The sequence below is a fragment of the Medicago truncatula genome, chromosome 8, assembly GCF_003473485.1.
Source record: "Medicago truncatula cultivar Jemalong A17 chromosome 8, MtrunA17r5.0-ANR, whole genome shotgun sequence".
Classification (NCBI taxonomy): domain Eukaryota; kingdom Viridiplantae; phylum Streptophyta; class Magnoliopsida; order Fabales; family Fabaceae; genus Medicago; species Medicago truncatula.
In genome coordinates, this window is record NC_053049.1 from 42,967,790 (window position 1) to 43,038,827 (window position 71,038).

At 32.5% G+C, this 71,038-nt stretch overlaps 12 protein-coding genes across 12 annotated transcripts in view; 4 read left to right on the top strand and 8 right to left on the bottom strand.

Moving 5' to 3' along the window:
* The first annotated feature begins 6,993 nt into the window (after positions 1–6,993).
* Positions 6,994–12,048, top strand: LOC11440962 (telomere repeat-binding factor 1). The gene is made up of 6 exons (XM_024773880.2): positions 6,994–7,310; positions 7,414–7,634; positions 8,473–8,557; positions 10,097–10,180; positions 11,084–11,439; positions 11,771–12,048. Exons 1-6 carry the CDS (start codon positions 7,161–7,163, stop codon positions 11,772–11,774), a joined length of 900 nt encoding a protein of 299 aa, XP_024629648.1. The 5' UTR covers positions 6,994–7,160; the 3' UTR covers positions 11,775–12,048.
* Positions 12,049–15,730: 3,682 nt separating this feature from the next.
* LOC11435575 (histone H3.2) lies at positions 15,731–16,353 on the bottom strand. The gene has a single exon (XM_003630147.4). It carries the CDS (start codon positions 16,269–16,271, stop codon positions 15,861–15,863), a length of 411 nt encoding a protein of 136 aa, XP_003630195.2. The 5' UTR covers positions 16,272–16,353; the 3' UTR covers positions 15,731–15,860.
* Positions 16,354–20,753: 4,400 nt separating this feature from the next.
* On the bottom strand, positions 20,754–21,630 carry LOC11442584 (RING-H2 finger protein ATL78). The gene has a single exon (XM_003630149.4). It carries the CDS (start codon positions 21,568–21,570, stop codon positions 20,884–20,886), a length of 687 nt encoding a protein of 228 aa, XP_003630197.1. The 5' UTR covers positions 21,571–21,630; the 3' UTR covers positions 20,754–20,883.
* Positions 21,631–23,874: 2,244 nt separating this feature from the next.
* LOC112417440 (uncharacterized) lies at positions 23,875–24,507 on the top strand. The gene has a single exon (XM_024773130.1). It carries the CDS (start codon positions 23,875–23,877, stop codon positions 24,505–24,507), a length of 633 nt encoding a protein of 210 aa, XP_024628898.1.
* Positions 24,508–29,982: 5,475 nt separating this feature from the next.
* LOC11426908 (cucumisin) lies at positions 29,983–33,380 on the bottom strand. The gene is made up of 7 exons (XM_024773131.1): positions 33,338–33,380; positions 33,010–33,243; positions 32,711–32,904; positions 31,560–31,793; positions 31,284–31,406; positions 31,025–31,128; positions 29,983–29,989 (listed from the first exon to the last, which is right to left on the bottom strand). The coding sequence occupies exons 1-7, from the start codon at positions 33,378–33,380 to the stop codon at positions 29,983–29,985; spliced, it is 939 nt and encodes a 312-aa protein (XP_024628899.1).
* Positions 33,381–34,523: 1,143 nt separating this feature from the next.
* On the bottom strand, positions 34,524–35,393 carry LOC25501949 (RING-H2 finger protein ATL78). The gene has a single exon (XM_013591408.3). The coding sequence runs from the start codon at positions 35,351–35,353 to the stop codon at positions 34,676–34,678; it is 678 nt and encodes a 225-aa protein (XP_013446862.3). The 5' UTR covers positions 35,354–35,393; the 3' UTR covers positions 34,524–34,675.
* A 4,945-nt stretch (positions 35,394–40,338) lies between these two features.
* On the bottom strand, positions 40,339–41,232 carry LOC11436210 (RING-H2 finger protein ATL78). The gene has a single exon (XM_003630158.4). The coding sequence runs from the start codon at positions 41,142–41,144 to the stop codon at positions 40,488–40,490; it is 657 nt and encodes a 218-aa protein (XP_003630206.2). The 5' UTR covers positions 41,145–41,232; the 3' UTR covers positions 40,339–40,487.
* Positions 41,233–44,517: 3,285 nt separating this feature from the next.
* On the top strand, positions 44,518–45,377 carry LOC11436211 (RING-H2 finger protein ATL78). The gene has a single exon (XM_003630159.4). The coding sequence runs from the start codon at positions 44,561–44,563 to the stop codon at positions 45,212–45,214; it is 654 nt and encodes a 217-aa protein (XP_003630207.1). The 5' UTR covers positions 44,518–44,560; the 3' UTR covers positions 45,215–45,377.
* Positions 45,378–52,458: 7,081 nt separating this feature from the next.
* Positions 52,459–53,249, bottom strand: LOC120577723 (E3 ubiquitin-protein ligase ATL76). The gene has a single exon (XM_039829560.1). It carries the CDS (start codon positions 53,195–53,197, stop codon positions 52,562–52,564), a length of 636 nt encoding a protein of 211 aa, XP_039685494.1. The 5' UTR covers positions 53,198–53,249; the 3' UTR covers positions 52,459–52,561.
* Positions 53,250–55,207: 1,958 nt separating this feature from the next.
* LOC11438408 (E3 ubiquitin-protein ligase ATL76) lies at positions 55,208–56,120 on the bottom strand. The gene has a single exon (XM_003630161.4). The coding sequence runs from the start codon at positions 56,078–56,080 to the stop codon at positions 55,385–55,387; it is 696 nt and encodes a 231-aa protein (XP_003630209.2). The 5' UTR covers positions 56,081–56,120; the 3' UTR covers positions 55,208–55,384.
* A 2,286-nt stretch (positions 56,121–58,406) lies between these two features.
* Positions 58,407–59,576, bottom strand: LOC11428946 (RING-H2 finger protein ATL78). Its single transcript, XM_003630163.4, has one exon. The coding sequence runs from the start codon at positions 59,512–59,514 to the stop codon at positions 58,855–58,857; it is 660 nt and encodes a 219-aa protein (XP_003630211.1). The 5' UTR covers positions 59,515–59,576; the 3' UTR covers positions 58,407–58,854.
* Positions 59,577–68,208: 8,632 nt separating this feature from the next.
* The window catches only part of LOC11439483 (uncharacterized protein YnbB), a 4,052-nt gene continuing 1,222 nt past the window's right edge, over positions 68,209–71,038 (top strand). The window contains exons 1-8 of the mRNA XM_003630185.4: positions 68,209–68,405; positions 68,465–68,578; positions 68,993–69,103; positions 69,587–69,649; positions 69,778–69,891; positions 69,979–70,128; positions 70,647–70,724; positions 70,802–71,023. Coding sequence (XP_003630233.1) covers positions 68,280–68,405; positions 68,465–68,578; positions 68,993–69,103; positions 69,587–69,649; positions 69,778–69,891; positions 69,979–70,128; positions 70,647–70,724; positions 70,802–71,023 — 978 coding nt within the window. The 5' untranslated portion in view covers positions 68,209–68,279. The remainder of the gene's footprint in view (positions 68,406–68,464; positions 68,579–68,992; positions 69,104–69,586; positions 69,650–69,777; positions 69,892–69,978; positions 70,129–70,646; positions 70,725–70,801; positions 71,024–71,038) is intronic.

Consider the following 71,038-nt stretch of genomic DNA (forward strand, 5'->3'; position numbering starts at 1 on the left):
GTATTGATTCTATGAGATTTTAAAAGATTTTTTTAAAAGACTTTTTACAATCAAGATTTATAACACAAATTTTAATGGATTTATAAAACAGATTTGAATGGATTTCAATAGACTTTATGGATTTTTAGGATTTCAAATGATTCAATGACTTTTTACCAACGAAATGATTATTGCTTTTCCGTAAAAAAAAAGTGATTATTGTGTAAAAAATTAATAGCAAAGTGATTTGTTTTTACATTGTGTTAAAGAAGGATAATTCGATCTACATTTTGTTTGCCCAGCGACTCATTGACATCACGCAACCCCTATTTATATCATCCACCAGGAGGAGTAACAACTCATGATTATCCGTGGACCAAACGACATAACTATCTTTGTTTTTACCTTTTTACCCTTTTCATGAGATTGACTACTAATAATTAAATCAAAATTTTTTTTATAACAGTAAAATCAAAATTTATTCCTTAAAAAAAATGTATTGATACAAATAGAATAAACATTAGTAACGTGATCATGAATTAAAAAAAAATAATGTGTTCAAGGACGACAACTACTTCGTCAAGAAATAAAAATGGAGTGAACCACAAAAGATTAAAATCTGGAAAAAAGAAAAACAAAACATGACATAATGACACTCGAAGAAAAAAAAAAAAGTGAAAGAGGATGTCAACCCTGGGTGAAGTGGGAGTAAAAAAAATCTCAAAAAATCTCAAGTCTTTATATGAGATTGTTAGTTTTAAAATTTTCAACTAAAATGTCTCACAATATCCATTATAGTAAGGAATCCATTGAAATCTATACATTTTTGAATACCAACAGATAATTTTTAAGTTCGAGAAAAATCTTGATTGAATACCACCAGACTTATTTCTAATCTGTTAAAATCTTGATTGAATACCTCAAGATTTTTTTATAACTTAAAAGTCTTCTAAAATCTATCAAAATCCCAATTGAATACACCTACTAAATTTAAACATTCAAGAAGCTGCTTTTCAATACAGATAACAATAAGACACATGTAACAAATTGATAAAAGCTTACTTGGTTGGTCTCTTTGAGGACACAAATCCGTGCGCAATTCATGCTAAGAGAGTTACTATCATGCCTAAGGACATTCAACTTGCAAGAAGAATCAGAGGCGAGAGGGCTTAGTTTCAATTTCAATTCCCAATTTTTCAATTTCGTAACCCTAGAATTAGATGACTGGTCGTAGTTTTAGCAAGTGTCAATCTTAAACCATTTAGTTATATTTTATTTATACTTAATCTGATTTCCTTTGTTGTGTAATTGTGTTTTCTTGTCGCTACCAATATATTGGCTAAATCAAAAGTTTAATTAATATTTATATCATGAATCATCAAGACTTGAGTATGAATGTTTTCTTGCCCAATTTTAAAATCAATGTTAGATTGAAAAATCAGAATGTGGTGTACAAGTGATTAATTATATATGCAAAATGTTTAAGTTTTATGCTGAATGTACTAATTGTGGTTGTGCTTAACAAGATTGGGGCAATTGGGCAAATGCCCTGCTTTGGTACACAAGTATTGTGGCATGTTGCACATTACTTGTAAGTAGTAAATGGAAAAAGATGGAACCCTCTTTATTGGAACAACTTGAAGTGCTAATGAGACACCAGGGCAAGCTCTTCTTCCAGTTCCAAATGGTATAAATTGGAAATTTTGTCCCCTCACATCTAACTTATTCACTTCACTCATAAAACCTCTCGGCCTAAACTCAAGTGGATTCTCCCACAGTTTTGAGTCCCTATCCATTGTTCACAAATTAACAAATAAAATAAACTTTCCTGAAATCTCAAAACCACTAACATTACAATTCTTGGATGATTCTCTCACCAATAATGGTAGTGTAGGGTGTAGTTTAATTTGGTGTTTCTCTGAGTATAGCCTGCAAATATGTAAGATTGGGAAGATCAGACCCTTGTATTAATCTACTTTTTCTTGTTAGTGAATCAATCTCGTCTTGCTTTTTTCATCACAAGTAAGTTGTTTACTTGTTTATTAACTCAGCTAGCGCCCATTCAATTGTTGTAGAATTGATGTGTCTGTTCCTGCTAAAAAGATGTCCTGCATAAATCGAAGTCTAAAATTAAAAATCGTATAGGTAATTTTGCAAAATGGTCTCTAACATTTACATCAACGAAGTAGTGCATGGCACCTATGTGTCCATTGACAGGCGTGCCAATGAGGCGCATAATGATAATATCAGCCACTAGCAAGTTGAAATCTATTAATCGACAGAAACTGACAAAGGAACTGACTTGATTAACGTTCTATAATGCGAAGGAGCTAACTGAATTGAAACAAAGTGACCAAAGTCAGAGATTATTTTATGTATTTACTCTGTAGATACTATAATTCTTATATCTAAACACTAACCAGCACTTTTGAAGTGCATGAACTTTTGAAAAGAATCCATAGTAGTAAGTAGTGGATGTTTTTTCTGCTCCTCAATAACTCAGGTATACATGCATGTAGATCAAAATAAAGTAGGAAGGGAATGGAAGTTAGAAAAAATGCTTACAAAGATGAAATACTTGACATTCTCTCTGGTTAATTTTATCTAGTGCTCTCATCCTATAGTATTTCCAACCAAAATATCAAGCAGATCCCTAACACAAGCACCTTCACCACTTTCCTTCCTTATTCCTCCTTTCCTCTTGATGCTCCCTTATCACCCTCTCCATCATTGTGTCAATTCTGTTCTGAGTCCCTTAAAGCCTTTTGGTAATTCCCTGCATATACAAATTCTTACGACACTTATACTCTAACAAATCAAACTTCCCTGCAATTCTGAATAATCTTTGAACTAACTTCCCAATATCTTCAACATCACCATCATTTTCACAACAAGTTTTACTCATTGTCATCCTTGTTATGATTCTATTGGTGTGAATCAAGAGCTCGCCACCAATATCGACAGCCTCCCCAACTTCAGTCTTCTTCTGAAAAATCAGAAACCTCGCAGTCTCTTGCTGCCTCAAGGAACAGAATTGATCAAGAGTTCTTCCACCAAGAAGCTCTGACATGCATATTTTTTTTCATGAACTTCCAATAGTCACTGTATGGTGCAAACAGAAAACCCAGTGATCCATATGATAAGTAGTGAATTGCATAATTAATTAATTTATTAGAGAAGAAAGTTTCATGAGTTTTCAGAAACTGGCTATTTCTGGACTGGAAATTACTACACAAGGCACAAAGCCTAGGAAGTTTCATCATGGGTTCATATTGAATTGAAACCTTGTGAAAACTTTGGTGAGGTGAAAGTGTCCAAAGATAGGTAAGGCAAGAGGGCTAGGTGGAGGACTAAGACAATTCTTGTTCTTCTTTCTAGTAAATATGATTCGAATTGCACTGGTGGATAATAGCAAAACAAATAAAAGTTGGATATAGTTTTGCATAAATTCAGCCATACTTGAAATATTTGGAAGAAAAATATGATGGTTTAGGTGGCTTGAAAGTTGAAACATAAACTTAGGGGGGTAACACATGAAAATCATATTTGTGTGTACATAAATACTTACGACACTACTTATATATATGATTTGATAGCTGATGTGGCTGTTGTTTGTACCTGTTCACGTATGTAAACACAAGTTAAATTTCAACAGGTGAGCTGCTCGGTGAAATGTCCTAGGTGGAATTCCAAGAGCACTTTGAATAAGACTTAGATGAAAAATACACAGTTCAAGATAATGAATTTTGATCCCCCTCTTGCTCTAGTTGTCTCCTTATAGGTCCCACTTTCTTGACCTGATGGACCTTTCTTTGGATGTCCATGCCCATTAACCCTGAGGTCCTCATCTGCACCAGGCGCGTAGAGCTGATCAAGTTTCCTTGCATTGCTCGTCCGTAAAAGGCGCATGGAGTCAAGGGTACACAACTCACGTCACTTGTTCGTGCAGGACGTGTGGCACGTTATGAGATGCCCTCAAGAGGAGGACCACAATGTTTGCTTGGACAACGACTTGAGAGAGAGCTAGTGATGTTGATGGTAGAGCTCACGTGATCTGGACGATCAAACTGAGCTAAGCAGATGGAGCTCACATGATCTGAACGATCAAGCTGAGCTAAGCAGATGGAGCTCACGTGACCTGAACGATCAAGTTGAGCTGTACATGTTGAATAGTCAATGTATAGGAGAGTCCACGTGATATGGTCCTCCATACCAGTCAAGTACCTACCTATATGACAATATCAAATTACAATAAGTTGTTTTTGCTTCCCTCGTTATCAGCAGGTCAAGCTCAAACTATAGAATGTTAGATTTAATATTTGCTTATCAAACTTGATATTTTTTCTTTTCTCTTCCATATTTTTGTGTTAATGAAGGTGAAATTAGAATGGGTTTACTTAACTTGGCAAAACATTGTAACCCAAAAAAAAATCTTGGCAAAACATTGTAACCCAAAAAAAAAACTTGGCAAAACATACCACCGAGTGGGAGAGTCAATCCCCACAAAACATTTATTGAGACATAGTTTTAAATCATTGAAAAGATAATTAGGTTCCATGACGGCTCTAAGAGGTCGAAGCCACAGGCAAACCTCAGCCAAAAACTCTATTATGGTTACGTGATTTTAAATTGTAGCTGTGGTCGTTGATGTCTTTGTGATTGTGATTGTTGGGGCGTATATTCATTCATTCGAATTCATTAAAAATAAAAAAACATAAATCTATGGACGAACACATAACATTCATGTTGATAATATAAAACGGCAAAATACAAAAACTTAACTATATAACTACATTCATCATCTTTAAAAAGAAAAGACTATATTCATCATATTAATAGGATAAAATATTTTCTTATTTACACGGATCATATCAAAATACATATATTTATTATAATTCTTTACACTTACTTTTTTATTTATGATGTTATTTTCCTAAGACTTTGCATACAAATTAATTTTATCTAAGAACTTTAACTTAGTAATCTTTTTACATGTCAATGAAATTTAACTTAATTAGTATATTTCGTAGTAGTGGTATATAATGATTTAAAAAACATTTAGTGTACCCAAAGAAAACATTCTAGAAATTGTAGAAGGACTTAGGCACATAGCCCAATATAGCCAAAAATAATTAGACAGGCCAATGAAATTTCCTTTTCTACATAATCGCCCTTTTTCTTTTTTACAAAACACAATCACCCAATTTTAATTTTTTTAAAAGACAATCACCCAATTTAAAATGCGCCATTTTAACGAAAGTATTAAAATATTAGTGTATTTTATTTGAAAATACACTGGATGTCCCACTTTCAATAGTATATTTTGACAGATATGATCGTAGATTGAGAGATCATCTTTCTCCCAAATTTATTAGGATGATTTATCAACCCGCTCTCTTGTAAAATATGTCAAAATACATTACTTCATAAAGGATTCTATGAATTGACTTTTTATTTTCAAGAAGATTTACGAGGTGTTTAGATCATTAACACACCGAGTCTCAAATCAGATTTATCGTGGCTATCTTCTTTGATCCCCAGTTTCAATCCAAACCCAATTAAAAATGCTATTGCACTGTATTAGATAAGGATGTATAATCTTCCTCAAGAATATTGAAGGAAATATTATTTTAACGATTTCAAATCCATTGTCCATCTTGTGTTCCTATTGATGTTAATCTTGCACAAACTCTTTATTATCACATATTTGTTCAACGAAAAAGGATATGCATTATTTGTCACAATTGTGTTCCTAAATCATTGTCCATCTTGTGTTCCTAAATCATTCTCCCTATTAACTCTTCATCATTTAAATTCTAAAAAGATAAAGATTATTTTACTAAAAAGTAGCGTAGAATTCATTCAAGAACGTGGGAAGTGAAACCTCTGTTTAGAAGATCCAAAAATAAAATCCCAATAGGTAGCTATTAGATCGTAACTAAAATTATCAAAATGACTTATTTTGTGAAAATTATCACATTTTGAGAGCATGCATGTGTTTGGCGAAGGTATCCTTCTTCTCCCATGTTTGGGCTACCCCTAACACGCATACTACTCTTATTTTTCTTCTTTATTCTCTTGCTATGTTAATGTAGCTAAGCTTAGGGATTTCGAATCCCTTCTCATCAACATTGACACAATATCCAGACCCATTCACAAACATGTTTACACCGACAGTGCTTGTAGCTAATTGATTGAAGAATGATTTCTCTCCAATTGGTTCAACAACTCTTAATGGTGACCAGCCAGCCAGGTATGAATTTTTCATCACTACTTTCTGGGCTTCTTAACGCGTATAAAAAAAACTTGAATTTCCAAACTTGGCGAGCAAGCAATAACATTAATTAAATAGAGGGCCAAAAAGGAAACAAAATAATTCTAATTTTATTTATAGAATTAGGGTTTGTGTTGAGCTACAATCGTTTACAGTTTAACCCTAAAGCAACAAACCTAAGCAGCGAATCCACATTCTCAACGCAGCCGCAGTCGGAAGTTAGGGGTGAGAAACTCTGATTTTTCTTTTATTTTTTATTTTTCCGATTTCCCTTCCACTCTCCGGTAGCGCCTGCAAGCGTGCGATTCAGACGCAATTTAGGGCGCCATAGGAGAGAAAGGGAAGGGCTTTACGAAGCACTGACACGTCCACACCGATAGTAATTTAAAAAAAATGACAATATAATCGCATGTGTTTGCATTGTGTTAGTGTCGGATACTGATGTGTCGAACCCTCATCCGATCATAAGTGTCTGTGTTTTAGAGTTGGGGCTTTTTGGGGAGGGTAAGGGAATGAATAGGAATTTCTTAACTTGTTTAGGTAAAAAATTTAAAGGAAAAGAGATGAGGGACAACATTCTTATTGGTACTAATATATATATATATATATATATATATATATATATATATATATATATATATTAATTTTTTATGAGAAAGATTAGAATTATTTGGATAGATTAATAAAGCCCTTTCAATACCTTGATCCAATTCCTTTTTTGGCTACCCCATGTAGGAAAGTTTTAGTTTGGCCGAGAAAAATAGTTCGCCAGGGGAAGATGGAACTATTATGCTTCTGCTTTAATTTCGGCCCTAAAACTTGTGATTATATGTTTGGAGGTGAATTTGATATTTGTATAATTTATGATGTTGGTTGCAGAAGAGATTGAATTTTTGGGTTGCTCTAGATGGGTGCTACTCGGCAGAAATGGTCATCGGAAGAGGAAGTGGCACTCAAAGCTGGAGTTGTCAAACATGGGGTGGGGAAATGGAGCAAAATACTCAAGGATCCTGAGTTTAACCATGTGTTGTATATCCGCTCAAATATTGATCTCAAGGTTTGCTTATGATGTTGGTTGTTGTGCTTATTTGTTTATTTATTCCATCAAATGTTGGACCATCAAATGTGAATCTCAAGGTTTGGTTATGTTGGTTGGATAGGATAAATGGAGAAATATGAGCCTGAAGGCAAATGGATCATCCTCCGGGGACAACTCTCAGCTAGCAATCAAAAGGGTGCGTCATCAGGCACCAGAACAGCGTGACAACTCCATGGCTGTAAATCTTGTTACTACTATTGATGATGAAATTCTTGATGTTCAGCCTCTTCAAGTTAAAACAGATATGCTGGAAATTAAGGGTCCGGAAAGGTCTATCAAAAGGTTGGCCCCATATTTTTTGTTTTGTTTAGTATGGTAATTTATTTAATGGAAAATGCTAACAAGTTCCCAAAGGCATTTGTTAAGAAGTTCAAAATGAAAAATTTATCTTGGGAATTGTGTATTCAACATATTGAAACATTAAAAAGAATTTTTTTCTACATAAATTTATCAACTCTTTTTTGAATCCTTAACTTAGCATGACCCTTATTTAATTGCATCTTATAGAGATTGAATTTTAACAAACTACTATGTTCTGCGATGCACGATTTAATACAAAATATTGACCGTGATATCCCTATTAGTTTATTTGGTCGAAATGCGGGAAAGCTCCGTTTGGTGGAATCGAGTTTTGTGAATTATCCCTGGAAGTGGAAGATAATTTTGAGATCTTCAAATGATATTCGGGGTTCATTGTGACTACTGTCACTTCAGCCATTACACAAGACGAGACTTTACAACCGTGGAGCAGCTTTTTGCAAAAAGATGAGGGAGAAACTCAGCAATAGACTATAGCAGCACTTTATCACTGTAGTGTAGCAGAATATGAACAAACTTAATATTTTCCGTGATCTTTGATTGGCAACACTCGCATCTATGAACCTTGTTTGCAGAATAGGACATATATAATTTAATTGTGCTACCGGCGATTGTCTTTCAATTAGGAATTCTTTTTAATTACCATGCGTGTTACGATCATCCAGTTTCCTTGCTAGTATACTTGCCTAATTTCATTCTCTTGTTTTGCTAGCATCGTGTAGAGGATTCTTTTATTTGAAATTTTGTTTATATACGTTCCTCTTTTTGACAGTGTATGCTTAACCATGTTTACATTATACAGATTGGACAACCTTATAATGGAAGCAATATCTAGCTTGAATGAGGTCGATGGTTCTAATAAAACAACTATTGCTTCTTTCATTAAGGTATAATTATGATTTCTAAGCCCAACTTTTATTTGTTCTGCATTTAATTTATTAAATTCGGTGTCATGCTATTATTTTAATTATGATTGAAGATGTTGAACTACGTAAATATCACATAAAATCATTGTTCTATCTAAACAGTATTTTAGAATTTCTTAGGAAATCTCTCTTCCATATTCCATGATGTTATTTGTTTGATTTTGATTAGGAGTTGATATTAGTACAAAAATTGGTTAGTACTACATCTGCAAGTGAACCTTGGCACATTGGTAAGGTGACTACCTTGTGATATGGAGGTCATAGGCTGAACTCCTTGTAACAGCCTCTCCACTTGTGGGTGTAAGGCTGCATACGTCTATCCTCCCTAGATCCCACCTAGTGGGAGCCTCATGCACTGGAGGAATAAATGAAAATCACTTTTGTGTGTATAAATTACAAGAAACTATCCTTGTTTACAGTCGTAGAATTGTATAGAAGAAAATGTAAGAAGCAGGGAAAGAAAATATACAAATGTTTAATCAACTACATGTAATAACACTTATTACGCAAATATTTAATTGCTTCAAATTTCTTCTTCATTTATATATATCAAGGATTGCTTACACATGAATAGAAGGCAAGCGGGCAACAAGCTGCGCCGCTAAGCCTTTTTGGATGGAAAAACCAATCCTCGTAAACACAACATTCATGGACCTAGGAGACATGACATTGCTATGCATGACCCTTTGAACTCTATGTAGAAGGTCAACACCCTCTGGTGCTAGGAAGCGGAAAGTGTCAAAAGCAAATGGTATAAAAGCATGTTGATTGTCAGAACACGCTTTCTCATGTTTGGCCACTTTGTTTGGCGTGGCTTTTAGGGCTGTCTGTCCTACCATAAAAGCCCCGACCCCTAATCCCACAAGTGGTGATACCCCACACATGCATGTTTTCCTCCTACCCATCCGTACACCATAATTGCTTTGATTTTGCTAAGTCGATGCCATATGAAGCAGATCTAGTTTAGAAAAAGAAGGTTAAAATTAAGCCATGTGCTGAAAGACAAGTGAGCCTATTTGCACAAAGAAGCTTGAGTGGTGTGAGTATCGTGCAACTCGAAGCCTTTTGAAACCTGGTTACTGTGACTTGTGATTTCCATGAATGGAAGCTTAGTATATCTTGACCCTTTGGTGCTTCAAATGCCCCTTGTGGTAGAATGCGATCTATGATGCTATTTCAACTTTCAATTGGCTAAATCTTACTCCCTCCGTTTCAAAATATAAGCAAAATTCACTTTTTAGGTTCATTCATTTAATGATGTATGTGGTTCATAATATGGACTACATACATCATTATATGAATGAACCTAAAAAGTGAATTTTGCTTATATTTTGAAACGGAGGGAGTATGTGGTTAAGAAATGATTATATTGATTATTGCAATACTAACTAAAGTTCTATAGCATTCCATTTGGTTGGATACTTTTCTATTTTATTTTTTCTTATGCACTATTGTTTTTGTGTTAAACATAAGTTGAATTCATTACTCTGTATTCTGTAGAACCAATACTGCGCACCGGCAGATTTCAAAAATAAGCTGTCCGCAAAACTGGTGGATCTTGTATCTAGTGGAAAACTGATCAAGGTATATTACAACATGTTTCATTATGTCATAACTATTCCATCTCATGCAAACATACAATAAAAATTGTCGTAAATGCATTTGTTTTCAACAACGTATTTTTTTGTGGTTTTATCCAATCACCAGTGTCGGTGCACTTTACAACCCTATCCTATGGGTTAATGTAGGAACATGAGCATCAAATGATATTGAAACATGGATATCCCCATTTGAAGCAGAGGTTGACCTGTCTTTACATCCCCTATCTTTTGGGAGTGGGTTCTCCTCTGCAATACTGTTTTATATTTACCGCTTCATGGACAAATACTAAGTCAAACATTTACTCTAAAGAGGTAGTGGATTTGTATTCGGAAAAACCAAAGTCTCACATTGGCCAGAAATAAGGCCTAAGTAGAGCCTTAGAAGTTGGCTTGGTGGAGTTGAGACTGCTGTATTATCCATGAACCAAGTTCAGTAGTGTTGGGTGTGAGAAGATGTATTAGAAAAAACTTGTGTGTGAGATAAGGCCTAAATAGAACTTCTAATATCTAGGCAATCTCCTCCTTACAAGCCACTTTTTTTTCTTTTTTTTAAAATTCAGAATACATATATTTGTTACAAATAAGCTGTTGCTGCTGATGCTCTTGTTATATTCTATTCTCTGTATTCTGCTGCTTAGATACGGCTGCTGGTTGTGAGTTTGGGTTCAGATTCTAGTATACAACTCTACATTTTCTAATGTTGACTGGACAAAATTAGTATTTTTTGATGTGAATTAAAAACAGTTTTTGTTCTTTATATTTTAGGAATCAATGTTTTTTCTTGATTTAGTGTTATACATTTATTGTGAGCCATATTTGGGTGCTATTCTCATTTTTGGTTGATTCAATTAGAGATCTTACTAATGGGCTGAGCTTTATATTTCAGGTGAAACATAGGTACATGATTGCGCCTACCCAAGCATATTCAGATAGAGGAGGATACCCACCCATGTTATTATTGGAAGGGAGGCAGAAAGCCTCTATTAAATCTGACAGGGATGGGGGCAATATCCCTACAAAGTCTGACATAGATTATCAAAAAAGAAAGGCTGAGATAGACTTGGAATTGGAAAAGTTAAAGTCCATGTCTTTACAAGAGGTAATCGCATGTGCTGCTCAAGCAGTTGCTGAAGCAGAAGCCGCCATGGCAGAAGCTGAAGAGGCAACAAAGGAGGCGGAGGCTGCAGAAGCAGAAGCAGATGCAGCGGCAGCTATTGCAAAAGCAGCAGAAAAATCACTGCGGTAAATCTCGGCTTTTCCTTCCGTTGTAATACTGTTACATAATACATTAATAGGGATCATGGAAGATTCTTTTAGAAGCAAACTGACATAGAATGATTTATTTATTTTTTCATATATTCACATATGACGTTATTTGGGAAATGCCAATTTTACTTGTTTTATACATAAAACCTGCTTGCGAGGGCATAAAGCCCATCTCTTCTCAAAACCGATCATCTAAAATATAGAAATGTGATTAGGTTGCAGAGGGATTTAAAATTTCGGAGACTTTCTTTTAGGCATCGTAGTGATTATTTGGTATTTTAATTTTTTTGCATATATTAATTTGTAGATGATCCCTGCTCTTGATTGAAGTGAGAAGAATGAGACATGAGGAGCGTGATCCGTGGCTTTAGCCAAGATTCATTTCGTTTTAGAGGAATGATAGCCAGATTCAAATTAATCATTTCCTTGCATTTTCTATGTCTTATATTATTTATTTAAAGTGGCTCTAGGCTTAGCCTTTATCAGGGGAATATTATGAAGAACTAGACCTTGAAATTTCCTTGTTGGAGAAAGGAACATTGTTTGAATCTTTTGTAGTAATTTCTTGAGTGGTTGTTACCATTAGTGCTCATCTAGTATACCAATTTTAGAAAGCATACGTTCAGATGAATTGGAATCTATTCAAATTTCTCCAAAAAGCATACAGATTTATTAGTTCGTCCTGAAAAATAAAATAAAAAATTAAGTTGAAACAAGGTGCCCTTTTCATTATTACTTTGTTGCTTAAGTAATTGTGTGAAAAACAACTCCTGATCAGATATTGTATTAGTGTTCAAGGGTTTTTATTTGAAGGAGGGGCATATGTTGCAAGAACTTGATGCAGTCTTTCATTTACTAATCTCTATTCCACACACCTCGTTACGCAGTTTTCTATCTAGATTTCAAATATAAGGCCTTTTACAAGGAATTGTTTAGTAGAAACTGATTTTTGATACAATCGTAATGCTTTAATTTTAAAACATATGATGGATATAACAAATAGATTTTGACAAGTTTCACAGAAGTGTGATTGTCTCCAAATTCGATAATATCAAGATTTAGATTTGATTTGTTTTTCTTGTTAACACGGTTTTTAATATTAAAAATAAATAAAAAATAAAAAAGACCAAAACTGAGTTATTTTGAAATTGGAGAACCGATCTATGAGTGAATGAAAATATGGGGATCAAAACAATAATTAAGCTTTTTTATGCATTTTTTTTATTTTATTTCTAAAAACTTAAATGTTGATATATTTGAACCTAAGTAATTTTACATTCAGTTGTCTTTCAATTTTTTGCCATAGTAGAAAGAGTGGATAAATAATCTCCGTAAGTTTAACTCAGTTGATAAGGATGTCGCATTTTATATGCAGGGGCCGGGGTTCGAACTCCGGATACTCCACTCCTCCATAATTAAATTGTGTGAGTTATAGTTATAGCCACTAGGCTATTTGAAAAAAAAAAAAAAAAAAAGGAAAGAGTGGATAATATAGTATGAAGAGTTATTGGTCTTTAGGACCATGAATTTATGGGTCTCATTGATGCTGCACTTTCGCACCCTAAGAGAAATGATAAACAAACACAAATTACTAGACACAAATACAACTCCATGGGCAACTATGACATTTTAACATTAAAGGAGGAACAATTTTGTAAAAGCCTATCCCACCCTTCTTTACGTTCTCTTTCTCAGACCAGCAACAGTTCTCTCACTTCCTCTCTCTTTTGTCTCTCATCGCTGCCGCACCACCACCATCCTTAACAGTTACGACAACCATCGTTCTCGTCGTCATCATCGTCGTTCACCACGACAACCGATTTCACGCCGCCGACGACCCCATTCCTCTCACACGGTCGGAAATCCGTTCGGACCACCGCCGTCCACCACCACCGTCCTCACCAGCAACGAATCATCACTGAGAAAACAAAGCCCATATCCGTTTAGAACTCCGACGAGGGAAAACCGAATTCAGATCCGTCCTCACTCCTCACAGTTGCAGATCCATTCAAAACTTAGAGAAAACATAACAGAACGAGAAAAAAGCGGTGGTCAGTGCGATGTCAGAACGGCGGTGGCCAGTGAAAGAACCGTCGAGATGTTGTTAGTTAACAGAGAGAAGGATGGATGGTAGAGAGATAGCTTGAAGGTGAGAGAAGGAATGGAAATTAAAAAATAAATAAAAAAAGATGTATAAAGCTACAGTACCATATGGTGTCCGTATTGTGTTTGCATTTTTGTGTCCATTTATCATTGCTCCGCACCCTAATTATTCTTTTTCATTAGCTTTTACCTGAGTAGTCTTATCTCTCAACTTATACCCCACATTTCAACTTGAATTTCATATATTTTTTTAAAATTGTAAAGCAATAGTTTCTTATACAAGTTAACATTGTTACGTGCCACTGGAACTTGTGTATAGTATGGTCCAATGGAAAAACTCAATACAAGACCCTATAATTTTTTTTATCAAAATGATTAATCTTGTGATAGGGAACATAAAGCTTTTGTTGATCAAATAAAACTTTCGTTCATTATAACCTAGGCTTAAGCAACATAAACCAATTTAATCACCTCCCTATCAGCAACACCTCCACATTTTGTTAACTTATGATCAACAACTTCCATGTTTTCCCTTGTTTCACTTTCTCATTAACAATCTTAGGAAAATACTGCCATTTCCATTTTATGTTGTCCTTTTCATCTTCAGCCAAACACACTTGTTTTCTTCCTCCATCAATTTGAAATAAAACTATATCGTAATTAAAATCGTTTCTTCATCCAACATTCTCAAACACATCAGTCTTATCAGAAACATCCTTTTCTAAAATCATGAACATAGATTTTTAACTTCTTACTATTACAGAGGCTACTAAATCACAGCAATGCAGTAAGATCTTTAAAGGCTTTAAAATGATGATGATATGTTAATGTTCTGGCCTATTAATTTTCAATTTGAACCATTTGGTTAGAAATGTAATCAAGATACAAGCGTATGCTAAAATACTCAAGGGTACATATGAAACAGAACAACAAAAATATTTGGGACATAAACAAATCACTGGAGTGAAATAGCAAACTCATTAATTAACATTCAAATTCAAATAGTGTTACAAGTAGAGCTTAAGATTCACACATTGAAGCTAGTACTAACTATCTGACTCTAAGGTTACGAAAATGAAAATTTGGGAATTGGAATTGGAGTGGATAATAAAACTACGCCCTTTTACCTAAAAACCTCTCAACGACGAGCATTAACGCCGTCTATCTGTATTTTTTATTTGTATTATATCAATTTTAATTTTATAACATATATACTGAAAATTGGTTTAGAAAATACTAAAATTTTTAGTTCTTTAATTTACGGTGTAAATGATTTAAATTTGAAAAACAATTGAATTACTAAAGGTACAAATGATATATTTATAACAACCAAATAGGTTATGTATCCTTTTTATTAGTAGCGTAAACATGTTCTTGTTACTTTCATTAGTCTCTTCTCACTTCCCAGAATATCTTATACAACAATTTCTCAGGTCCTATTCCAGTAACACCATTCTTCTAATCTTCAACTTCTAGTTTGTATCTATAGAACCTGCATTTGTTCCAAACTGTTAATCCATTAATGGTACTGGATGTTCTTTAAATCTGATTCAAGGTTGAAAAAGCTGAGGATTGAATTTTGATAGGAAATTAGACTTATTGAATTGTTTGAGTCAAGGATCAATGTTATAGCAAATTAGACTTATAGAACAAAAATGATGTTATAGCAAAAGAGAATCACAGCACTTTGTGCGCTTTAACATTATCATCACCAATCCATAGAAAATCATAAACTTAATCACCTCCCTCTCAACAACACCCAAATATTCCATTAACTTATGAACAGCAATTTCGATGATTTTCCCTTGTTTTCACAAGTTTTTCTTCCTCCAACGATCTCCAATAGTGAAACAATCTCATAAATATACACATGAAACTTCATATTTAAGAGGCTACTCCTTTTTCTTTTTTTGAAGGAATTTAAGAGGCTACTCCTTAAAACATTATTGGAACTCATCAAAATACAAGGGCTTACCAGTAAGATTTTTTAAACTACTACAAAATTTTAGTACGTCTTCAACAATATGGTTTTAAATGTTCATATTATTCTATAATTTATTTTTGACAGAGTATGTACTCTATGTAACAGAATAACAAATAGTAGTATATGGGAAATAAAGAAATAACAAATTCAAAGGTCTATCTTCAAAATGTAAACAAAGAGTTAAATTGCAACATTACTGATTAGTATTCAGATTAAAATAGTGCTACAATTAGAACTGAAGATTCACACATAGAGCAAATACTACTAACTATCCAATTTAGGGTAACGAAATTGAAATTCTAGCAAATGACTAAGCCCTCTCTCCTCTGATTCTTCTTGCAAGCTGAATGTCCTTAGGCATGATTGTAACTCTCTTAGCATGAATTGCACAAAGGTTTGTGTCTTCAAAGAGACCAACCAAGTAAGCTTCAGCAGCTTCTTGAAGAGCGGAAACTGCGCTGCTCTGGAATCTCAGATCTGTCTTGAAATCTTGAGCAATTTCACGAACAAGACGTTGGAATGGAAGTTTACGGATGAGAAGCTCAGTGCTCTTCTGATACTTACGGATCTCTCTCAAAGCAACAGTTCCAGGTCTGAATCTATGTGGCTTCTTCACTCCTCCGGTCGCCGGAGCTGATTTCCGAGCGGCCTTGGTGGCGAGCTGCTTCCGGGGAGCCTTGCCGCCGGTGGATTTGCGAGCTGTTTGCTTGGTACGTGCCATCGTGAGAGAAGCTTCTGGAAGATTGAATTTCTAACTGTGATTGTGAAAATGGTATGTGAAATTAGGATGTGTAGCTTTCTGATCTGAAAAAATGGGTTTTATAGATTTTGAATTCAACGCTTGAAATGAAAATTTGGAGGGAGGGAGTTTTCGTTTTGGGATCGATCCGTGCGAGTGTTCATCTAACGGTTAAGATTGGTTTTAGATCGATCCGTGTGTGTTAATCTAACGTTTGTGATTGGCTTAGAATATAGCACGCGGATTCCACTTTTATTGATCCTATAGTAGTATCTTCTTTGCATAGATCCGCATAAATTACGTATTTCTTAAATTTGAAACATTGAAATAGAAAATTAAGAAATACGTAATTTATTAAGAAAATTAAGAAGTGAAAATACTTAATTTGAAAATTAAGTTAAATTTATTATATATAGAATGAAATTCATAACAAAAAAAGAATTGGTCTAAGTTGTAAAAATAAAATCAAAATAACAAATAGGTCTAACTGGTAAGGGATTTAAGTAAGTGGTGAGGGATTTGATCTCTTACTTTTACATAGACGATGTTGTGGTTAAGTTTAAAGATTTCCAGAGTATAACGAAGCATCAACTAAAATCCTTCATGAGGAATGCACGATTTGAAGGATGTGTTTAAATGGACGACTTTTGAATTCAAGAGCTAGTCGCCGATTTGAAAGATCATTTGTTCAGCCGAAAACGCTCAATTATGTATTGTTGGATGGAGATTTGTATAATAGAGGTGTCAACGGAGTCCTTCGTAAATGCATAAAGATGTCAGAGTCCCTAAAAATTATGAAGGAGTTCTATAAAGGGTTATGTGGTTACCATGGGACTGACCTTATGATGAAAGGGTTGTGTGATATTATTGTTCGACCATAATGGTTGACTGTTTCTTATACGCAAAATGATGCAAGGCTTGCCACCTGAATGGACCGATATAGAGGGCACCATCATTGCCCTGACCTTTTAGGGGATGGGTAATGGATTTGATTGGTAAAACATCCACCATCATTGCCATCGAGGCATCGACTACTTTACTAAATGGGTGGAGGCTCAACTGATGATAAGTGGAGGGCAATATGATATCATAGTGATTATCATGCATCAAGTTGTTTACGTGTTCGAGATCCCATAAACTTTCAAAACCGACAAAAGGGAATAAGTTTACAAATGAAAAGATTGTCTCCTTCACGCAAGAGTGCAACATAATACTCATCCATTTGTCTTCTTACTGTGCTAAGGCGAAGGACAAACAAAGGTGACTAACAAGATAATTATTGACATAATCAAGAAAAATGTCAAAGATCGACTGAAAATGTGGCATGAAAGTTTACAAAATGTTATTCCGACTATTAAAAATTCTAAAACAGTTCCTAATGGTTTTACTCCTTATCAACTCATATACGATCAAGATAAGTACTACTATTGAAGATTGATGTTGTGTTACATCATAGTTTATATGCATTAATTTGCAACTAGATACATAACTTTGTATTATTGATAATTTATCTCACACCAATCAGAGCACCGTGTGCATCATAATAACCTCTTCTAGCAACAGTATACTCATCCTCTAAACATTTCAGCTCCTATTGCGACGGTCTTATTCTAGTTTCGTGTTGTCGTGCAGGATAGGCATCAACATCAAGGGCATATTATAATATCTATCAAGATAAAATGTTGCAATTACAACATCTAATCTTCTGACAGAGTAAGTTTAAACAAATTATCACGTACTCATTTTGTCCTCTCTTAAGTCCAGATGGAATCTAATTGGACATAGAAACAATTGATGGAATCTAATTGAGGAGGGAATCCACTTGCGTCTCTATTTTTTTAATTGAAAATAGGTTACAAGTCTACTAAGCTTGCCTTTTTCTTTTGACAACACTAAGCTACACTTTAACTATTTAAGCCACAAATCAATTGCAGAATACAAAGGAATCTTGCTGAGTGGAAAATAATTCAGGTGCTAATTATTGGCGCATTTGATATGTTTTTTTTTTCTCTATCCTTCTATCTCTTCTGTATTATGCAATTTTTAGGCTGTGCATCCAACTTTAGTTAACTTGGTTTTCTGCCCGTCTTAATTGGTGAACCATGACATTGAAGTCTTGGTAATTTATTTTTAAAAGATTTATATACAAGTTAGAACCAGTTCCCAGGTTCCAATATAAGAACCTGACAATGCTGTCAAAATTGTGAGTTTAAGCAAACTCGTTTTATCTATCAAATTTTACCTATCAACTCGTAAACTCGAGTTTAGTTTACCTCTTATCAAATAATATGAAAATAATATATACATGATATATATATTTATAGGGTCATGTTAACTTGTGCCCTTAAGCAAATCAAAAATAGAAATATTTCATTAATAATTGTGCATTCAACTAATTAAAAAGTTAACAAATTAAATACAATACATGAATTCCAACAAAAAATTTCTACATTTAACTGCATTAATAATTCAAAATTTCAACTCAATTACAAAGAAAAAACAAACACGAACAAAATCAATTTAACAAAGAAGAAAAAGAACCGAATGTGAAATTAAGACAAAAAAAGAAGTAAAGAAACTCTTAAAAATTCCTTGTGAGTTTAACGACTAATCGCAAGTCGAGCAGAATAAACTGAATTTCATTTCATAGTTTGCTAAAAATTGAGTTTATAGGCCGAGTCAACTTGAAATTGATACCTAAACTTGTGGAATCGAGTTAACTCGCGATTTTAACCAAGTTGCTCACAATTTTCTTTAACCATAATTTGTCTGCGATGGAACAAGTCTCCCTTGTTTGAGTGTATAGTAGTATGTTACAACATTACCCTTTTAGACAGTATAGTTATTTGATTGGAAATTGAATAGGTGGTTTCTGTCTCAGCTTCCATTCAAAACATATATGCTCCATTGACTGGATAAAGTACGCCACTTTGTAATTATGTTTTTTTTTTTTTTTTTTTTTTTTAATTTCTTTCCTTCTAGCTAGTTACAGCACTCTAGTGTGGTTCATCACATGACCCTTGATGTGAACAAATGTTTTAAAACTTGGATGGAGGTGGTTGGGTATCTTATTTGATTGCTCTCTATTATTATTTGTTTAATTCAATAATTAATTTTGTTAATATGAAGTTTTTTTTTATTTTTTTAAGAGAGATAATCACATGTCAAACTTCACTACTACTTGCTTCAGCAAGTGTCACAAAAATGTGAATGTGAAATTAACCATATAACACATGTTAAAAATCAGCTAACAACATTAGTTTTTAATATTTACACTAACATCATCACTCTTTTATTGTGTGAAATCAACGTGGATTTCATATTTTAAAAAATATTGAGATTTTCATGGATTTCACCTTATAAAAGAGTATATCAAAATAGATCAATTGTATAGTGCACAAGTGGGAGAAGTGTAATTTTATTAGTTTGTACCATTTAAAATAAGTCAATTCTATAGTGTACAAATGAGACAAGTCTTACATCGTGCATAAGCTAATTTTCTCGTGAGACAAGTCTTGCATCATGCATAAACTATTTTTCTCCATTGCATTAATAAATCTCACCAATAAACTAAATGAAACACAATGTGACATTTTGATCAAATAGTGGAAAATACACTTGTGCAAGTATTTTGTTTTTGTTTTTATTGTGTTAATCATCCGGTTCTCACGAAAAAAAGACATTATAATTCAAAGTTCGGCCGGGAGATAAGTAAAGTATGAATAAGAATTATTCTCCCTAATAATCGAACTCATAATTACTTGATTAGTGAAAAACCATTTTGCATGTGCATCTTGAAGCTTTCAAAATATACTTCAGTCGTGTGTTATCTTGTCTTTGCTGTAATCTAAGCTTCTTGTGTCATTTTGGAAGCTCAACCGTTCTCCACCCCTGACTCTTTATGACTCAAACATCTAGCTAAAATGTTTTACAAACACCTAGCTAGAATGTTTTACGTTTCACTTAATTCAAGCAATAAAATGATTTTTCCTACACAAAAGAGATAATATTAAAAATATTATCTAAGTAATTGATAATGACGCGCACTTTAAATTTAAATAATATTAAATAAATCCCTTTATTCTTTGTTAAAATAAAAAGTAATTCCCTCTTTCAAAAAAAAAAAAAAAAGTAATTCTTGAATCCTTATCCTAAAATTTACCAAGAATAATATTTTTTTGGTAGTCGGAGTTTCAACCCCGAACCTTGCATTTATTATGCATTATTCCTACCAAAAACTCTCACTTGGGTTAAAATTTACATAAAATCACTTAATTTCGAATCTATTTATATTAAACATTTTTTTGAAGGAATTTATATTGAATTTTTTTGTCAAATAGTTTGGTGGTTAGAGCTCACACAATTTAAGTGGAGTATCCGGAGTTCGAACCCAACCCCTACATATAAATGCAATATTTGGCAAACGAAATTTAAAGTACCGTAGAATATTTTGAAGACACGATATATTCTTGGTTCAAATAATTACTTACTGCATATAATATTGTTAAGAATGCATTCAAAATTTTAACTAATGTATATTTACAATTTAAGGTCAAACTATAGTAACTAAAAGTTTCAAACTATAAATGACCATTTATCTACTTTCTTCCCTATAGTTACATTCAAAAGCTTCATGGTCTAGTGGCTGAATCCTAATAATAGTTTCCGGCACCGGCAACATAGGAGGCGGTGCTTCCGATCCAACAATCTTTCGACAAGTCTCAAGGAGGCACTGTCTGCACTTAGGGCATGATGAGTGTGATTTTAGCCATTTGTCGATGCAACGAACATGGAAACCATGATTGCATTTAGGCAAAATGCGCACCTTTTCACCTTTTGTGAATTCTGAGAGACATATCACACACTCTGTATCCAAAGTTGGTAGTTTTAACTCAGTTGAATAACTTACTGTTGGAAATGTCTTGAGAGCTTTCTTCTTGATTCCTTTGTTAGCCAATTGAGGTGAGGAGTTGCTGCTCGAACTCGAAGAAGAGCCGTTGTTTAGGGCTACGTTAGAAAACCTTAAGGCGCACCTTATGATCGAGTTTAAGGCAAGTGAGCAAATAAGAGCACACAATAGAACTGCAAGTATCATCACAACATTTGCATCAAATTCACGAATTCCAAAATATGAGTTAGTTGAATTATGGTTGTGTGTGAGAACAGGGGAGCTGGTTGGTGATTGATAATCAATTGGATTTTGGAAGAGTAACCTTCTTGTGTGTGATTCTACAAGAAGCTCATGGAGGAGTTGTGAAGTAAAAGAAGTAGAAGCATACATTGTTTTCTGTTGGGGAATTTGATAAGTTAGTTAATTAGAGCTTGAGGGTTGTTGTTATATTATCCTAGACAGAGGACTATATATAGATAAGTTAATATGTTAGAATTGATATGGTATCTGGCTTTAATTTAAGTTTGAATTAACTAATATTGGTATTTGGTGCCTAGTTGCTAGTTAGTAATTTTTTTGTATTTCTTTTTTCTCCACTGATCATCGATCACTATGTCTTTTTGTATATTATTTAATTTAATTTAATCTGGCTTTATAATGAAGTAGGATCCATTTTAATTCCACTTTATGCCAAGCAGAATGTGGCGATTGGCAACTGGATTTCATAATGGAGTATGTTAAGTAAAAAAATAAATAAAATCATATCATATATGTTAGATAGATATCATAGGAGATTGATTGCTGCTGTTTCCCGCTAAACAAAGGACCCAGCAAGCTCATAAAGGAATAGTGAATATATTATAAGTTGATGCTACACTAATATATTTTTTCTATGATTAAAGACTTAAAGGACTTAATTCAATGTCTCAGCATTTGTGTCCCTATGAGAGAAAGAGATGGAGCCAAGTGGAAAAGGTCTTGTTTTTTATATACTTGCAACGTACGTTTTGGTACTCTTGCAACGCGACAAGTTAGTGAGGTTTAAAACGTTAACATGAGCCATCGAATTATGGCCGTTGGATTATCCATTAATTAACTAGTACTATGAAATATGAAGTATAGACTACTTCCACGTCACAAAAGTAAAAGTGAAAGAAGATGGGAAAATAAATTACGTATCTTTTCTCTTGATTTCTATATATGTCATTGTTTGAGGATATCTTATCAACCAAATATATATAGCATAATATAATATCAATTTTTTTAAATCGTTGGAGTCTCGCATTGTCAAAGTTTCGGTTGTTAAATGCATGTATGCTAATAGACGATTCATCTTATGCTATTTCAACATGATATATATTAGAGCAGAGTTAAAAATGGCAATGTAAAAATTGAATTCAAAACTTACACTGAACTTGAGGTTCATCATCAAAGTTGTTTGAGTCCCATATTATCAAGACTTGGGACCGTTGGATGTATATATCAACCTCATCTTATGAGTAGGTTTCTTTTGAGATTGAAATCCATTTAATAAAAATAATATGGAAATAATTTCGATTGATTATTTTATATGTTTCTTTTACACGGAAAACACTTTTTAATAGGAACTAATACTCCATTCATCCCAATTATATATTTATTACAACAAAAAAATTGTCCCAAATGTTATTAATGGTTGTACTACTCGGATTTGGGTTCTTTCAATTGTTTTTATTTTTTTTATTTTTATAAAATTTTCTCCATTTTCAATTTTCACATTAAAATACAATAACCAATTTTCATTATAATTTAATTCTTATTTTCTCTCTCATATTTAATGGTTGAGATTCCACTTGAGAAAATTTGAGAGAATTTTCAACTGAGAGAATTCAAATCCGCTACTTTCTAGTGGATATTCAATCCTTTTGCTAAATCAATGAGAACCATCTTTGAAAACTGCTCACAACTCATGAATACATTGTACTCCATCCGTCCCAAATTATATGACGTTTTGGTCATTTCTGATAAGGCTTAGTCAAAAGAGTCCTAGTTTTTAGCATTGTTTGTTAGTTGATTTAGTCAAGTTTGTTAGTCAAATTTGTTTTCCTTATTTTTCGCTAGAACGTGGGCTGTGTAGCATGTTACAACACGCCTGTTTTGCTTCGATTTATTTTGCAGCACTTTCATATTGAATAAAACAAGTCATTCCCATAATTGTTACTTGCTTTCTCTATAGTTCTTATTGCATCTAACATTCTGGTATCTAGAGCAGTGACCTGAGAGATGGGTTCAGAAGCAAACTTTGCTGCAACCTCCATACCGAAGTTTGACGGCGACTACGATCATTGGAGAATCTCCTTCGATACAAAGAGTATTGGGTTGCTGCCGAATCAGGATACACAGTGCCAACAAGTAGAGATGGGATGACCGCAGTGCAAATAAAGAATCTGGATGACATGAAGCTGAAGGATTTGAAGGCTAAGAATTACTTGTTTCAGTTAATTGACAAGTCAATTCTGAAGACGAACACGCAGAAGGAGACATCTAAACGGCTATGGGATTCCATGAAGTTGAAGTGTCGCGACAATGCTCGAGTGAAGAGAGCACAACTCAATCATCTACGCCGAGACTTTGAGGTCTTAGCAATGAAGCAGGGTGAATCAATCACTGATTATTTTGGTCGAGTAATGACGGTTGCAAACGACATGAGGAATTATGGGGATCGTTGAGAAGATTTTGATAACCCTCAGTGATAAGTGGAACTACATTGTTTGTTCCATTGAGGAATCCAAGGATATAGATCAGCTATCAGTGGATGCCTTGCAAAGTTCTCTGCTCGTTCATGAGCAAAAGTTCAAAGTAAGTGGAGAAGATGAACATGCTTTGAAGGTAACTCATGAACAGAGCTATGGTGGAAGAGGACGAGGAAGAACTGCTTTCCGAGGAGGCCGGGGACAAGGCAAAGGCAGGAGTAGCAAACCAAGGAGTAAGGAAACAGTTGAATGTTACAAGTGTCATAAGCTTGGACACTACCAGTATGAATGCCAAGCAAATTATGTTGATTTGGAGGAATCTGAAGAGATGGTGCTAATGACATATGTAGACACATTCAGAGGTTATCGAGATGTTGTGTGGTATATTGACTCTGCGTGCAGCAATCACATGTGTGGTGATTCATCACTCTTTTGTGAGTTAGAAGAAGGGTTCAACAAGGTGGTTAGATTGGGGAATTATGCAAGCATGAACGTTGTTGGAAAAGGAAGTGTTCGATTGAATGTAAAAGGAGTAAATTACCTTGTACGGGATGTATATTATGTGCCGGGTTTGAAGAAGAGTGCTTCCAAGTAACCACTGAAGACATGGCTCACCTTTGGCACCAAAGATTCGGTCATCTCAGCTACAAAGGGTTGAAGACTTTGCAAACAAAATTCATGGTGAGAGGCTTGCAAAGTTTCTCTGAGGGTGAAATTGTGTGCACAAATTGCTTGAAAGGGAAGCAACATCGTGATGTAATCTCAAGGAGAAGCACATGGAGAGCATCAGAAAAATTGGAACTTGTTCATGCTGATATTTGCGGTCCGATTTCTCCGTTTTCTGAGGGTAACAAAAGGTACTTCATTTGTTAGTCTTTGGTGAAGGTCTTTCCGATGAAGAGGTACAAACTCAGTTAGTCTTGTTTGCTCATGATGTTCATGAGAAGAATGGGACGAAGCAGTAAAGGAAGTGAAATGGAGGGCAGCGATGGATGCAGAAATGAAATCAATTGAGAAGAATGGGACGTGGGATCTCGCGGAGCTTCCGAAATAAGCGAGAAAAATATGAGTCAAATGGGTGTACAAAACAAAGTTGAATGAGCTGGGAGAAGTAGAAAAATACAAGGCTCGCTTGGTCGCCAAAGGGTATGCTCAGGAATATGGAGTTGATTATGAAGAAGTGTACGCTCTTGTAGCTCGTATGGACACGGTTAGAATGATTTTGGCACTTGCTGCACAAAGAGGTTGGTGCGTATTTCAGCTGGACGTGAAATCAGCCTTTCTTCATGGGAAGTTAGCTGAGAATGTATACGTGGAGCAGCCAAGGGGTTATGAAATAAAGAATGAGGAGCATAAGGTATATAAGCTTAACAAAGCTTTGTACGGAGCAGGCACCCCGAGCATGGTTCAGCCGAATTGAATCATACTTTAGAAATGAAGGCTTTGAGAAGGAGGACAGTGAGCAAACTTTGTTTACCAAAGTCAAACAAGGTAAACATTTGATCATTAGCTTATATGTTGATGATTTAATTTATACCGGAGATGATGAAAAAATGATGTCTGAATTCAAAGAGTCCATGATGAAGGAATTTGATATGTCAGACTTGGGTAAGATGAGGTACTTTCTTGGTATTGAGGTGGTCCAATTTGATGGCGTTGTCTTCATCAGTCAAACGAAGTATGTGACAGAAGTGTTGAGAAGATTTGGAATGGAGCATAGTAATCCTGTTGAAAATCCAATGGTGCCAGGATTTAAAATCTCCAAAGATGAAAATGGTGTTGAGATGGATGGTTCATTTTTCAAGCAGCTGATTGGAAGCTTGATGTACTTGACTGCTACGAGGCCAAACATAATGTATGCGGTTAGCTTATTGATCAGGTATATGTCAAGACCTACAGAAGTTCATTATTCGATGGCGAAGAGAATTTTACGTTACTTGCAAGGTACAACAAAGTTTGGCATTCTTTACAAAAAGGAAGGAAATTGTGAATTGATTGGATTTACTGATAGTGATTATGCTGGATCGGTGGCGGATAGAAGAAGTACTTCAGGTTATGTTTTTATGTTAAGTGGAGCTGCAATAGCTTGGTCATCTCGAAAGCAACCGATAGTAACGTTGAGCACGATAGAAGCTGAATTTGTAGCAGCTGCTGGAAGTAGTTGTCAGGCAATATGGATGCAAAGGGTGCTGAAGAAGATAGGCTACAAGGGCAGTGAAAGTACTGTCATCTTTTGTGACAACAGCTCAACAATTAAATTGTCGAGGAACCCGGTGATGCATGGCAAGAGCAAGCACATTAATGTGCGCTATCATTTATTAAGGGAGCTTGTGAATGATGGAGTTGTACAGCTTCAGTTTTGTGGTACAAGGCATTAGTTAGCAGACATCCTCACCAAACCGCCAAAATTGGAGTCGTTTCTGGAGTTGAGAAGGAAGCCTGTAGTCTGTGATTTTTCAGGAGTTAACTAGCTGCAAATGCAGTCTAGTTCAAGGGAGGGAATGATAAGGCTTAGTCAAAAGAGTCCTAGTTTTTAGCATTGTTTGTTAGTTGATTTAGTCAAGTTTGTTAGTCAAATTTGTTTTCCTTAATTATTTTTAGCTAGAACGTGGGCTGTAGCTTGTTACAGCACGTCTGTGTCGCTTCTATTTATTTTGCAGCACTTTCATATTGAATAAAACAAGTCAACGAGTCATTCCCATAACTGTTACTTGCTTTCTCTATAGTTCTTATTGCATCTAACAATTTCACACGTATTATGAAATGTAATTAATTTTGTATGTGAAAAGATATTATGAGTTGTTTTACAACATTATCTTTAATATATGGTATGAGAAAGATAAATTAAGAAATTGAAAGAAGAGAAGGTAATAAATAGTTATGTTATAATAGAAAACGTAAGATTAATGCTTCATTGGTATTGTAAAAACGACATATAACTTAAGACAACTTTTTCCCCAAAGTTGAGACTTTCTTCAGAAAAGAAATGGTCATTTGGGACGGATGAAAGTACCATGTAGGAGATCATTTATTCATTTTGATAAAACAATGAATATACCAGTGATGATATTTTTGGAATGCAAAAAATAATTTCGACACTTTAATTGTATATCTTACTCTATATGCATTTGTTAGAATGACCTATATATAATTTGAGACCGATGAAGTTATAAATAGTGTTGGAATTCAAGTGTGAGTAATTAAGTCTCATATCGATTAGAAATGGAGAAAATAAAATATATAAGAGAGGTGATTCATATCCTTGGTGCCTTAAAGTTTTGAGTAAAAATATATTAAATAAGTCTTTTAAGGATCTTAGACGTTTAATCCATTATCGCTTTTAGTTTTCCCCAACAATATCCTCATTTTTTTGAATTATTTATATTTAATTAAGAAATATTTTTGAAATTAACTATGCATCTATTTCTAAAATTTATGGATCACACCTCATTGTTAAATTTATATTTTGAAGCGTTGATTGTGATATTTTCTTAGAGAAATATCGATGGATCCACTTGAAAAATATCTTTGCTGCAAAAGGGAAAAAATATCTTAGTCTTTATTATTTTTTTGACAAGGGAAAAATATCTTAGTCTGAATTAGAATATCTTGTATAGTCTGAAGTAGAATATCTAAAAACTTCAACTAAATAAAGTAAAATTTTTATTATTAAGAAAGCTGCTTTACACTTGCATTACTACAAACTTTTTATAGGGTGGGGGATGCACTTTACAGAAAAAGAGTGTGGAAAAATAACCGTTAATTGAAAAATAAATTATTGAGATTTTAATATTTTTTTGAAGGATATTGAGATTTAATTGACTTCATTATTTTTCTTACATGTACATATATTTCAATTTTCAAGTATTTCATCTTTAAAGTGCACTCATTCACCTTAGAATAGATAATAATAGTAATTCCTTTAATCATAGGTGTAATATAAGTTAAGAGATCAGAAAACAACCATAATATTCCTACTTGTAGTCATTTATTTTACCTTCTTCCAAAATCTTGCGTTCGATCTTTGTTCTTGATATTTTTTTTTTCCTTTTCAAAATTGAATAATTTACTTTTTGGCTTTGTCGGGGTTCTTTTGGTTTCATCAGTTTGGTGTCTGTCTTTTATAAGTTGAATATATAAGTTGATGCTACACTAATATATTTTTTCTATGATTAAAGACTTAAAGGACTTAATTCAACGTCTCATCCCAATGAGAGAAAGAAATAGAGCCAAGTGGCCAAGTCTCTAATGACCCAAACAAAATTGTCTCGCAAAAGGTTTTGGTGATAGCTCAATTAAGCCCCCTCCAATTGCTCACAATTTCATAAAAAGAACCATATGATATGATGTTACAACCCGATACATTTTTAATCACATAACTTTTTTTAAGGGTATATTAAGAAAGCAATCGCCAAAGGTTCTCTTGGTACTCTTGCAACGCGACAAGTTGAGGAATTATGGCCATTGGTATTGGATTATTCCACGTTACAAATGCAAAAGTGAAAGAAGATAGGAAAATATATTACATATTTTTTCTCTTGGTTCCCCCCTATATGTCAATTGTCTAAGGATATCTTATTAACTAAGTATATATCAGTAATATAATACTTATATTATTGTAGTTTTTTTTAGGGGTAAAATTATTGAAGTTGTTGGAGTTCCACATTGTCAGACAATTGGATTTTTTTTATGTATAATTTGTCAACTTCGGCTCAAATCATTTGAAAGTGGGATCTAAATCCATTTACAAATTGTGTATAACATGACGATATGTATTAAAATTGTAGTTGAAGTCCCACATTCACTACCATATCCAGGATCTTAGTTCAGAGGATTTAGACTTTGGAGTTCTTAAACTAGTGGTGCAAAAATAAAATAAAATTTAGGGGGTTATATAGGGGAATATTTACCTTTTTTTTTTTTTTTTTTTTTTATAAAGTTAAGGGTTTCAATGAACCCCTTCAAATGGGCTAAATCCGTCTCCACGCACATTTTTAAGGTTTTCAGACTTTTAAATGTGCATTTGTGGTTGGACAACTTCATCTTATTAGGAGCTAACATATTTTATAAAAGAGGAATGCTAACCACACACATTTCAACACATTCTCTTTGATTGACTAAAATTCACATGGGTCTCACCAAATCATGCGGGTCCCATATAAATTTGGTAGATTCTATGTGAATTTTAACCAATCAAAAAGAGAATGTGTTGAAAAATATGTTAACAAAAATTTGATTGAAATAATTTAGATCGGCTATTTTATATATATCGTTTACATGGTAATTAAACACTTTAGAATGAGAACTAATAAATGTCATATTAACAACAAATTATGTAATTGTAAAGTAATATTTTTTAAATTAACTATGCATATACTTTTAAAATTTATGGATCACACCTCATTTTGTTAGATTTACATTTTGAAGTATTGAATGTGATATTTTCTTTGAAAAAAGTCAATGGCTCCATTTTAAAAATATCTATCCTTCAAAAGAGAAAAATATCTATTCTTCAAAAGAGAAAAATATCTTAGTCTGAAGTAGAATATCTAAAAACTTAAACTAAATAAAGTAAAATTGTAATTTAGTATATAAAATAGCTTGTCTGTTAGAAAGGAATTCTACTCGGTACAAATTTCAAACAAATTCCAAATACTGTTGTTACAATATTTTGTCACTCTCCTTTATAGATTGTTGTGAACTTACAAGTGTCATTATTTTGCATTTTGTTTAAGAATAGTGGTACTTTTCCCTCAATATATTCTGAACCATAACGATAGCTGCTTTATTTACGCTTGTATTAATACAATTTTTTTTATTGGAGTGATTTACTTTTTTTTTTTTTGAGTACAATGGACTATGGTGTGATGTACTTTACAGAATAGATTGTGGAAATATAACCAGTGATGTACTTTATATTTATTTATCCTTTGAAGCACACTCATTTACCTTAGTATATTTCTTTTGAAGAGATCCACCTTAGTATATTTAATAAATCCTTTGATGATAATTGATAAGTGTCGTATTTTCATCAAATAGATAAAAATACTGAAAAAGAGAATGTGTCATTTCAATACCTAGTCACATATCACAATAATATTAAAATTACAAACTCATTAGTGTGAAATTATACAGATAAGAAAATAACCATAATATTCCTACTTTTCATTTATATTATATCGTTCTCTGAAATCTCGTGTTCGATCTTTCTTCTTTATTTTTTTAAAATTAAATAATTTACTTGTTGGCTGTGTTGTTTTTTTTGTATTTCACTTGTCTGGTCTTCGTCTTTTCATTAATGCATCAAATGAGTTGACTTTGAACTAAAAATTAAGTTTGTTAAAAAATTGAGTCGAACTTAAGTTATTTATAATTTAATTCATAAATTAACTCGATTATATATATATGTATGTTCGTGTGCGCTCGTGCGTGCGTTTGTGTGAAATTACATGTACTAATTTCAATGTGCTTTTTTATATTATTGTTTTTGGTTTTTTATAACTTGCTATGTGTTTAGTTTTATATATTTATTTGGATATTTATGCATGCATAAACTTTGTATTAGTGTGTTCTTTAAACAATATAGGTTGTGATAACTTTTATTTTAATTCATAATTTTTTTTTAAAATAAAAATTAAAATGTCAAAGATATAATTTTACTTTTTTTTTTTTTTTTTTTTTACTTTTTTTGATAAAAAAAAAAAAGAAAAAAGATTTTGAGTTATGTGATTTGAGAAGACGAGCTGAACATAACGAGTCAAATCAAGTTGTTCATGAACTTTAAACAACTCAAACTCGAGCTAAATAAAATGTTTGTTTAAAACCTGAGTCGAGTTTTTAACTGAACCGATTTTTATCGTGTTAAGTCAAATTTGACTCATTTCTTGCCCTATTCAGGAGGAATTCATACAAGAACCATACCACTTCGCTCATGTTAGGGAATATTCTGTATCTTTTTAGTTTTTGCATAGTTTTGTTAAATAAAAGATTTAAGGGACTAAATTTGAAGGTGGTGATATATAGTGACTGAAGTAATTTTTCTCTTTACTGTTTTGGCATAATTTTAAAATTTTACTTTGTTTTCTAACTTTAATGATAGAAAGGCTACTTACCTGGATGAATATCCATTAAAGCCTGCTCCCTTATTTGGTACATCTCTGCTATAGATAATTGGATACAATTTTCCTTTTAGGTCAAACGTATTAAGAGAAGTGCCCTAAACATGAAAGTAAGAATATTAATGTTGGTGATTATCTATGAGCCTTGCATCAATTGCATCCTTGAGATTTCCTGACTTCATCAAATTGTTAATTCATTTGCCCAAACATCCCGGTCCATGAAAAAATCATTATTGGGAAACTTTCCACTTACCAAAACACCAAGAATAACACCAAAACTATATATGTCACTCTTATCACTACTGCATCCGTATTGGTTATACCCTGGCGCCATATATCCCCATGTTTCAGAGGCATGATCAACACTTCTATGAGTCTACGTGCCAAACATTGTTATTGTAAGTCCAAAATCCGTAATCTTAGGTTCCATATCATTATCAAGTAGAATATTTATAGGCTTGAGACCTCAATGAATTATGCACGAATTATGGCTCATGTGGATGTATTCTAGGCCATCCGCGATACCAACTGCGATCTTATACCTTGACAACCAGTCAAACTCCTTTTCTCCTCTTTCAAATTTTTTCAACATATTGTGCAAACTCCTGTTCTTCATGTACTCGTACACCATGTAATGACAGTCAGATCTACGAATATGAACCAACAGTGGTAGAATGTTCCGATGTCGAATCAGACCAACCGTGGTAATCTCCGAATTAATTTGTTCCAAAACCAACCCATTTGCGTCTATAACCGTGTTAATCTTTAATTTCATGAAGTTTAGAATTTACATTAATTCTTAAATAATTCACCGGTGCTCGATTACATGTGTATGTTTGTGTGCGCACGTGCGTGCATTTGTGTGAAATTACATGTACTAATTTCAGTGTTTTTTATGTTATTATGTATGGTTCTTTATATAACTTGTTATGTGTTTAGTTTTCTATATTTATTTGGATATTTATGCATGCATAAACTTTGTATTAGTGTGTTCTTTAAACAATAAAGTTGTGATAACTTTTATTTTAATTCAATATTATTCTTTTTAAAATAAAAATTAAAACGTCAAAGATATAATTTTACATTTTTGATAAAAAAAAAAGATTTTGAGTTGTGTGATTTGAGAAGACGAGTTGTACCTAACGAGACAAATTGAGTTGCTCATGAAATTTAAACAAGCCGAACTCAAGTTAAATAAAATGTCTATTTCAAACCCAAGTCAAGTTTTAAACTGAACCAATTTTTATCGTGTTATGTCAAATTTGACTCATTTCTAGCCCTATTCAAGAGGAATTCATACAAGAACCATACCACTTCACTCATGTTAAGGAATATTTTGTATCTTTTTAGTTTATTCAGAGTTTTGTTAAATAAAAGATTTAAGGGACTAAATTTGAAGGTGGTGATATATAGTGACTCAAATAATTTTTTTCTCTTTACTGTTTTGGCATAATTTTAATATCTTACATTGTTTTCTAACTTCAATGAATCGTTGTGTTTCAGTTGTGTTTCCCCTTTTGTATTGCATGAAATGCTCCAATTGATATTCCATCTCTAAAAATATATGTTTTCAGTTGTGTTTCCTCCAATTGAGACTGATATTATGTCGACCCCATCAACAATGGCAACTTCAAATGCGACGAGGATATCTACATCATCACATCCATCACACCAACATACTTTATAAACAACGATTCGTGCTGATGAAGCTCCGCCTTTTATTGTTCCTTTTCTGAGGCCAAACATATTTGCAATGCTAACTGGGTTCCCAACCGCTGTTGATGTTGTATGTGTCCCATGCTCACTTGTATCTCCAAGAGATACAATATTTTCCTTGAAGAAGTCTTTTGGATAATAACTTTTATAGTGTCTAGCTACAATTGCAACAAAAAATTAACTAACATTAGCATTTTGGCAAGAGTTATATAGTTGTCACGATCACTGTCGTAGAATGAAGATTAGATTGCTCTACTTGTTGCATTTGAATTCAATAGCTTGACAAGCGCATTTCCATTTTCTAGGTGGTGAGCTCAATCCTTCAACATTGAAACTGGAAGATTCTGGCCAAATTCCAGAATCAATCACTCCAATGATAATATCACTTTCAGAATGTGCCCTCTCCACAGATAATGGCAAGCCAATAAAATCCCACGATCTTGTGGTAAGGAGCTGTCTTTTTTCATTGGGAAAGACAAACACCACTCCATCATGTTCTACAACACCAATTTTCTCAGTTAACAAATATACAAATATTATTAATTAAGGAGGAAAGATAGCTCATTTTTCAATAGAAAAAATAGCATGTACGTACACCACCTATTTTATTAGCTTCATCCTCTGTCAATTCCATAACAAAGCCACTAAAACTACGTTTGTAGTGCTTGAGTACAGACTTGGGCGTTGGGTTGCTGAAGTTGTGAGCATCTAACTTTTTTATATTTCGTAGCTATTCGGTAGCTTATCTATAGTTAAAAGCTTATTAAAATTGTATTATTGCAGCTACATAACTTGGTTGTCTCATAGCTATTTCGTAGTAAACGTGCGTGGGAATGCAAGAACCGTGAATGGGAATACTGTTCAGATGACAGTACAGAACCGACAATATTGAAAAATAATAGCTTTAATTGCCTCTTCTCTTTGGGGGTCAAAGTCGTGAAATTGTTCAGCATCCAAAGTCGTCAAACTGCCTCTTCTATTTAACTGAAAATTAAGTTCGTTTAAAAATATAGTTTGATTTATTAGATTCATAAGTTGACTTGATTATATGTATATGTATGTTTGTGTGTGTGCGAGCGTGCATGCGTGCGTACGTTTGTGCGAACTAATTATAGTGTGCTTTTTTATATTATTGGTTTTGATTCTTTATAATTTGCCACATGTTTAGTTTTTCTATATTTATCAAGTAGTCTAATGGCTAGATTCACATACTATAAACAGAGAAGTGAGTAATCCGAAATTCGAACTCTGGGTCCAATATATCAATATCCATGCATGGAGCTACCGAGCTCCACTTACATGGCATATTAACAAATAGTCTTAGTTAAAAAAAACTACAAAGCAACAATTTATTCAAATAACTCCTAAAATTGGTTAAAAACCTACCCAAAGTGTTACAATTATAACACTGCATGAAGAGTTACAATTATAACAAAGTAAATCAACTCGGTATTAAAGATAGACATGCTTGTTCCAAATTTGTTATCCATAAAGAACCTAATATATTCGTTTAGTTTCTTTTTTGTAGTTTTAGGTCGAAGCTGAACCAACCCAATCAAATCCAAAATGGTTTGGTTCGAGTAATAGTTTAATAACTTCAAAATAACAAAGTTCGACCTGTTGAAAGATATAAATTTTAGGGTCTTACATATGCCACCTTTTGATATAAAAAACTTGTTGGTTGATACCACGAATGTAATTTTTACTAAGCTTTAGTTTTTTTTTTTTTGCTTTCATTCTTCTTTCTTTTCCGACAAACAAAAAACAATAATTGTTCAGCACAAGATACGTATTCTCGGTTCAAAACATCAAATAATTACACAATAAGCTTGTTGGAAAATAAATGAATTCAAAACTTTAAATAAAGTATATTTCTACATTTGAGATCAAAGTAAAGCAAAGAAAGTTTCTTGCTCAACCATAATTATCTTATATTTCCCTATAGTTACGTTCCAAAGCTTCGTGCTCTAGTGGTTCGATCCTTATAATAATTTCTGGCACTGGCAACACAATTGGTTGCACCTGCGACCCACCAATCTTTCGACAAGTTTCAAGAAGACATTGTCTGCACTTTGGACATGATGAATGTTCTTTTAGCCATTTGTCAATGCAACGAACATGAAATCCATGGTTGCATTTAGGCAAAATGCGCACCTTTTCACCCTTTGTGAACTCTGAGAGACATATCATACATTCTGCGTCCAAACTTGGTAGTTTCAAGTCAGTTGAGTAGCTCACTGTGGGAAATGCCTTAAGAGCTTTCTTCTTGATTCCTTTATTGACCGATTGAAGCGAAGAATTGCTGTTCGAACTAGAAGAGTCGTTGTTGATGGCTACGTTTGAAAACCTTAAGGCACACCTGATAATGGAGTTTAATGCAAGTGAGCAAATAAAAACACATAATATGACTGCAAGTATCATCACAACTTTTGAATCAAATTCACGATCTCCAAAATTTGAGTCTGTTGAATTATGGTTGTTTGTTAAAGTAGGGGAGTTGGTTAGTGATTGATGATCAACTGGGTTTTGAATGAGTAACCTTCTTATGTGAGATTCCACAAGAAGCTCATTGAATATTTGTGTAGTAAAGGAAATAGAAGCATACATGTTTTTTCTTGAGGAAGTAATTGATGAGTTAGTTTATTAGAGCTTGAGTTGTTTTTATGTTATCTTAGTTGAGGATTATATATAGGGAAGTTATATGATATTGTAGGATATGGTATCTTGCTTTATTAAAAGTTTGAATTTAACTATTGCTATAATTTGGTACTTAGACCCTAGTTGTTTATTACTTAAATTAGATTAGTTGCTATATGAATGCACTACATTTTTAACTCTTGTTTTAAAAATTGTCCTGATGCTGCACCATCCTCGTACATGATACTATATGTGTATAATATATTATGGTTGCCTACTTTCCTAGCTATACCGTATTATAATATGTTTGGATCCGAAACAAATTAAATCCCTTTTTCCATATGAAATATTTGTTTTATTACAATTACAATCTTTATGCAAGTGGTTAGATTGCAATTAGTATTTAGTTTAAGAAATCGTGATTCCTAACTAAAGCAGGGTATCGTAAATGACAACAATTGATCAAATTGACAAAATGTTTAAGCTAAATTTGATCTGCAATCTAATATAATTTAATTATCTAATATACTAGTTCTCTACAGCTGTGCTTTTATAGGGAAAGTGCTTGTGGAAAGTTTTTTTTGTTGCTTTTTTAATTATTATTGATTTTTTTTTAGCTTCTTGGGTTGATTATAACAATGGATTAGCGCACACAGTGATTAGTAACCGCGGAAGACAAGAATATTTATACTAAGGTCTTGGTTTAGGTTATCTTGATTTTTTTTTTTTTTTTACCTGACAAATATTAGTAGGTTAATTTAATTGTTATCTTACTTCCTCCGTCCCGTAATAAATGACCTGTTTGAAAAATGTGTAATTTTGACCTAACTTACTTTGATCATATTTTTCTACTAATATACAAAGATAAATAATATCATATAAGATGTCGTTAAATTCGCCTCGATGAGTATTTTCAAAATATCAAATTTTCATAATTTTTTTCAATATATTATTCAAGATATTTAAACTCAAAATTACGCATTGGTATGCGTAATTGGGTCAACTGTATCACTTATTAAGGGACGGAGGGAGTAACAGTTTTTCACTTTGTCAGGATTTACACCCTCAACCTTTAACTTATTTAAACCCTCAATCAAGTAAGTTATCCATCCAAGATTTATTATATATTATTCCTTAAAAGCGATGCTTATGTGGCAGTGATACAAAAAATACCACTACTTGAATGTATCTTGATTTGTTGGATATCACTAGTGTTATTGATTCCTTGCACCTACATCCTGCGAGTGATGATAAGAGAGAAATTAAGAGAAAGGTGGACACACACGACAACGGTTATATAGTTGAACAGCTAGGTATATATAGCTACAACTATGCATAACAACATATCTACATGTTGTCTTATAATGATATAAAAATTGATCAACATGCATCTGATATGTCTTCAACTAGGATTCACTTATCGAATTTGTTTTTTTAGGAGAAAGGATTCACTTATAGATATATATGATGTTGGTTTAATTATTAGGGTTAGGGTATTTATTAAGGATTCAAAAGAGAAAATAATTTAAGAATTTTATGTATAAAAAATTCTTTTTTGAAATTTCAATGTATTGAATACATAATTTCTAAAAAAAATAATAATTTTTCTTTTGATTTCTAAACAAGTGTCCAATGACACTTGTTAACCTTTCCCTAATTATCATCGTAGATATCTTTAAATTATTTAGAGATGCCTCTTGACAACACTTAATTCTTTGTTAAAAGCGTTGTCATAGCCTCAACCTTTTAATTTGACGGTATTTTTTTTATAGGTTTTTTTTTTTAATACTTCTTTAGAGGTTGTTGAGGGTCAGAAGATGTCACGGCACCCTAAAATGTATATATTTTTAAATATACTACTATCCCAAAACGACGCTGTTTTAGGGTTTATATACGACTCTGCTCTGCAAAGAAGGGAAGAAGACTTGAGTTGAGAAGCTCTCCTTGTTGATAGATGTCAAATTTACTCGTTTTTTTCATATATTTATAAGACATTTATTTAAGGGAAATGCTAACCGTGTCCAAGGCCGTTCCTACGAATTTGGAGGCTCGGCTCTCTAAGTGAAAAGAGGTCCGTAATAATAAGTCAAAACAAGTTTTCTTTTATGGTTATAACTTCCTTTTTTTGGTATGTTTAACCAGTGTCCCGGAGGCAACGGTTAGCATGATTTTTTAAATTTGAATGAATAGAAAACACATGAATCCCCAAATTTATTGTAGATATTTAGAATTTGGGTTTTCTTCTTAGGGTTTGTCTAACATGAATCCCCAAATTTATTGTAGATATTTAGAATTTGGGTTTTCTTCTTAGGGTTTGTCTAACATGTGCAACATTGCACATGTTAAAACAACTAATAGTAGTAACTTTTTCTTGGAAAACAACAATTATTTATTCAAAAGTTTTATATTTAATATTAAATGTACAAGTTCCAATAAAAAATTTATATTTTAAACTTCTTAGCATGTGCAAATTTACACATGATAGAAAAACCCTTCTTATAAATATAGTTACTTTTACATTTTTCCTTGTTATATAGATTGGAAATCACTTGGTACTCATGTATGGATAGCAATTGAAGAGCATAGAGCCAGAGAAATCAAGAAAACTGGACTGTGAGCAAATGACTAAGTGACTAGCCACAAATAATTTAGGAATAAAACAAGGTAAAATCACTAAACAAAGCAAAGTTAAATCGCTTGAGCAACAAAGCACTAATCAATTTTCCACTAACATATAAATCATAAATAGTAGCTCAACTCATTTTCTATAGGATCTTTTTGACATTTTAACAAAGGAAACGCAAGGGAGCACGAAGACAACAAGGTAGAAGGCAATCAACTTGGATGTTATCTTCATGTGTTGGGGTTAAATGTCGTTAACTATGAATCTTTTGTATAATTTTTTTTTTGAGGGAAATCTTTTGTATAATTTTTGATCTGGAGATTATATATATTCTTTTAATTCATGATAACAATGTTTTATTCTTTTCTTAAATGTTTTTTTGAATAGACGACTCATGAAAATTATCTTTTGATTTAACTAGTTTTGAAATAGAATTTTAAAATACGGATATAAAATAATTCATTTGTGGATGGTAATTTTTAGGAGTAGGGCTAGGTTTAAAGTTGCAAATCACTGTGAGATCTTAATGCTATCATATAGGTTAATTGAGCGAACAATCAAAAGTTAATTGATAATATAGATCTGTTGTCGTTTGTCAGAAACGAAAATGTACGAAGAGCGACAAGTGAATATTTCTACGAATACTTGAATGTATATAATCGATGAGCCATGATATTTGAACAACCATTTGTTAACAATTTTTATGACAACCTCTTTTCTCTCTCTTCTTATTGGTCAAAAACAATGGAGAGAGAAAAATGAAGAGAGCGAGTAAGAAATGATGTGAATGTGGGAGAGAAAGTTATCTAAAAGTTGTCACAAAATGGTTGTACAAATATCATTTCTCATAATCGATATCAAGTATACACTAGAAAAAAATACTTAATGTTGTCTAATCTCAACAAGTTTACTTATCTATCAATGTTACCACTTTTTATCACATTAGTTTATGCACGGTTAAACCCATCAAAATCCTACTTAGTATCTATCGATACTATAATTAGAAACGAAAAAGATAGATAAACACCATTTTTTATACACCCTTCATGTACACCCTTATGTGTTAGGGTTATTTTAGTAATTTCTCATCACATCATCACCCCTCTTATCTTTTCTTTCAATATTTTTTCCACATGTCACAATTGTGTGTGTGTCATAAAAGTTGTATAAGTGCTCAATTAGAAATACTCCCTCCGTCCCTAAATAAATGACCTAGTTGACTCTGACACACATACCAATGCATATGTTTTATCTTTGATATCTTCAATTCTCTATTAAAAAAAAGGTTTATTGATGTGTTTAACCCTTGCAATTAGGCGGCATTTAAAAATTCGTCCCTGTAATTGCTAATCCTGGCATTTTAACCCTGCAATTGTTAATCGTTTAAAATTTGGTCCTTGGACCAAATTAATCACTGCCACGTCACTAATTTGATGACGTGGCAATCACTGTTACACATGAAATTCCAATTTTGCCCTTAAGAAGAGGACAAAATATTGAAGAAAGAATTGGAAACCCAGGGGTAAATTTGGAATTTCATGTGGCGTGGCAGTGATTAAGTGGGGAGAGGGACGAAATTTTAAATGATTAACAATTGCAGGGTTAAAATGCCAGGATTAGCAATTACAGGGACGAATTTTTAAATGCCGCCTAATTGCAAGGGCTAAACACATCAATAAGCCTAAAAAAAATTATAAAAATTTAATATTTTAAAAATACTCATCGAGACGAATCCAACAACATCTTACATGATATTATTTATCTTTGTGAATTAGTATAAAAATGTGGTCAAAGTATGTCAAGTCAACAATGTATATTGTCAACTGGGTCATTTATTAAGGGACGGAGGGAGGGAGTACTTTGATACCACTGCTTATGATCACATACGCATGCGTGTTGTGATTTTCCAAGAAAGGTTAAGATGATTTTGTGTCCTGGGCAACTTTTTTCATTTTTCAAGAGAAACGTTCTTAACAAAGATCATAATTATATATCTTCAACATCAAGACTTGAAAAACATCCTTCCGATGATCAAGAGTTACTCATATGACTCTCAAATCATTAAGATCACAACGGCTCTACTAGTTAGCATTTTTCTATTTACAATTATGGCTAGAATGTTTTACATTTCATTTCATTCATGTAATAAAATGATTTGGCCTATAAAAAAGTTTTAATATTGAAAATATTTCTATCAAAGTCACCGATAAGGACATGCACTTCAAATTTAAATAATATACAGCAATCCCTTTATTCTTATCTCAAACTTTACCAAGAATCTCTCAGTTGGATTATAATTTACATAAAATCACTTGATTTGAAATCTATAAAATTAAAAATTTTGAAGGCATTTTTTTATCATCGGTTCAAATAATTACTTTCTGCACAATGTTGTTGAAAAATAATTGTACTTATAATTTTAACTCATGTATATTTACTTTTACGGTCAAACTAAGGCAATTTCAAACAAATAACGAATATTTATCTGTTTTCTTCCCTATAATTACATTCAAAAGCTTCATGGTCTAGTGGCTGAATCCTAATAATAGTTTCCGGCACCGGCAACATAGGAGGCGGTGCTTCCGATCCAACAATCTTTCGACAAGTCTCAAGGAGGCACTGTCTGCACTTAGGGCATGATGAGTGTGATTTTAGCCATTTGTCGATGCAACGAACATGGAAACCATGATTGCATTTAGGCAAAATGCGCACCTTTTCACCTTTTGTGAATTCTGAGAGACATATCACACACTCTGTATCCAAAGTTGGTAGTTTCAACTCAGTTGAATAACTTACTGTTGGGAATGTCTTGAGAGCTTTCTTCTTGATTCCTTTGTTGGCAAATTGAGGTGAAGAGTTGATGCTAGAACTCAAAGAAGAGTCGTTGATGATGGCTACGTTTAGGGCACACCTTACAATGGAGTTTAATGCAATTGAGCAAATAATAGCACACAATAGGACAGAAACTATCATCACAACATTTGATTCAAACTCACGAGCTCCAAAATACGAGTTAGTTGAATTGTTATTGTGTGTGAATTGATGATCAACTGGGTTTTGGAAGAGTAACCTTCTTGTGTGTGATTCTACAAGAAGCTCATGGAGGAGTTGTGAAGTAAAAGAAGTAGAAGCATACATTGTTTTCTGTTGGGGAATTTGATGAGTTAGTTAATTAGAGCTTGAGGAGTGTTGTTATATTATCCTAGACGTTAATATGTTAGAATTGATATGATATGGTATCTGGCTTTTATGAAAGTTTGTATTAACTAATATATACTACTGTATTAGCATTTGGTGCCTTCTTGCTGGTTAGTTATAATATTCTTTAGGATTGTAGCTGTTTTAATTTTTTTGTATATCTTTTTGCTCCACTGATCACTATGCCTTTTTGTACATTATTTAATTTTTATGTAATCTGGCTTTATAATCAAGTAGGGTCCATTTTAATTCCACTTTATGCCGATCGAGCAGTGTAGTGTGGTGGGTGACAAGTGAAAAGTAGGGTTCATTTTACTTTGTCACAAACAACCCTAAATAAAAAGTCATTTAGACACATAATAATACACATTGTTTAATTGTTTCAAAATACAAATTATTAAATTCTTTTATCCTTTAGCTTTCTCCATTTATATAAGTGTGTCTAAATGATTTGTATTTATGGTTGTGAGACATTACTGTTTTGCTAGCAAACAATGACTCATCGTACTTACTTGGTCACAAATACAAATAAAATATGGTTAGACATAAACATATATAAATTAAAAAAAATTAAAAGAAAAAGTAATTAAATGATGTGACTTAATTTTTTTCTCATCTATTTGTCTACATTTATGTGAGTATGTGTGCCTAAACATTTTTCTTTTTGTGTCCAGGTAAGACTTTCTCCAAGGAAACTCATGGAACAATTGTAGAGAGATGAGTTGATACTACAAAAATATTTTCCAATGTTTTTCTTTAATACAAAATTCCGAGGTTAAAGACTTCTTTTTGAGGGAAGGTTAAAGACTTGGACTTTATTCAATGTCTCATATTTTGGGTCCCTATGAGAGAAGGGAATTGAGCCAAGTGGACAAGTTTGTAATGGCCAACGGGAAAGTGTTGAGAAAAAGGTCTATTGTTTTTTCCTTAGCTTGCAACGTACTTTTGTCTTTTGGTACTCATGCAAAGCGACAAGTTCAGGTTCAAAGCCTTCAATTGATTATGAACAAGTATTACGTCCCTTATTCAAAAAAGAGAAAAAGAAAGCTAGTATTACCTTATTCAAAAAAAGAAGAAAAATAACCAGTATTACCTACTTCCACGTTACAAAAGCAGAAGTGAAATAAGATTGCATATATATCTTTTATCTTGATTTCCATATATGTCATTGTTTGAGGATATCTTCTCAACTAAATATCTACTAGTAAGATAAAATCAAAGTATGATGTAAATGTTTTTATTGATTATTTTATATTTTTCTTTTACATGGAAAGCACTTTCGAATGGAAGTTAATGTCATATTAACACCAAATCATGTAATTGTAAACATAAAAGCTAAGATAAACATGTATCTTTATTTTTTTGAAAGGGTTTTAATATATTGTACATGATATCATGTGTTTTTGAAATTTACTAAGCATATATTTTTAAAATTTATGGATCACACCTCCTCTCATTTGTTAAATTTATATTTGAAGTATCGATTGTGAGATTTTGTTTGAAAAAAAGCCAAGGTTCCACTTGAAGCATATCTTTTCTGCAAAAAAGAACACATCTTACTCTGATGTATATCTGAAAACCTAAACTAAATAAAGTAAAAGTGTAATTTAGTACTCCATTTAAAATAGCTTTTATCCTTTAGAAATGAATTCTACTTGTGACAAATTTACAAACAAATTTTGGATACTGATTCTTTACAAAAATGTTTTGTTTTATACGACAGATTGTCATCTTAATTACAAGTGTCATTATTTGCATTTTGTTAATGAATGGTGGCACTTTCCCCCAACATAATCTGAACCATAACTATAGCTGCTAATTTATTTACACTTGTATCAATACAAATTATTATTATTTTTTTTATTGAGGGATGAACTTTACAGAATAGAGTGTGGAAATATATATAGGGCCCGTTACCATTGATTAAAATTAGATGATTGCGATTTGGTTACTTTCATTATTTTTCATGTATGTACAAGTATATGCCAAGTATTTCATCCTTTGAATTGCGCACTCATTCACCTTAGAACAGTTCATAAATTTCTTGATGATAAGTGTCGTATTCTCATCAAATAGAGAAAACTGAAAAAGAGAATTAATGGGTGATTTAAATACCTAGTCATAGAGCACAATAATATTAAAATTACAAAGTAAGTGTGAAGTTAACAAGATAAAAAAAAAAAAAAGAACCATAATATTCCTACTTTGTAGTTCATTTGTGTTATCTTCTAAGATCTTGTGTTCGATCTTTCTTTTTGATTTTTGTGGCTTTGTTGGGCTTCTTTTACTTTTCACTGGTTTGGTGTTTGTCATCATTAAGGTTAAAAGGATAAAACTTGTTTTTTTTCCCCTTCAAATGCCTCACTATTATTAAAAGATAACACTTAGACACATGACCTAGAAAAAAGATAACCAAAATTGACTTATAAAATATTTACCCAAGGAAAATTAATCTTATTGATTTATATGAAAATAAGTGCATTCTTCAAAGCGTATCTTACGTGACCCATGAAAATAAAAGAATCATTAGAAAATAAAACTTAAGATGAGATATATTACCAACCAAAAATGTTCCTCATAGGACGAGGAGTGCTAAAGAAGAAGAAAAGAGTCATAAACAATATTTGCAAAGATGCAGCAGGTACAAAGAAACAAACAGTTGATTAAAATCTAAAGTTACGCACACTAAAAAGTTGATTAAGTAACCCTTGTTAGTGTCAATCTCTCACAAGATGCAGGTACAAAGAAACAGTGACAGTAGTGATATCCAACAAATCAAGATATGGATGCAAGCAAGTAAGTGGTATCGCTTTTAATGATAAAACCATGACTAAAATTCTTGTCTTCCGCGGTTATTAATTCACTCTGCGAATATGTTATTGCCAAATCATTAAAAACATTAACATCATGATACGGATCCAAGTAGTGGTACTTGTTAATTTGTATTACTGCCACATTCAAGATTTATAATCCATTCTGTGCGCCACTCCCTCCAACATGTTATGTTATAATCAAAAAAGAAAAGAAAAGAAAAGAAAAGAAAAGGAAAGAATAAGCCAAATAGTATTATTGGATTGCATATCAAATTAATTAGCTTAAACATTTTGCCAATTTGATGTATTATTGTCATTTATTAATTACCCTGGTTTAATTAGGAGCCACGACTTCATAAATCAATTAAATAAACATATTGCGATCAAATTATAATAATAGTTAAATTCAAACTTTAATAAAAGCAAGATACCATATCCTATATCATATTATATAAACTAACCTATATATAGTATAGTCCTCTATCTTAGATAACATACCAACAACCCTCAAGCTCTAATTAACTAACTCAACAAAAAAAAACAATGTATACTTCTACTTCCTTAACTTCACAACTCCTCCATGAGCTTCTTGTAGAATCACACACAAGAAGGTTACTCTTCCAAAATCCAATTGATTTTCAATCACCAACCAGCTCCCCTGTGTTAACAAACAATCACAATTCAACAGACTCAAATTTTGGAGCTCGTGAATTTGATTCAAATGTTGTGATGATAGTTGCAGTCCTATTATGTGCTTTTATTTGCTCACTTGCATTAAACTCCATCATAAGGTGTGCCTTAAGGGTTTCAAACGTAGCCATAAACAACAATTCACCTCAATTGGTCAACAAAGGAATCAAGAAGAAAGCTCTCAAGAAATTTCCTACAATGAGCTATTCCACCGAGTTGAATCTACCAAGTTTGGATACAGATTGTATGATATGTCTCTCAGAGTTCACAAAGGGTGAAAAATTGCGCATTTTGCCTAAATGCAACCATGGATTTCATGTTCGTTGCATTGACAAATGGCTAAAAGAACATTCATCATGTCCAAAGTGCAGACAATGTCTTCTTGAAACTTGTCGAAAGATTGGTGGGTCGCAAGTGCAACCAATTGTGTTGCCAGTGCCAGAAACTATTATAACTATCCAACCACTAGAACCTCAAGCTTTGGAGCGTAACTATAGGGAAATATAAGATAATTATGGTTGAGAAAGAGACTTTATTTGCTTTACTTTGACCTTAATTGTAAAAATACTTCAGTTGAAGTTATTAATTCATTTTTTCTAATAAGATTATGGTGTAGTTAATTATTTGAAGTTTTGAACCAAGAGAATACATATATATTGTGTTGAGCAAAGAATGAAAGAAAACAAAAAAACTAAATAGTATAAATTACCCTAGTATGCTTTGTACCTATAATAAGTTTATTAAAAAAAAAAATATAGATTAGTCAGCCTATAATGCTAATAGTATAAACTAGTTAACATGCATGTCCTATGTCTTCATCTAGGATTTTCTATGATGATTTAATTTCAGAAATTACTCTGGTACGAAAAAGTGGCGACGAAAAACAACGAGACAAGTAAATGAGCAGTTAGTATTTGTGAATACCATTTCTATCCTTCACATATTTTCTTTGGAGTGCATGTCGCACCGTATAGCAATGCTCTTTAGTTTCTCTCGAGGTCTGTCTATTCCTTTAGGAATTTTCAAATTGCTAGTCCATTAAACTAACAAAAATTGTAATTTTATCCTTCAACATGTGATGGATGCAAGAACTAAGGTATTTTGTTTAGTTGACCATTAGAAAAGAGCTTCAATTTAGCTAAGGTATTGTGTGTTTAGCTAAAATAATTAATCGCCTATTTTGTGCTTACACTACAAGTTAGTGTTTAGTTTTGGCACAAAATGGGTGATTAGTTATTCTCTATAATAACACAGTTTTGTTGAAACCAATTTTACAACACACAATAGAAGACGGCACACGAAGGGGGAACTAAAGCTTTTGTGTGGAGTGTCTTTTCGAGATTTTAAGGTTGAGAAACACATATTAATCATCTTGGCTAGTTAGAAATCACTAGATTCTCTACCCGTACTGACGCACGAACATTTATAGTATGGATTAAAATATAGTAGAATTTAACACAAACAATAACAATTTTTATGTGTTAGGATAAGTTGCATTTTTATGGGGCTATTAAAAAACACGACAAATTTAACATATATGCAATATTAAGATTAAAATCATCCAACCTTTTAAGAAAACTTTCAAACAAAAATGACGACTTCTTAAATATTTAGCATTTCTAAACAAAATGGTATATGATAAGTTCACTCAATAGCCATTTTAAGAGCACCTGAATTCCTCAATTACATCAATAGCTGATCTTTGACAAATTAAAATTACAAATTATTCATTCATGATTTAACAAAAATACAATACTCCTATCTGTTTTTTCTATCCTAATTAATGAGGTCTTTCAAACAATAAGAAACCATTGCACAACTATTCCAATTAAATCTATTATTTCTTCCATGATGGTATTCTACAATTTAATTAATCTTCAAGGTTATATTACTTAGCAGTACCAATGCTTATCAATTCTAACTTTCTTGTAATATAAAAAATGTAGTAAAAACCAAGAAAAACCATGACAGGAAATCTCAACAAAAGACTAATGCAGTCAATACTTGGTTCTGTTCATATACTTCAGTAACAACTTATAGATGGCTAAGAAAAAGTACTAATTAAAACAAATCCAGTGACAGGAAATCTCAACAAAAGACTAATGCAGTCAATACTTGGTTCTGTTCATATACTTCAGTAACAACTTATAGATGGCTAAGAAAAAGTACTAATTAAAACAAATCCAGTGACAGGAAATCTCAACAAAAGACTAATGCAGTCAACACCTATGCCTCCCTACCTGCACATATTCAACAATGTTTGCCTTTTGAAATTGCAGTCCTCATCACTCATGATCCTTAAATCCTTTTTCAACAGCCACACCTTGTCTACAAATCAACCTTAAAAGCTCCAAGCAAATCACAGAAAACAGTTGCCAACCAAGTAACAGAAACAATGAAGAATGAGCCCTGAGAAGCAAAACCCACATAACTTGTATAACATTATTGCCACAGTTTTTGTCATCCACCTAAGTGGCAGCATCTACACCATTAATATTCACAAATGAGAAATCAGGGTCCTCCAATTTCACTACCATTGATGTTCCTTTCTGCGAGTCCTTCACAAAAATTATAAAAACATTGTCAATAGATTAAGTGGTCGCATTCCTATTATGCAACTAACCAAGAAAAACTATCACATGAATTGTAAAAACCACCCCCTTCACATTATGCATAATCAATTCTATACAGCTTGGTACTAAATTTTTAATTGTCCACCAATTTAATTCAAACTGCACCATAAATTATAGATTCAGACAATGGTCCAAATCATATGAAGCTAAATAGATGTGATATTTTTGGCTAGTAACATTACCGTGTGCGCTAAAATTCTAAGTGAAACCTTATTTGTTTCAAGAACATCTGAAACCACCCCTAAGAAAACATGCCAACACATTATCAACTGCTATGTGAAATGCAGGGGGTGGAAGAAACACTGCTATGTAGCAGCAATAATCTGAAACACCTCTGCTGCACAACATTAGTTCACTCACGTGTCGAAATCCAGCTCTAAATTATGAAGAAAATTACCTTGAACTCTCGCCAATTCTGCAGAAAATTACCTTGAACCCACTCCGAATAGTTAAGCGCAAACATCTGAATATAAAATTAAAATCCAAAATATAGATTGCACTAGCATATAAATTACCCCTCAACTTTACAATTTTCCACTAATTTGTCTATGCCACCATATTGCTGCAACTATACGCCATTTGCTCATACTCAACAGCTTTCTTTACCATGATCTGAAACTTGTTAAAACAAATTAAAATAGGAAAGATATCAACAACAACAAAAAAGAAGAGAAATCTAAAATATAGAAAATTAAGGAAATGAGTCACGGAAAAGGAAGCCAAAGACATATGATGAATAATCAACTTGTACCAAATCCAAGTGAGAAAATACTAAAGGCAGTTAACAAAATGAGTAATCTATTTGTACCACTTATTATTCAATCTATGCTCCGACCAATGTAACGCACTCTTTGAATTATTTAATTATTTAAATGAGTTTAGAATTTATTAAGATGAGTTTATATTATATTTATATGATATGTGTGATTTAAGAGGTTTATATGATTGAGGTGTTTTTATGTGATTTTATGAGGAGTTGTGACTTATTTTATTGTTTAATAAAATAAGATTTTGAAAATAAAATAAATATTGAGTTGAGGGGTTGTTTTGAGATTTTAGAGAGTTTTGGGGGAGAAAGAGGAATAAGATAAATTAGATAGAGGAGATATAAATAGGAGAGGCCTAGTTTAGAAAAACATACGATCAGTTTTTGGAGAAAAGGGAGAAAAAGCCAAGAGAAGGAAGAAAGACCTAGAAAGCTGCGATTTTCATTGCTAAGGTAAGGGTGAGACTAGCATTCAATTCTATTATTCTATATAATTCATATGATTGTATTTAGCAAGTGTAAGATTGAATTAGAGAAGTTGGAAAACTAGGGTTAATGAGAGGAATTGAGTATTAATTGATGTAGAATGATTAGATTGATGCAGAAACTGTTTACAGACCTTAGATAAGTCATAAGATGATTGCAGGAATCAATGTTAGGCTTAAAACCATGTGAATAGGTGAATTTTCGTGAAAAATGCACTTCTGCCCGAGCCTACATTCATCGCTCGCCTCCCGAGATATGATCCTCGCCATAGCGAGTGATGAACTTCATCGCTCACCTCGCGAGCAACTTTTACCCGCCTCACGAGTTGCACCTTGTAGCTCGCCATAGCGAGCACATTCACTCGCCCAGCGAGTGTGACCAGAGAGTTGTCATGATTTCGTAATTTTGACCTTTAAGTTGAACCTTAGATGTTTTTGAGTGCCTGAACATGTCTAATAATGATTAGGAAAGATTGGAGATTAAGATTTAACCTGGAATAGTTTAAGAACGAATTTTGAGAGTTACACCTGAACTCGCCATGGCGAGTAGAGGCCCTCGCCTCGCGAATTGCCCAGTTACAGAATGCCTTGCTTAGGTTAAACACGATCTTTGTCGCACGAGTTGATGTGAATTGATCTTGGACATTAGGAACTAAGTTGTTTATCTTGCTGTTGTTGTTTCAGTAAGCCTGAATTGTATAATCTAATGTTGTTGCTAATGTTATATAATTGTATATACATTATATGAATTATGTTGATATTTGAGATGTTGTTGATTTGCATTCGATATTGTTATATCATGATGATTTGCATACTGCCTATGTTGCTGTTTGTTATTTAACTAAGCTGCATGAGTCGGTCTAAGTTGATTAAGATGATGATGTTCCAAATTATTGGATATATAAGAGGTTGTTGTTTATAAGAAGTTAAGTTGTTATGTCCATGCATTAGCATTCATTGTTGGGGGCTTGATGCACTGGAGCTTTAGCTCAATTATGTTGGGGGCTTGATGCCCTGGAAGTATATTAATACTTAATTACGTTGAGGGCTTGATGCCCTGGATTAGTACCACATGCATATAAGAGGTCTAAGTTGCATAGTCGCATTTGTGGAGTCAAAGATGTTAAGTTGCGAAGTTGTTGAAGTTGTGATTCTTTATATGAACTATTAATGAAGTGATAAATGATATATTATTATCTATGATGAATATTATGATGTTGTTAAATATAATTATTGAATTATATGTTTAATATTATTGTTTTGTGAAATCTCACCCCTTCTGCTTGGAAATGTTGCTCTTCGTATGAGTAACTTGCAGGTGATCGAGAGTAGTTGTTGTTGCTTTGCTGTCGTGGGTGGTTATCCCTCACTGAGTCTTTTAGGTGCTCTGATACGTAACCGGATGAGATCTTTTGTGGCTATTTCTTATTCCTTTACGTATTTGTTTTATGATTTTAAATGATTAAGTTGTTTAACTGATTTATGAGATGTTTTGATGAGGCCTGCGTGCCAAGACTTATTTATGTTGATGAATTTAATCCGCTGCAATGTTTTGGAATTGATTAATGTTGAAGGATAATTAGTTAATTATCTTATTTATGATTTTATGAAGTGTAGCATTCCGTTTATGTGTTGAATACTCTGATATATGTTTGAAATTTTTAAGTTGGGAAAACAGAGTGTTACAACCAAAACATGCATATTTTTAATATTGGAAATGGGAAGTTCAAACTGCAACTATAAAGAATTAAAATAGTTCAAATTGAGAATGGCAATATTGAACTTGAATAATAAAAAAAAAAATCATAAAATAGCTCAAATTGAAAGGGCATAAAGTAGGAGTACAACTTAAAATGGAAAGAAAAATCAGTGAAATTAGAGGAGTTTGCTATTGACTTCTAACATATAGTAGTACTTCAGCAGATGAAATCAAAACATATAGACTCAAGAACCATAAAACCCAAAACTCTTCATTTACAGTCACCTAACACAAATCTTCACAATTATAGCTTTTCATAGGCATCTTTTTCTCACATACACAGAAACTCTTGTGAGATTAAAAATAGAAAGGAGAAGAAATTGAAAGTGATTTGATTTTATGTATTTAGTTGCAAACAGTCTTATCAGCCAAATGGAGAGATAAAGCATGTCAGCAAAAGACAATTTACAGCCTATGTGTTGTTCATTATTCTCTTTGGCCAAATCAGCTGCGAAACTTGTTAATATGGTTGTGCTAGGATGACATAATCGTATGTATAACACCATAACTGCTATTTTTTTCAAGCTAATGGCTTTTACATTATTTTTTAATCAAAAAGAGGTGCCGTTAACAGTGAACGTCAGAAGGTACCACAAACCAATGATCATAACAAAGTAAGTAGTAATGCTTTTTTACTAAATTTTTGGGCAAGGAACTATTATTTGCACTAAATACATATATACAACACCAATATATATAGCATATAGAAACACTGGTTTCTTTATGTAAGGGTCTCGGTTAAAAAAATACCAAGTATGGATCAAAAATGCATTTCAAGAAACTTGTTATTCCCTGTGTTATTGAACAAAGAAATAAATCTTTATCAATCCTTTAAAAAATTCAGATAAATAACAATCCATGATATTACCTATATTGTCAACATGGTTCAGTTATTCTCGACATTTATTGACTGGTTTATTTTCATTTTATTTGTCTCCTCTACTTTGCTTTCCCATGGTTTCTTCTTCCTATTCAAACCAAAGCAAAAAATCAGAAATCAAAATCATACATATTTAGAAAGAGCCAGACATGTTCTTCACAAATTCGAAAGTAGAGATTATTTGGTGAAAATCATTGAGGTTTGAGAGAGGAAAGGAGAGAAAGTAGAGATTGATCTTTGTGAGCAATTGAGAATAATTTTTTGTCACTTTGTAATTCTCTCTTTTATATCTTGTAAGAATCCATTGATAAAGAATTTAGAGAGTTGTTATCTCCCTCAAACGTTGGTCAATTTGGTCTGAATTGAGTAAGCAATCTTGCCGAGTAATTGAAGTAAAAGTGTTTCAATTCTCGAAAGACCAGTCACTTTAGGAAGGATTGTCCCGAGTTAGGGGGAAATGATGATTCGGTGCAAGTTGCTTCAGAGCATGATTGTGCTAGTGGTCGCAAGTTAGGAATTGAAGAAGAGTTGAGTTATGGACTCTATATGTTATTATCAATGTGTCCAAGGAAGAGATACTGAGACTTTGGAGTTGAAAGGAGGTCGAGGTGTTCACCTTGAAAACGGTGAAGCTTGTAAGGCTCAATGTATGAACAATCTCTTTCACCAGACGTAGGTCAATTTGGACGAAGTTGGATAAACCATCTGTGTTTATTTCTTTACTCTCTTTATCTCTTGTCTTTAGTTAGATTGTATTGAATCATCATTTGCTTAAAATTATTTACCCCATTTTTTCCGAAACAATTGACCTAGTTGACTATTTCACACGCACCAATTTTGACTTTTAATATCTTTGATTAAACTATTTATAAAAATTATAAAAAGTTTAATTCCGAAAATATTCATCGACAGAAATTCAACATCTTATATGAAACATTTTTCTTTATATAATGGAAAAAATTGATCGAAATATGTTATGTGAATAGTACATATGGTCAGATAAAGTCAATTATTTTGAGATGGAGGAAGTATTTTAGTTATCATTGTTATTTGCTCTATTTTCTAGTTGAATTCACAACAATTAGACTACATGAGTTACATAAGATGACTAATCTAATTTTTTATTTTCTCTATAAACTTGTCATATGTGCAAAATATACCAGAGTAATTTGGTCTTTTTATTTTGTTTCAAGTCCTTCTTGTTTCTTTGGAAGAAAAGAAAAAGAAATTGTTCAACCAAGGATATATGCTTTCTATCGATTTAAAACATCAAATAGTTACACTAATCTTATTGAAAAAAATGAATTCAAAACTTTAACTAAAGTATATTTTTACATTTGGATTGCTATAATAATTTCTGGCACTGGCAACACAATTGGTTGCACCTGCGACCCACCAATCTTTCGACAAGTTTCAAGAAGACATTGTCTGCACTTTGGACATGATGAATGTTCTTTTAGCCATTTGTCAATGCAACGAACATGAAATCCATGGTTGCATTTAGGCAAAATGCGCACCTTTTCACCCTTTGTGAACTCTGAGAGACATATCATACATTCTGCGTCCAAACTTGGTAGTTTCAAGTCAGTTGAGTAGCTCACTGTGGGAAATGCCTTAAGAGCTTTCTTCTTGATTCCTTTATTGACCGATTGAGGCGAAGAATTGCTGTTCGAACTAGAAGAAGATTCATTGTTGTTTGAAATCCTTAAGAAACACCTTATGATGGAGTTTAATACAAGTAAACAAATAAAAGCACATAATAGAACTGCAATTATCATCACAACATCTGAATCAAATTCACGAGCTCCGAACTTTGAGTCGGTTGAATTGTTGTTGTTCGTGAAAACAGGGGGGTTGATTTTAAGTGATTGATGATCAACTGGGTTTTGAATGAGTAACCTTCTTGTGTGAGATTCCACAAGAAGCTCATGTAGAAGTGGTGAAGTAAAAGAAGTAGAAGCATACATGTTTTCTGTTGGGGGAACTAATTGATGAGTTAGCTATCTAGCTAATTAGAGCTTGAGGGTTTTTGGTATGTTATCTTAGATAGATGACTTTATATAGGATGGTTAATATATGGTATAGGATATGGTATCTTTCCTTTTATAAAGTTTGAATTTAACCATTATTATTATTTGGTGCCTAGACCATATATGAATAATGAATGCACTACACGTTTAACTCTCATCTTAAAAATTGTGCTGATCTGCATCATCCTCGTACATGACACTATATGTGTCTAATATATTATGGTCGCCCCACTTTCATAGCTAAACCATATTGAAATATTATTTTTGGATCTCTTTGTAAGATATAGTTCAACTAATAATGTCAAAATTGTTAGACTGAACATTTATTGTGGTTATCTAGGTTAAAATCTAATGTCGCTCATTTATGGGTGTAAATTTTTAAATGATCGTTGCTACTTCGTCTACTCATAAAAACAATGTTTGGGTCCGAAACAAATTAAATATTTTATTACATGATATATTTGTTTTATTACGATCTTCATGCAAGTTGTTAGATTGCAATATGTTTAATTAATTGGTTTAAGAACTTGTGGCTCCTAGATCATATTGGGACAATGCTTAAGCTAAATTTGATATGCAATCCAATAATACTATTTGTCTACAGCTGTTCGTACTTTTATACGGAAAGTGCTTGTGGAAAAGAGCTTAATTAATACTTTTGTTTTAATTGATTTGTTTAGCCTCTTGGCTTTGCTGATAACATAAATGGATGGAATTACAAATTAACAAGTACCACTACTGGTATCCGTATCGTGATTTGTTGGATATCACTACTTTTATAGTTTCTTTGCACCTGCATCCTGTGAGAGATAAGGGAGAAATAGAAAAGTGAACACTTACACCAAACAGGCTCCAACTAATTAGTCATTTGAGTTGTGATCTCATCACTAGCTTAGGTCATAAAAATTTGTGTGTTCATTGATAGTTGGGTTACATAAAGGAAAACTAATAGTTTGAATTAAGATACACCACCAAATACTGATAGATGAGTAAAATTGCAAAAAATAAAAAAGTGATATTATCGAGTTAATGATGATAAGGTGAAAGTTGTTGTGAACATCGTCTGCTGTGAATAAAGTTTTTCATATTTCTATTTGTTATGGCTTCGTACAAAACTCACATCAATACTATGATGTGTGGAGCAAAATAAAGGAGAAGAAGAACACAATGATAAAATAAAATAACAAAATAAAGGAGAAAAGGAACACAATGTCCGTTTGTCCCAAATTTGACCTACAATTGAGGGAGAGAGCAGCTCTCCAATCCACTATCAAATAGTTTCTTACAAAGAGATACAATAGTTATAAGAAATTAGCCTTCAACAATAAACCCTAATTTCTACCCTTTTTTAGTCCCTGTCCTTGATCGAGGATTTTACTCATCAAAATGTTTAGATTTTTTTCAACCCTAAAGTATAGCTCAAAAGCATTCAATTCTTAGCTTTTGATCTCCTAAGAATCTCTCGTTTTGATAACCCTAGTTTGCTTTACACCTCTCATTCAAAACTATGTTTAGACGCAAAAATATGAATTTAGTTGTGGGTGTGCGCCTCGCGCATGGAACAGTGTGCCTCGACCGTCAGGCATGGGGCAATAGTGAAAGGCTATCGGAAAATACATTGATGCACCTTGTGCATAAAGTAGAACGACACCATTTTTTTTGTGTGCAAACGATGCGATTTCAAGAACAACCGCCTTTTTTTTAAATGTTAGTTGCTTGATTAAATATTATTCATTGGTGTAGTTTGAACTCATGACCTCCAACTCTTGTATATATATCTCATCTTTTGATATAGTATCTTGTTGGCTGATTTCATTGGAGTAATTTTTACTTTGATCTATTTTATTTTTTATTTCCTTCTTGTTTCTACAACAAAAAAATGTTTAGCGCAAGTTATACGTATTTTCAGTTCAAAACTTCAAATAATTGCACCATAATCTTTATATTGGAAAAGAAATGCAATAAAAAATTTAACCAGTGTATTTTTACATTTGAGGTCAAAGTAAAGCAAAGAAAGTTTCAAATTGTAATTCACCAATAACCACAAAATTAGATATGGTTAATTGGTTTTTGATTTGAACTACCTTGCTCACTCGGAATAAAGAAGGGCATTAAAAGTAGTCGTTAATTGTTAGCTTGTATTTCTCTATAGTTACGTTCCAAAGCTTCGTGCTCTAGTGGTTCTATCCTTATAATAGTTTCTGGCACTGGCAACAAAATTGGTTGCACTTGCGACCCACCAATCTTTCGACAAGTTTCAAGAAGACATTGTCTGCACTTTGGACATGATGAATGTTCTTTTAGCCATTTGTCAATGCAACGAACATGAAATCCATGGTTGCATTTAGGCAAAATGCGCAATTTTTCACCCTTTGTGAACTCTGAGAGACATATCATACAATCTGTATCCAAACTTGGTAGATTCAACTCGGTGGAATAGCTCATTGTAGGAAATTTCTTGAGAGCTTTCTTCTTGATTCCTTTGTTGACCAATTGAGGTGAATTGTTGTTGCTTGAACTCGAAGAAGAGTCGTTGTTGAGGGCTACATTTAAAAATATTAAGGCACGCCTTATGATAAAGTTTAATGCAAGGGGACCAATAAAAGCACATAATACAACTGCAAGTATCATCACAACATTTGAATCAAATTCAGGAGCTCTAAAATATGAGTCGGTTGAATTGTGGCTATTTGTGAAAATACGGGAGTTGATTTTAAGTGATTGATGATCAACTGGGTTTTGAATGAGTAACCTTCTTGTGTGAGATTCCACAAGAAGTTCATGGAGAAGTGGTGAAGTAAAGGAAGTAGAAGCATACATTGTTTTTTGTTGGGGAATTTTATGAGTTAGTTAATTAGAGCTTGAGTTGCTGTTATGTTGTATCTTAGTTAGGGGTATATATAGGGAAGTTTAAAAATATGGTAGTAGGATATAGTATCTTGCTTTTACTAAAGTTTGAGTTTAACTATTATTATAATTTGGTGCTTAGACCCTAGTTGCTTGTTACTTATTTTTTTGATTGGCCTATTTGCTTGTTACTTAAATTAAACCAGTTACTATATGAATGCACTACACTATTAGTTCTTAACTTAAAACTTGTAGTAGTAATATTATATGTGTGTAATATTATATGGTCGCCCACTCGCCTAGCCACTGTATTAGACTATATAATTGGATCCGTAACAAATCCCTTTTGCTATATGAAATATTTGTTTTGTTATGATGTTCATGCAAGTGGTTAGATCGTAATATATTTGGTTTAAGAAGTCGTGGCTCCTAATTAAAGCAGGGTATTTAAATAGCAAACAATAGATCAAATTGACAAAATATTTAAGCTAAATTTGATTTGCAATCTAATCTAATCTAAAAAAAATACTAGTATTTTATTTTGTGCTTTTATGCGCAAAGTGCTTGTGGAAAGGTTTTTTTCTTCTTCTTTTTTATTATGTTATTGATTGATGGCTTAAATATGTATTTCATCCTTGCAATTAAGGGCCGTTTAAAATTTTTTTCATGTAATCGCTAATACTGGTAATTTACCTTTGCATTGTTTAATCATTTAAAATTTCGTCCCTCTCCCCACTTAATCACTGCCACACGTCACAGTCACACATGAAATTTCAATTTTACCCTTAGGTTTCCAATTCTTTCTTCAATATTTTGTCCTCTTCTTAAGAGCAAAATTGGAATTTCATGTGTGGCAGTGATTAAGTTGGTCAAAGGACGAAATTTTAAATGATTAATGATTGCAAGGCTAGTTTGCAAGGATTAGCGAATACAGAGACCAATTTTTAAACGACCCCTAATTGCAAGGATGAAATACATATTTAAACCTTCATTGATTTGTTTTGCTTCTTGGCAATTTGATTATAACAGCGTATTGAATGGAGTAGTGCACATAGTGATCAATATAACCGCGGAAGACAAGAATTATAATAAGGTCACTATTTAGAATTCATTAAAAGCAACACTTTTGGATATATGGCAGTAATACCACTTACTTGGATCCGTATCTTGATGGGTTGGATCTCACTAAATGTCTACATCATGTGGGAGATAGAGAGAGAAAAGAGAAAGGTGGACACAGACGACAACGGTTAGTTGAACAGCTAGCTAGATATATATAACTACAACTATGCATAACTAACATATATCAACATGCATGTTGTCTTATAATGATGAACAAATTGATCAACATGCATTATATCTTCATCTAGGATCCACCTATAGATATAGGATGTTGGTTTAATTAATGAAAAAAGTTCTTAATATTATTTTTTAAATGAAAATGATATGTTTTTAAATAGAGATAAAAAAAAAAAAAGGTTTTGTTGCCTTGACTCAAAATTTGTGAAGTTTTGGAAGTTGACAATCATAACACGATTTTTAAGGCAATAAGTGTGTATGCTAAAAACAAAATCGTGGCGTGATGACAAAAATCGTAGCACGATTTTGGAATAAAGATGTAGTATTGTATTGTGTATTATTTGTAATGTGGCACATGATTTAGGCAAATTGTTACACATTTTACACTAGTTTGAGTACTATTTATGGTTTCATGGTTCATTTTTTGAGGAAGGGCTCCAAGAGAGAGAAACTTTGAAAATCAAATGAGCTAACTTTAAGGTTGAGTGTCTTTAGTGAGGAGTTCTCTTGGGTTGGGAAACATTTGTAAACATCTTGGAGAGTAAAATCATTGAGTCTCTTGTTCTTGGAAAGAGATTAGGGAAATGGTAGAAATTAGGTTTTGTTTTGGGAGAGTTTGTTGAAACTAATTTCAATTCTTTGTAAAAGAACTCGTTGATAGTGGATTGGAGAGATCAATCTCCCCTGCATAGTAGGTTATTGTTAGACCGAACTTTGTAAACAATTATTGATTTGTTTGTTTCTCTTCCGTCTTTATCTTTTTACTTGTAGTTTTGTGTTTTTACACTTGGTTTCTAGATTAGATATAGGATGTTGTATTTGCTTGAGGTTACTTTGATATTGGTTACTACTTGCCTTTTGCTCTGCACATCTAAATTTATTATTGGTGTGAGATTTAAGTCCGAATTCACAACAGGTTTAATTATTACTCTATTGAATTATGAATACGAAGAAGGAATAAAGTTCGTAAATAGATATAGTACTATTGACAATTCATTAGTTTTCCTGTTAGAGACGGTTGAGTCTTTATATCTCGAGTTGGTAATTGTGTTAAAAGACTACTATAGTAGATTTTTCATGCAAGAATAAGTAAGTCATTAATTCCCAAAGTATAATCCACTTTGTGGATACAAGTGTACTAGTGTACGAGTAGACCATGGGTATATTGGGTAAAACATCTGGAGCCCCTCTTTCTTTTACCCCTTCACTCCTACAAATGTTAACCATATGTCTCTAAGGGTAGGTCGTGTGGCAGTCTGGTCCAAGCAGCAACCAACGCTATTTCATGATCTTCTCGCACGCATGGTCCAAGCAGAGTTGAACCTAGTACGTAAGGGATAAGTACGTACCATGATTCAAATGTTGTTTTCACTATGGTTGATCAAATTTGATATGAACTTTCTTGCTCAACCACAACTCAAGACATTAAGAGAGGGTATTTAATTAGTTTATATTTCTCTATAGTTACGTTCCAAAGCTTCATGCTCAAGTGGTTGGATCCTTATAACGGTTTCTAGTACTGGCATAACAATTGGTTGTTGTGACCGAACAATCTTTCTACAAGTTTCAAGAAGACATTGTCTACACTTTGGACATGATGGGTGTTCCTTTAGCCATTTGTCAATGCAACGAACGTGAAATCCATGGTTGCATTTAGGCAAAATGCGCACCTTTTCACCCTTTGTAAACTCTGAGAGACATATAATACACTCTGTATCCAAACTTGGAAGTTTCAACTCAGCTGAATAGCTCACTGTGGGGAATGTTTTGAGAGCTTTCTTCTTGATTCCTTTGTTGCTCGAACTCAAAGAAGGGTCGTTGTGTAGGGCTACGTTAGAAAACCTTAAACCACACCTTATGATGGAGTTTAATGCAAGTGAGCAAATAAGAGCACACAATAAAACTGCAAGTATCATTATAACATTTGAATCGAATTCACGAGCTCCAAAATATGAGTCTGTTGAATTATGGTTATTATTTGTTAAAACATGGGAGTTAGTTAGTGATTGATGTTCAATTGGGTCTTGAAAGAGTAACCTTCTTGTGTGAGATTCCACAAGAAGCTCATGGACGAGTTGTGAAGTAAAGGAAGTAGAAGCAGCATACATTGTTTTTTGTTGGGGAACTAGTTGATAGTTATTTAATTAGAGATTGAGTTGTTGGTATGTTATCTTAGATGAGGATTATATATAGGGAAGTTATACTCGTATGTATGGTAGGATATGGTATCTTGCTTTTATTTAAAGTTTCAAATTAACTAGTATTATAATGTGCCTAGGTACTTTAAATTAAATCAGTTACTATGTGAATGCACTACAAGTTTAGCTCTCGTCTTGATGCATAATTCCTTTATGTGTATATAAATATATTATGGCCGCCCACTCACCTAGCTAGATAAATCTTATTAGAATATAATTGGATCCGTAAATAATACTTTTTGCCATATGAAATATTTGTTTAAGTACAATCTTCATGCAAGTGGTTATATCGCAATATATATGTTTTGTTTAAGAAGACGTGGTTCCTAATTAAAGCGGGCGGGATAATGTAAATGACAACAATTGATCGATCAAATTGACAAAATGTTTAAGCTAATTAAATTTGATCTGCAATCTAATGTAATGTAATCTAAGTAATACTATTTGTCTACAGCTATACGTACTTTTGTGCGGAAAAAGTGCTTGTGCTTGTGGAAAGGGTTCTTTTTCACGCTTTTTGTTTTTATTTGATTTGTTTAGCTTCTTGGCAATTTGGATGAAGTAGTAGGGCACATAGTGAATTAGTATAGTAACCACGGAAGACAAGAATTATTTAGTCATGGTTTTATCATTAAAAACGATGCTTTTTTTGCTTTTGGGATGTAGCAGTAATACAAACAAGTACCACTTACTTGGATCCGTATCTTGATAGATAGGTTGGATAACACTACTGTTATTGTTTCTTTGCACCCGTGAGTGATAAGAGAGAAATTAAGAGAAAAGTGGACACTGACAACGGTTAGTTGAACAGCTATATATATATATATATATATATATATATATATATATATAACTACAACTATATATGCAAAACAACATATCAAGGGGATAATAGATTAATTGTCATTTGGGTAAAAATAAATAGATTAATTGTCAAAAAAAGGAGATATAAGAGTACCTAGCTACCAACATATGGTTAACGAGTGTTAAGGGATTTGGGCATATTAAACAAGTAGTTAGGGTTTCGATATTTGACTCTTGCGAAAAGTAAAATTCAAATGAGAGTAGATGACTTACCTTGAATCCTCAAGAGACTTTCTGGAGGTGATTACTCATTGTTTAACTACTCTTGAGACCTTTTTATTTTTGGGATTTTCAAATAGCCCATTTAACTTAAAAAACACTTGTAATTTATTAGATGAATGTAAAAAGTAAGAGCAAATTGTAATTAAATTTCTTAACTAATTTTTTTTATTAGGCTTATGAGCTTTTGAATAATTAGTAAATAGATCTTGGAATTTAAGGACTAAATTAGAAATTATTTAAAAATTACTCAAGAGTTTTTATGGAAGGGGTACCAAAATTATTAGAGAAATTAGAAATTTAGGTAGTTCAAATTCTTCAATTGAATTCCTTTTATTTTATTTTATTTTTGCTTGGATAGAGTTGTTTTTTCACTCTTAAAATTTATTGGACTACTTTTATAAATTTTACATGTTTTGGGATAAAGATACATACAGGGTCGGAATTTGAAATGAGAAATTATTTATAGATGAATTTCTAGTCAACAGGCTATTTGACAAAAAAATAATATGTAAATACATAATAAAAAGTGATTTAAAATGAGAATTTAAAAGATATGGGTCAAATTTCAAAAAGTTGGGGGACCAGTATCAAAATATGAAAAATTATAACTAGTTTAGTAAGAATTTAAAAAATTTAGTGACCAATTTGAAATATTTTTGGAGCCAATTTGCGATTTTTGAAAATTTATAGTGATTAATTTGTAATTTTCTAAAATTTATGGGATCACTTTTCAATATATGGAAAATATAGAGATCAATTTATAAAATTTAAAAAATAAATAAGGACTAATGTCTAAACTTTTTAAAGGTATATGTAAGAAATAAATATAGGGATCAATTTGTATGGAGTAATGAAAGAATTTCAAATTCTTAGTTTTTAGGTGGTATCTTTTTTTTAAAAAAAATTGCTTAAATTTTGTTTTGACAAAACACTATAAAATCACTTTGTTTGAAAATTCTCTTAATTTATCATTCAAACATTACAATTTAGATAGAAGAATTTGAATTATCATCTAAAATTAAGTTACCTCAAAAAATTCACTCATTCAAATACTACACTATTAAAGTTTAGGGTCCGGTTTAAATTTGATTGGTTCGAAGACTTAATTACAAATTATATATTATCTTTAGGATTACGATGTTTACAGCGAAAACTATTTTCCCAAAATCATCCCGACCGCTTCTCTTTTTATTGTAGCACCTCCCATGCATAGCAAGTGGGTCCTTTTTTATGTTTTTATTTTTTGCTACCACTGCATTGTATCTTCGCGAGACATTCATGACAAAGTTACTCGCGACAAATAGCATTATCCTTATCTTTGTCAGACAAATTAATACTATTAAACTTAAGTACTCATGCAAAGTAATTAACCTTCAAAATAAAGATAAAGGAATTTTAGACTGAAAAATATTAGTAGTACAAATGAAACATTAATGAGATAGATGATGTATATTTTATTATGAAGGAAACTAAGTGAAATTAAAAATCATGTCACGCATACCTATTTTTGACACATCACATAGTAGTACTTTTAAATTAGGAAAATAAGGTCAACAAGTCTTTATGTAAAAAAAGGGTCAACAAGTATTAACTTAACTAATAAAATTATTAAAATGTTCGAAAACATGATTTAGGTTTGAAAATAACTATTGTGTATGCGAGTTTATAATGACCGTTGTCATTTGTCAACATGAAAGAAATAATTAGAAAAATAAGATTTCATTATAATTTAATAAAGAGCATGATATTTGTTATTGCAAATTTCAGTGCAAAAGTGTTACTTAAGGAAAACTGATCAATATAGTGTATGTTTGTTTCCACTTTAAGAGAGACCGAAATATTCTTGAAGTGTAGAATTGATTCTGATATATTTTGGTTGTTGTCGAGTAAAATTGATGATGCCTCTAAAATTGATTCTACTTGAAGCTAAGATTTGTAGCTTTTGGTTCTATAATTGATTTTCACACACAAATTTATAGTTCAACTCAATTTTACAATAATGTATCTAAATTTAGTCAAAATTACTTTTAACCAAAATTCATTCTACAAAAGGGACCAAACAATTCTATTCGACAACAACCAAACAAGTTAAAATCAGTTATACACCTCTGTAATCAATTACAATCCCTCTAAAAGTGAAACCAAACATACATTTTGTAAAAAAAAATTAAGTACATGTTGTAGTTTTTTATTCTATAATTGATTTTCACGCACAAATTTATAGTTCTACTCACTTTTACATGAACGTATTCAAATATAAATCAATTTTAGTGAAAATTATTTTGAACCAAAATCAATTTAGAGAATCAATTCTATTAAAATCAATTCTCTCCACCACAAACATGCGCGGCGAGAGTGATAACCCGGTAAAACCACTGCAATATTATTGCTCTTTTTATCAAAATAAGCAACGTCTAAATTACTTTCTAGGAAAGTGTTTTCTAATTCATTTTAAGGTATTGCTAACAAGTGTCCTAAAAGCATTTGTTAAAGATTCAAAAATGGAAATGATTTGTAAGTTTTTATGTAAAAAAAATTACTTTTTAAACTTTTAATGAATTAAATGCATTATTTCTAAGATAAAAATTCCTCTTTAGACTTCCTAACAAGTGTCCTTGTTAGCATTTCCGTTCATTTTTATTGTGTCTATAGTATGAATTAATTGAGATGTCTAAAATTGAATCAATACAAATAATTTCAGCAAAATAGAACAAATCTTATGTTATTTTCAACAAACAAAATAATGTGTTTGATCTTTAGTGTGCGTTACAAGGACAACATGTTCTTCATGAAAATAATCATCTCGTGTTCAAGAGTGGATAAGAATAGATGGATTGAGTGAAATATACAGTAAACTCCATCTCCTTCAAGATTCGAATTTCGGTCATTCCTGCTCACATTCACAAGTTGGTTGATTTAACAAGCCAAAGGTTGCCTTTGCACCAAGTGGTTGATTATAAAATTTTGCAATTTAGATTTTCGTCTCATCAGCATGGGTGCATAATTGTAACTTCATTATGCAATAATAAATTAATAGTAATGCACATAAGTTTAATGATTTAATTGCAGTGCTTGACACCTTTGATTAGACCAATTGGCTAATTGCCGACAACAATTAAGTCCACAACATACAGTGCGTAGTTATTTCAATCAAGAATATAAATAAGGAAATGTTAATTTATGTCTTAAGGAGACATGTTAAGAATGCCACTAATAGAAATTATGTATTAAAAATTGTGTTAATTTATTGCACAAAATGTTTAAAATTACTTGTTTTTCAATAAATTCATACCATTAATGGAATGAAATTAATGTTTAACATGTGCCTTAAGGGCACAAGTTAACATGACCCATAATATATTAAGGGTTTTACTAACCAGTGCCCTCAGAGCAATGGTCAAGGAAACCAAAAGTAGTATATTTACATTGAATTCATCAATATTTTGACTTTTAAAATGTTGAATTCTTCACTTTTCATCATTTTCCAATGCAATGTTTCTATTTTTATCATCTTAATCAATGCCCCAAGTTGAGCTAAAAAATAAAAATTGAGCTAACTAGTTTAAATGTTCCTCATCATCAAGAAGGGAAAAAAATTACTCCTTCTATCCCACATTATAGGTCGCTTTAAAAAAAATTATCTCAAATTATATGTCGTTTTACAATACCAATAAAATATTAATGTTATTTTTTCTATTAATATATCTTAAACTATTTATTCTTTCAATTCTTTCATTTATTTTTCTCGTATAATTTATTAAGGACAATTTTGTAAAATAACTCATATCATATTTTTCCCACACAAAATTAATTACATTTCTTAATGCATGTAAAATGTCATATAATTTGGGAAGGAGGAAGTAACGATTATTCAAAAAAAATCTAATTTTTTTCATAACATAAAAGATTTCTAAAGTGGGGGAAATATGTAATAAAGATGATGAAGTGTGAAACAAATACGGTTATAATCAGATGAATGCTTCGAACACATTTTTTTCAACACAATTTCTCTAATTTGTTGAAATTTAAATAGATCTTACTAAATCATCTAGGCTCCACAAAAGTTTAATGGAATTCAATTAAAATTCAATCAATTAAAGAGTATGTATGGGAAAAAATGTGTGTTGCTGTCATAATTCTTATATCAATGGATATATTCTCAATCAATTGTAATTGCATTTTATCCTCTAGTCAAAAGTACCCTCCTTTTTACTTACTATGAAAAACAAAAAGTACACTCCATTAGAGGAGTCTAATACCTTTTGATGATAAGTGTCATGTTTTCATCGGAGTAGCAAGAGAAGTCCCAAAAGAAACCTAGAGTTGGTGATTTCATGACCATGTCATAGAACACGATGACATTAAAATTTCAAAGTAATGTACTATGTGTGATGCTAAGACGACGACAATAAAGGACCGGAATATTCCTGTTTATTATTACCAAACTGGATTATATTATCTCTTACCAAAATCTCATTTTTAAGGATTTGAATAAATTAATTTAGTTTCACTTTTTGGCTTTTATAGGTTCCTTTTTTCGATCTTTTTGTTTCATTGGTTTAGTGTGCGCCTTTATTTGGTTACTCCACTTCATTGATGATTTTACTTTTTCAAACAGAGGTTAAGATCTAGAAGGATAAAACTCGATCGTTTATTTCATAATCCACTGTGCACCAAGTACCCGGACAAAGTAAACTTTCTTATTAGCTACGACAAATGTGATGATTAATCCTCTATTGGTCCCACAATGATTGCCACAGTTGTTTATTTTACAGTGATTATGAAAAATTATAATAAATGAAATAAATTGAGTAGTAATATCTTGCCAAAAAGAAAAATTGAATAGTAATTTTTACAAACTAATAATCTTATCGGGTATTAATTAATGTTATCACGGTTATTATAAAGAAAATGTTAATTTGTGTCCTTAAAATATAAATTTTAGGGACACTTTTAGGGACATCGGAACTTTTGATGCTTAATTCAACCCTACCACAGAACTTTTGATGCTTGTGAACTCTAAGAAATATGCATCGCAAGATAATTTTCTATCTTATCGGTATGCTTTTGTTGCTGACTTTATCACAGGTAATTATAGAACAAAGGCCAGAGCTGCAACACTCCAGGACCACTGATTAATTGTTGGAGATTTATTGTTGACACATTTCATAAGATTGAGGCACACAAGTAAAATACGTTTTTGCTTCATTGGTAGTTAATTGTCGAGGAATTCATAAATCGATTGCAGTTAACTGCCAAGGATCTTCTGCTACAAATCTGGCAGGAGCTCTCTCATCTTCCAATTTTTTTTTCCAAATTTCTCTAAAAAAAACACAACAAAATCACAGGTAAGTAATTATAATGCTATTAACTTACATTTTAGTTGTTATAAATGTTTTTATTTTTTAGTTTTTGAGTAGATTTATTTTATTTTTGTTTTTGAGTAGATTTACATAGTATAATTCATTTTTAGAGTAAATGTTAGTTGCTTAATTTAGTTAAAAATGTTTGTATGATGTTTATGTTATAGTTTAAATTTAGGGTTATTTTTTAATTTGGTGTTTTATGTTTTTATTTTTATTTTAGTAAGAGTATATGATTTATTTTAAGAGTAAATATAAGTTGAATAATTTTGTTATATTTTACGTTATAACAAAAAAAATTATGTTAAACATAAGTTGAATGATTTATGTTATAATATATGATTAGTTTTTTATTTTAGTGGTCGAAATGAGGATTCAAAAAAAATGAACCTTATTTTAGTCCCGCTCCTCCTCAACCTGGATTGATTGTACACCGGCACCTTCGAACTCTTCTTTTTTTTCGAAACCATCACAAACAATTTCGTGCCATGTCATAGGCGATTTTTCTTTGTTCTTCTCATCACCCTGAACGTTACCTTGATTCTGATTCTGAGACATATCTACATTAAAAAAAAATGGCGATCAAAACCTAACTAAACACAATGCCATAAAATCGTAAAATCAAAAACTAAACCTAAACTATCATCAAAACCTACACCTAAACCTAAACAATTCTACAACGATTCATCAAAACCTAACCTAACAATTCAATAAAAGTTCTCTAACAATTCTAACCTAAACTATCCTAACATATCATAAAATCAATCAAACTTATATATCGAACCTATATAATCGAAATTTAACAAAAAAAAAAAAAACAATTCGACCACAAAACAACAATGCAATAGGATTCAAAAAACTTACTTGTTTTTGTGATTGAAATTGGCTTGGAATGGCAGAAAATCGCACCTAAGAGAATGAAAACCGCAACAATGGAGTTTTGAAAACTCCTATGCCTGTTTGTTCTTATAACCAATTTTTGGCAGTTAATTACCGAGGTTTTCCTCGGCAGTTAACTGCAGCCGGTTTTTAAATTCCTCGGTAGTTAACTGACGAGGGGACAAAAATATTTTTTACTTGTGTGCATCAGCCTTATGCAATGTGTCGTCAACAATTCCTCTAATTGTTGTAAGGTTGTGGAAGTAGTTTAGATACATCACATCAATGTATTGATGATTGTTTTCAATGAAGATAGTGCAGCCAATTAGAAAGAGCAAATAAGATATAATACATATAGTCCTGCGACGATTTATGATAGCCTCCACCCCTTGCTAATTATCAAACTGCAAGGATTGGTGGAAGATTTCTTGAACCCAATTAAATGTTATATAAGCCCCTTTTAGTTTCTTGCACTCGTCCATATCATTATCCAGCACTACTCCAAAGAAATCACTCATCAACTCAACACCTTCATCTTTAGGCATTTACGAGATATGGTCTCAAAAGTACATATAGCACAAAAATAACTTTCATATTCCTAAACAAAATTAATCATTTAAGCTTTTCATTAAACACATATATCACAAAAATAATATTCACAATCCTAAACAAAATCTTGATATCACATTTCACTAATTCAAAACCTAAACTACATTCGTGTTCTACTTGATCAACAACTACAAAATTCCTAAACTACATACAAACCTTAGACAATCTCTACTTGATCGGTGACTAGAAAAACTCTAACCTCCAACAAAAACAAAATGAGAGGAAGTTAACACTTAATTGATGGGCTTGAGAATAAATGTGAAGAGTGTTTGAATGAAGTAAGGAGAGTGTTTGAATGTCAAGAACTCAAGTTTTTTATGTTTTGAATCAATTGTCGCGCACATGAGAACAAAGTTTATGTTATGGTATTATTTTGAAACAGATCAAAACATATATTCTAATACATAATGCTCAATAGACATCTTTCGATCTCATAAAATCAAAAATCTTGACTGTTGTATAAAGGACGCTTTTAGAATTTCAAGAGGTATTTGAGCAAGCAGACGGTCCATATAGCAATTTCTAAGAAAAATAGGATCCTTGTTTAGTTTTGGGCCTTCTAGACCTCTCTCTCAAAGAAAATTCGAGGAAGGGTGGTAAAAGAAAATCCCAAAAAAAGTATAAGATTGGATTTATTTTATTTTAACTAATATAATGTGAAGCATAATTGGAAAGTTAAAAAAACAAAAACACAGAAGGAAAAAAGAACAAAGCAAGAAAGATAAGGAGGGAAGAAGAATGTTGAGCATAACGTGCGCCTTCTCTGCTTATCCTACGCATCCCGTTCGAATCTCCATTCCAACAACATCTACCATTCGCTATGCCTCTCGCTTCTCCGTTCCTATCAATCCATTCGTTCCAGAGGTACTCGCTCATTCTTCGCTGCTTCAAAACCATTCAGAGTTAATTTTGTTGCAATGCAGGTTATTGAAGCCGTTGATTCATTGAATTCAGAATTCAGAGCAGTGGATAATTTAGTTGCATACAATACCACCCGTGTTCTTAAAGCTTTTCACAATGCCAGACTTGGTTCTCATGTATGTAACTACATGCTTTCATTTCGATAACCGTTTTGTAAATGAATAGTTATTTTAAGTATTTATTTCTGGGATATACAACTTAATTATGCATTTATCGTATAAGTGTTTATGTATAAGTTGTTTCTGTAACTAAAGATAAAATCGAGTCAAATTCTTTTCATATAAGCTCTAAGCTGTTTTCATAAGCTATTTTGGAGAACATATGAAAATAAGCTAAAAATAGCTTATGGACGTGTTATATGTTTGTTTCTATAAGCTCTTCGGAACAGTCTTACCAATGCTTATGCTAATAGATAAGCTCAAATAAAACAATCCAAACAGGCTTAGTCTCATTGGTCTTTATGCTAGTAAATAAGCTCAAATAAGTCAATCTAAACATGCCCTAATTGGTTATTTTGTTAATGCTGTCAGCACTTTGGTGGTTGCACTGGTTATGGTCATGATGAAACTGGGGGGCGTGAAGCTCTTGACCAGGCTTTTGCAGAAATTGTTGGAGCAGAATCAGCTATTGTTCGTTCACAGGTTCTTAACTTTCCCTGTTTTCTTTATATTAAGTTACTTATTAATAGGGGATATGAGGTTGGTTTGGTGGCTGAAGTAGGGGAATTAAGGAGTGAAGTGATAAGGGGTCGAGGGTTTGAACCACACTCCCAGCATATAATACCAACAATGTTAACATTGGCGGTTTAAAAAGAAAAAGGTTACTTATTAATGTTCTCGTTGAATATGACGAAAAGTGAGTTCAATGTAAAGTGATTTATGTTTGGATACATTTATTTAAAAATGCGCTGAACGATAAATTTAAAGCTAAAAGTCAGCTATAGAGATGTAAGCTCCAAATTATAGCTTCAAGTTATAATTTATAATCAATTCGGAAGGCAAAATCAATTCTATTCAAGAAAATTCAAACATGTCAAAATCAATTCTACACTTCTAAATCAATTATGTTTTCTCCCAAAAGTAGAACCAAACATACACTTGCATACTATTCTCACTTGTCAACAGTTCTTCTCAGGTACTCATGCCATCACATGTGCTTTATTTGCCCTCTTGAGGCCAGGAGATGAGGTAACCCTTTTTTCTTCTAATATTCTATGCTTTTCATTCTTTACTAGTAGTATAGCTCTATAGTTGTAGAATGTTTCCCTGTTGAATATGTAGCTGGAATAAGGTTTTTAGACTAATATAGCTATCAGCTTTTGGCAGTTGCTGGTGCTCCATATGACACATTAGAGGAAGTAATTGGGAAAAGGGACTCTGGTGGTTTGGGTTCCCTTCAAGATTTTGGGGTGAAATACCGAGAAGTTCCGGTATGCTACTAATTTGTAATTAATATTTTTTTCTAGATCTAATTCATTAGTATTCTATATGACTCTTCTATATCATTTTTTCATCAGCTTGCCGAGGATGGTGGACTTGACTGGAATGAACTGATGCATGCTGTCAAACCCGAAACAAAATGTGCACTCATACAGAGGTCATGTGGTTATTCATGGCGTCAGAGTTTGAGTGTTAATGACATAGGGAGAGCGATAAAAATTATCAAAGTAAGATTCATAGTTGTGCTTTTTGGTTTGATACTGTAACATTATGTTTTAAAGTTAATATTATTCAAGGCGACCATTGTGACCTGTGTGAGTTAAAATATGAATTGCTCACATAATTTGTAGTTATTGTTTAATTTCCCTGATCTAAAAGTCCATAATACTAGTAGAAACTATATTGATTGTTAGGGCATGCTCTATAATAATATTTTAGCTTCTATGCTTTTGTTAGATTAAACCACTGATAACTCTCTACAGCAGTCTTGTTTTGCATGGCATTTTTTTTTTTACCAATAGAATTACTGGAATACTACTAGCACAAATCCAACTGATTCCTTTTGTGACCTAAAAATATTAGAGAACAGAAAATAGTGGCATATAGACAGATGCTTTTAAAGTATGAGCGTTAGGGTTTTACACTCAAATTATATTACTTAAACAAATGCTTACTGTCTTCAACTCGTATAGTTTTTCTGATCACAAAATCTTCACCTGTAACCTTTTTACCCTTCAATGTTCAGATGCAAAATCCTGAGTGTTCGGTCATGGTGGATAATTGCTATGGGGAACTTGTGGAAAGCATTGAACCTCCCATGGTGGTATGCGATAATGTGCCGCAGTATGTATTGCTTTATTCCAAGGATGTGCAGTATCACATTTTTACATTGGTCGGCAGGGTGCAGATTTGATGGCAGGCAGTTTGATAAAGAATCCTGGTGGAACGATTGCTCCGTGTGGCGGATATGTTGCTGGGAAAAAGAAATTGGTTGAAGCCGCTGCAGCGCGCCTTTCTGCGCCCGGGCTTGGTGTGGATTGTGGTTCAACTCCTGGTGATATCATGAGAGCCTTTTTTCAGGGATTATTTCTTTCACCTCAAATGGTTGGGGAAGCAATCAAGGTACCAGATTTATCA

Bases quoted from the DNA above. Each gene is read 5' to 3' on its own strand.
- LOC25501949 (XM_013591408.3), bottom strand. From the start codon at position 35,353: ATGTATGCTTCTATTTCCTTTACTACACAAATATTCAATGAGCTTCTT.
- LOC11436210 (XM_003630158.4), bottom strand. From the start codon at position 41,144: ATGTATGCTTCTACTTCTTTTACTTCACAACTCCTCCATGAGCTTCTT.
- LOC11428946 (XM_003630163.4), bottom strand. From the start codon at position 59,514: ATGTATGCTGCTTCTACTTCCTTTACTTCACAACTCGTCCATGAGCTT.
- LOC120577723 (XM_039829560.1), bottom strand. From the start codon at position 53,197: ATGTATGCTTCTACTTCTTTTACTTCACCACTTCTACATGAGCTTCTT.
- LOC11436211 (XM_003630159.4), top strand. From the start codon at position 44,561: ATGTATACTTCTACTTCCTTAACTTCACAACTCCTCCATGAGCTTCTT.
- LOC112417440 (XM_024773130.1), top strand. From the start codon at position 23,875: ATGGGGATCGTTGAGAAGATTTTGATAACCCTCAGTGATAAGTGGAAC.
- LOC11442584 (XM_003630149.4), bottom strand. From the start codon at position 21,570: ATGTATGCTTCTACTTCTTTTACTTCACAACTCCTCCATGAGCTTCTT.
- LOC11426908 (XM_024773131.1), bottom strand. From the start codon at position 33,380: ATGGAATTGACAGAGGATGAAGCTAATAAAATAGGTGGTGTAC. The intron at 33,244-33,337 runs GTACATGCTATT...TTGGTGTTGTAG, and splicing joins TAATAAAATAGGTGGTGTAC to AACATGATGGAGTGGTGTTT. The intron at 31,794-32,710 runs GTATGTTGGTGT...ATGAAATTAAAG, and splicing joins CACGAATCGTTGTTTATAAA to ATTAACACGGTTATAGACGC.
- LOC11438408 (XM_003630161.4), bottom strand. From the start codon at position 56,080: ATGTATGCTTCTACTTCCTTTACTTCACCACTTCTCCATGAACTTCTT.
- LOC11440962 (XM_024773880.2), top strand. From the start codon at position 7,161: ATGGGTGCTACTCGGCAGAAATGGTCATCGGAAGAGGAAGTGGCACTC. The intron at 7,311-7,413 runs GTTTGCTTATGA...TTGGTTGGATAG, and splicing joins GCTCAAATATTGATCTCAAG to GATAAATGGAGAAATATGAG. The intron at 7,635-8,472 runs GTTGGCCCCATA...TACATTATACAG, and splicing joins CCGGAAAGGTCTATCAAAAG to ATTGGACAACCTTATAATGG.
- LOC11435575 (XM_003630147.4), bottom strand. From the start codon at position 16,271: ATGGCACGTACCAAGCAAACAGCTCGCAAATCCACCGGCGGCAAGGCT.